We start from the raw sequence: 72,089 nt of genomic DNA, 5'->3' as shown, positions 1-72,089 counted from the left end.
TCAGAGTCTTTTCCAGTGAATCAACTCTTCGCATGAGGTGGCCAAAGTATTGGAGTTTCAGCTTTAGCATCAGTTCTTCCAATGAACACCCAGGATTGATCTCCTTTAGAATGGACTGGTTGGATCTCCTTGAAGTACAAGGGACTCTCAAGAGTCTTCTCCAGCACCACAGTTCAAAAGCATCAATTCTTCAGCGATCAGCTTTCTTTATAATCCAACTCTCACATCCATACATGACCACTGGAAAAACCATAGCCTTGACTAGATGGACCTTTGTTGGCAAAGTAATGTCTCTGCTTTTTAATATACTATCTAGGTTGGTCATAACTTTCCTTCCAAGTAAGCGTCTTTTAATTTCCTGGCTGCAATCAGCATCCGCAGTGATTTTGGGCCCAAAAAATAAAGTCTGACACTGTTTCCCCATTTATTTCCCATGAAGTGATGGGACCAGATGCCATGATCTTTGTTTTCTGAATGTTGAGCTTCAAGCCAACCTTTTCACTCTCCTCTTTCACTTTCATCAAGAGGCTTTTGAGTTCCTCTTCACTTTCTGCCATAAGGGTAGTGTCATCTGTATATCTGAGGTGATTGATATTTCTCCCAGCAATCTTGATTCCAGCTTGTGCTTCTTCCAGCCCAGCGTTCCTCATGATGTACTCTGCATATAAGTTAAATAAGCAGGGTGACAATATACAACCTTGATGTACTCCTTTTCCTATTTGGAACCAGTCTGCTGTTCCATGTCCAGTTCTAACTGTTGCTTCCTGACCTGCATACAGGTTTCTCAAGAGGCAGGTCAGGTGGTCTGGTATCCCATCTCTTTCAGAATTTTCCACAGTTTATTGTGATCCACACAGTCAAAGGCTTTAGCATGGTCAAATTTAATAGCTTATATTTGCTAACCCCAGCCTCCCATGCCCTCCCTCCTTCAATCCCACCCCCTTGGCCACCACAAATGTGTTCTACATGTCTGTGTGTCTGTTTCTGCTTCATAAACTGGTAGGTTCATTTGTGTCATATTTTAGATTCCACATATAAGCAATACCATGATTATAGTGTCTGACTTGCTTTGCTTAGCATAGTTCCATCCGTGTTCCTGCAATTGCTGTTATTTTGTTCCTTTAATGGCTGAGTAATATTCCATGGCGTGTATGTACCACATCTTAATCCATTCATCTGTCAATGGACAGTCAGGTTGTTCCCATGTATTGACTGTTGTGGATAGTGCTGCTGTGAACACGGGGTGCATTTTTCATTTTGAATTATAGTTTTATTTGGATATGTATCCAGGCATCAGGTCACTGCATCAATATGGTAGTTCTACTTTTAGTATTCTAAGGAACCAACAGTGTAGGGAGTCTTCCACTTCTAGAGCATTCCCTTCTGCTATGAATGTGGGTGTCCAGCTGTCTGCTCCTTAGAGTTGGCATCGACCTTCCTCATCTGCTGTTGGTTTGCAAACTGGCTCCATACTCAGAGGGCAAGGAAAAATCCAAGAAAGAGACTGATCACTCTAGGTGGGTAGGTGGCAAATTTAATAAGTTACCACTTACATATGGTGGCATATGTAACTTATGCCACCAAGTAAGGAGGGAACTTACACATGAGAGACCCCCAAGATAAGGAGATCTCTGCACTCACTCATAAGAATATGAAGTGTTTACACATAGAGAGGCCTTAATGCGTTCAGTCATGACTAAAGCCCAGAGACCTCCAGGACACACTTCTCTCTTAAGGATGTGGCCTTGGAAACGTCTCCTAGTGTGGGACCAATGGGCAGAGCGTACACTCCAAGGACAGGGGGGAGAGTGAGGAACTTCTGCTTGCCCAGGTCCAGCGAGTGGGTCCCTCAGTGGTCACATCCTCTCCATGACTTCCTCCAACATCCACCAGAACTGGAGCAGGACTGGGACCATGCAGACCATCAGTTCAACCCACTCTTCCAGGGAGGTTTTATTGTATGCTTTAAACAGAAATTCTCGAACTGTTCATTGACTTGTTTGGTTTCATATTGTCAGTAGTACTGCAGCCAAGATTCTAACAAAGGCATGTCTATTTCCACAGCCTACATTGTGTCCTCGGGAGGATGTTGTCCTTAGACACTCTTACTTTTCTCGATAGTTCTTCAGGATGTGTCTCAGAGCCACTGTGCATGACACCCCCAATGCACGCTGACTGCACAGCTGCCAAAGGTGCCCTTCACTTGGGCAAAAGTGTGCCCGCTTTTGGGAGTTGCCTGGTGCAGCTACGTGTGTATCTTGAAATTTCCAGTCCTTCACCTTATTTTTTATTTGATTCTGGGAATGAAAATTTTAAAAAAAAGTAGAAAAATCTGCTTTTCTATAGTAAATTATCTTAGTATCCAGAATGTGGCAATTTGAGTACATTTTTTTCCAGACTGACATAATGTGTATAACATATAATAATACATATATAGTACAGAATGGGTTTCTCTGATGGCTCAGTGGGCGAAGAATCCACCTGCAATTCAGGAGATATGGGAGAAGTGGGTTTGATCCCTCGTTTGGGAAGATCCCTTGGAGGAGGAAATAGCAACCCACTCCAGTATTCTTGTCTGAAAACGCCCATGGAGAGAGGAACTTGACAGGCTACAGTCCATAGCATTTCAGAGTCAGACATGACTAAGCGACTAAGCACGCACACACAAATACAGAATACCCATAATATTCAGGTGCATTTTCTTCCATATACGAATTTATAAAGTTTGTTGATACTATCGTCTATCATTGTGCCTTGCATTATAAAAAACAAAAATATTTGGTGGATGAATGTATAAGTTTCTATAGAGTGAAATTCTTGGCACAGTTTTACTCATTTTTTAATGTATGCATGCATGCATGTCTGTGTATATGTTAGGTGTGCATTTCTTTGTGTAATCAAGTGACCACGTGGCCATGGTATATTTCATTGTTTTTTGGCAAAATTCCAGGCACGAATAACTGATAAATAAGCTTTTTGATGATGGTCTGTTTCAAACTGAGAAATTAGAATTCCAAAGAATATATTGTACAGTAAATCATAATTCATTTTAAAGAAAACTTGAACAAACAGTGCAAAGCATAGGCTGGGTGGAAAAAAATTCTCTGAATATAACATTGAATTCTATGCTAAGATCTTTGTAACCATGAGACTTATTCCATTATGGTATCTGCTTCTTGAGAAGAAGTGACCCCATCCCCCAGAAACATGGCTTCCCTCATGCTCAGTTGGTAAAGAACCTGCCTGCAATGCAGGAGACCTGGGTTCAATTCCTGGGTTGGGAAGATCCTCTGGAGAAGGAAAAGGCTACCCACTCCAGTATTCTGACCTGGAGAATTCCATGGACTGTATAGTCCAAAGAGTCAGACACGACTGAGCGACTTTCACTTCACTTCACTTCCCAAGAAACATAATGCTAGAGAATAGAGGTCACACTTGTGATATCTCTATAAAGATGCTTGCTGTAGCAATGGTTTTTTGGATTAAATATACTCAACACATCGTTGAACTCCTGTTCAAAAATGTATCATTTCTCTTTTGACCTCTTTCATTAGTAGTTAGTTTTTTTCTTTTCCTTGAGAATAATTCACAATTGTCCCAACAATGGATATTTCAATTTTGCTGCAATTAGTCTCTCACCACTATTCTAGAAGCCTGCTGGAATATTGCTGGATTTTCTAGGGATGAGATATCCTATCATTGTTAAGCATTCATAGATAGCATTTCTGTCAGTTTGATAATAAGGAGATGGATTTATACATTGTAACCCTGTGGTGTCATTGTTTTGTTATAACTCATTCTTTGAAAGGCAGGGAAACTGGGATTCCAGATATATGGTAGAAATGTACACTTGGTTATTGAATGTTTGGAGAAGAAACAAGATCATTAAATTCTTGGTAGCTTGCACAAGAGTCAAAAGCCAAAGTCTAGAAAGCTATGTGTTTGCATTTCTTTTAACTAGTCTCATTTAAAATCCTGATTTAAGAGAATATCAGACTTTCTTTTGTCTCTTCAATAGTAATACAAAGCAAACAGCAGCCTGCAAAGGTGGGAAAAAATTGATATTTGCTTTAACAGTCATGGTAGCTAGGGGTTTTAATAATAAATCAGCTGTTAACTAGACATGTTTTGTTTCTCCCTTATTCAAATATCAAAGTTTAACTGGATGTCATTATAATTAGGATTTAGTCATGATACTCAGATTTGAAACTTTCTATTCCATTGAACTAACAAAAGGCAATATAACTATTTGTAGATACAAAATCATGTTTTTACTTAATTTGTATATTTAGGTAATCTTACTCTGTTTTCTGTAAACTCAAGTTTAGGGGAAAAGCAAATAAGTTACTGTACATTCAGCAGTATGAATGTGATTTTTCAATGCTATGTTAATATATCACTGATGTAAAATACCAAAGTCAAGTTTCATTAGCATGTGATATTTTAGGATAGCAGAATTATGTGCTATCCATCAAAGGTAAGTGTTTCTCTTAAGTAATATTTGCCTTTGCTATGGCTATAAGTGAGTATTTGGGGGGAACAGACTAACCTTGATTTGCATTTAATTAAACCAAAATAGGGAATAAGTGTTTGTTGAATTTAACTCAATCCCAGTTAATTACCAATGGCATGCACTTGGCTAATTTTTTTTGACTAAAATTAGTATTTTGAATTGATGGAAGTGTCTGTATGTATTTTCACTTCATTTCTGCCACTTTGAGTCCCATTAGCTTCCTTTACCAAGACAGAAGACTACTTTGGGGGGAATATCTGAGCACATTTACTTTTTAATCACTTCACGCCTGCCTAAAGAAGTTTTAGAGTTCATTGTAATCAGTTGTTCATGCTTTCAGGAAGAAGGGAATTGCTGGCCAGTTGTTTACAGTGGCTGCAGGCCACTTCTTAGATGTCCATAGGGAAGAGAGTCTGGACAAAGTCAATCTTCGCAGCTACTACCAAGCATGAGTGTAGACCCCCGGAGAGCTGGGCTTGGGTATAAGAAAGCCTCCAGGGCTACTTTTCATGGAGAAGATGTGAGCGAACCTGGATGAGAACTCTTTGTTCTCTTACCAAGTGGGAGGCTTCTTACCAAGAAAGCATGATGTAGAAAAGAATGACTCTTAAGACTGAGGCCTCTTACCAAGTGGGAGGTAACTTCAAGAACAGTATTCTGAACTAGCTCCCAAGAAAGGAAAGAATGCAGGGGAGAATTTTTTTTTTTAACTATGCTCCCAAGAAAGATATCAGCCAACCAGGAAAAATTTCAAATATCCCTATCATCAAGGTAAATAATCTGCCACTCCATGAAACATTTCTCCCTAATTGTTCTTATCTGTGAGGGGCTTTGCCGGTGGCTCGGATGATAAAGAATCCATCTGCCACACTGTTTACACTATCTAGGGTGTGGAAGCAACCTAGATGTCTATCAGCAGATGAGTGGATAAGAAAGCTGTGGTACATTTACACAATGGAATATTACTCATATTAAAAAGACTGCATCTGAATCAGTTCTAATAAGGTTGATAAAACTGAAGCCTATTATACAGAGTAAAGTAAATGAGAAAGAAAAACACCAATACAGTCTACTAATGTATATATATATGGACTTTAGAAAGATGGCAATGGTGACCCTATAGGCGAGAGAGCAAAAGAGACACAGATGTAAAGAACAGACTTTTGAACTCTTGGGGGAGAAGGCGAGGGTGGGGTGATTTGAGAGAATAGCATTCAAACATGTATATTATCATATGTGAAACAGATCGCCAATCCAGGTTCAATGCATGAGACAGGGTGCTCTGGTGCACTGGGATGACCCTGAGGGATAGGATGGGGAGGGAAGTGGGAGGGGGGTTCAGGATGGGGAACACATGTATACCCATGGCTGATTCATGTCCATGTATAGCAAAACCACTACAATATTGTAAAGTAATTAGCCTTCAATTAAAATAAATAAATAAATTGAAAAATAAAAGATCTACCAATTCAGGAGACCCATGTTCAATTCCTGGGACAGGAAGATCCCCTAGAGAAGGGCATGGCAACCCACTCCAGAATTCTTGCCTGGGGAATCCCATGAACAGAGGAGCCTGGCAGGCCACAGTCTATATAGTGTTCCAAAGAGTTGGACACGACTGAGCAATTAATACTTTCCACTTCGTTTCACTTTTCTTGAACTCCTCCTAAGGTTTGAAGATGATAACCAGGGCCCCTGAATTTCACATAACAGTTTCTCCCAATCATACAATTGTGTTCTACTTGAGCTTATGGTCCCTTTTTCTGGCCTTAGAGTCCATTCCTTACTGCATCATGCTTTCTTACTTCAGACAGTTCAAAATCATCTCCGAGCTTTTCCAAACTCAGTAGGTCATGAGCTTTTCAAGGATAGGGAGCATGACTTATTTGTTTTAATAACTCCAAGCCTGCCATAATTACTGTCATATTAAAAAATTCAAGCTCTCAAGGACGTGGTAACACAGTAAGTCAGAACCCCTTGCTGTGATTTTTAAGAAAGAAAGAAAAGGGAAAAACCTAGCTCAGTGATTGAACGAGACTGAATTTAAAGGAGGAACAGAGATCACAGACAGGGGTAGCAGACATCCTAAAAACCAGGTATTTCTTAGCTCTTCAAGGGCCGAGACCTCTTGATCCTTCGACATGTTTTCACCTTCGTCACATGGAGAGGGAAAGGGCAGGACAGAAGGAACGTGATCTGTGATGTGTACACTCCTGGGTTGCTAATCCTTTCACCTCTGTCATTATCTTAAAAAAGATGTCATCGTCCCAACATTTTTGTCCCCAGCCTACTTTCTCTGCTGAGAACTCATGTCCGATTATGCAAATGCCTTGGAGGCCTGGTCTGACTTCTCATTTTGTGTAACTTCATCTTTTTCTTTAACACTGAATCATTCAGTACCTTAACCTCATCTTCATTTTAGACTTCTACTTTCTTCATATTTAATTTGAGCTGCCTGGGAGCCCTTTCAGTTCTTTATTGTATCAATAAAATGTGTCCTTTGTCTTAAGTTGGCATCTCATAAAACCAGAAACAGTCTTATCTAAAACATAGTGCCATTATGTATTTTAAAAAAATCTACCTGGTGTTCACCTATTTTATGTGTGTGTGCGATTATTTATTTTTATAAAGACATGTATTTCTAATTATGTTCAACATTTTATCAACAAAATCCTTCAATACCCCTGATCTTATTGATCTTTTAAATCTATTCTAGATCAGATGGCTTCTCCTTGAATGTCTATGTATTTATGCATACACACACACACATATATATTATATGCATATATATTCCCTTCTTGTGTATGCTCCCTGGTTTGAGTGTGTGCGTGTGTGTATGTATCTTTGTTTTACTTTATATAATGTTCTTCTGAAATATACTCACAGAAAAGTGCCAAAACCATAAAATTCATGCAATTGAATTTTACTGAAACCATTGAATTCATTCAATTCAATAAATAGTGATACATTAAGCATATCATGTGACCTCCATCCAGATTAAGAAATAGAATATTAACATACCTCAAATTTCCCAATTAATCTTCCAAACATTTACCTGTCTTTCATCACCAAAGATTGTCCCTAGCCTGATATCTAACACCATAGGTTAGTTTGGTCACTTTTTAAAATATTTCATATAAAATTATATGATATTTTCTTTTATATGGTTTTGTGTGTGGCTTCTTCGCTCGACACAGTATTAATGGAATTCCTACCTGCTGTTGGATGTAACTACAGACTATCCTTGTTTTTTCATGTTTTCCTATTACTGTACACTGTTCTATTGTAACAATAAAATGGTTTTAGTTACCATTCTAATGTTAATGGACCTTTGGAGCTTTTCAAAGTCTGGCCATTTTGAACAGTAGAGAATATTTCATATGTGTCTTTTCATGCACGTGTGTGTGTGTTTCTCTGACACGTGAAATTGCTGAATCCTGGTTTGGGCTTTAGGTCAACCTAGACCATGGCACAGGACTGGAAGAGGTCAGTCTTCATTCCAATCCCAAAGAAAGGCAATGCCAAAGAATGCTCAAACTACCGCACAATTGCACTCATCTCACACGCTAGTAAAGTCATGCTCAAAATTCTCCAAGCCAGGCTTCAGCAGTATGTAAACCGTGAACTCCCAGATGTTCAAGCAGGTTTTAGAAAAGGCAGAGGCACCAGAGATCAAATTGCCAACATCCGCTGGATCATGGAGAAAGCAAGAGAGTTTCAGAAAAACATCTATTTCTGCTTCATTGACTATGCCAAAGCCTTTGACTGTGTGGATCACAATAAACTGTGGAATATTCTGAAAGAGATGGGAATCCCAGACCACCTGACCTGCCTCTTGAGAAACCTGTATGCAGGTCAGGAAGCAACAGTTAGAACCAGTCATGGAACAAAAGACTGGTTCCAAATAGGAAAAGGTGTACGTCAAGGTTGTATATTGTCACCTTGCTTATTTAACTTATATGCAGAGTACATCATGAGGAACACTGGGCTGGAAGAAGCACAAGCTGGAATCAAGATTGCTGGGAGAAATATCAATAACCTCAGATATGCAGATGACACTACCCTTATGGCAGAAAGTGAAGAGGAACTCAAAAGCCTCTTGATGAAAGTGAAAGAGGAGAGTGAAAAGGTTGGCTTGAAGCTCAACATTCAGAAAACAAAGATCATGGCATCTGGTCCCATCACTTCGTGGGAAATAGATGGAAAAACAGTGGAAACAGTGTCAGACTTTGTTTTTTTGGGCTCCAGAATCACTGCAGATGCTGATTGCAGCCATGAAATTAAAAGACGCTTGCTCCTTGGAAGGAAAGTTATGACCAACCTTGATAGTATATTAAAAAGCAGAGACATTACTTTGCCGACCAAGGTCCGTCTAGTCAAGGCAATGGTTTTTCCCGTGGTCATGTATGGATGTGAGAGTTGGACTGTGAAGAAAGCTGATCGCCGAAGAATCGATGCTTTTGAACTGTGGTGTTGGAGAAGACTCTTGAGAGTCCCTTATACTGCAAGGAGATCCAACCAGTCCATTCTAAAGGAGATCAATCCTGGATGTTCATTGGAGGGACTGATGCTAAAGCTGAAACTCCAATACTTTGGCCACCTCATGAGACGAGTTGACTCACTGGAAAAGACTCTGATGCTGGGAAAGGTTGGGGGCGGGAGGAGAAGGGGACGACGGAGAATGAGATGGCTGGATGGCATCACCGACTCTGTGAACATGAGTTTGAGTGTACTCCGGGAGTTGGTGATGGACAGGGAGGCCTGGCGTGCTGTGATTCATGGGGTCGCGGAGAGTCGGACACAACTGAGCGACTGAAATGAACTGAACTGAACTGAACTGAGACCATGGCATCAAGATTTCTAAAGAGACATTATCAATTTAAACTGATTCCTGCATATACTCAACAACACTTGTTATTATCAGTACCTTTCATTTTAGTTATTGGAGTTTGTGTGTCTTGGTGTCGTTTTGGTTTTGACTTATGTTTCACTGATTTGAGTGATATTTATCAAGTTATTTGTATAGGCTTTTAGGATATCAGTGTCTGAAGAACGGTCCTCTTTTTTCCTTATTCTTTTCCTATTTTCTCCCACTGCCCATTTTCACTGTGGGTCTCATCACCCACTAATCTTCTCTCTTACTCTCTTTCCTGTCTTTCCTTGTGCTTCTCTTTTCCACTCTATCAATCTTGTCCTCTCCACACATTCCCCTCTTTAAGCCTATGTATTCAAAAATGATGCCACATCTTCTCGTGATTTCTGGAGTATCATTCTCTAATGATTAGAGCAATATCTTTGGACCAGAGAGCTAGTTTGAAATCTTGTGAGTTACCTTGTAATACTTTATTATGATGTAATTCATATTATAATAAATATTCAATTTCTAGGTATTTTAATAATTTGTTTTTTAACTATTAGTAACTTCTAATTATGGAGAAGGAAATGGCAACCCACTCCAGTGTTCTTGCCTGGAGAATCCCGGGGATGGGGGAGCCTGGTGGGCTTCCGTCTATGGGGTCACACAGAGTCGGACACGACTGAAGTGACTTAGCAGCAGCAGCAGCAACTTCTAATTATATTGCGTTACAATTTTGTTTTACCACATCATAGTAACATTTTTCCTTCAGTAGTGTAAAGTCATAAGATTGAAAGATATGATTGTAATATTTAATAGAAATATAGAACAAATCATCTAGATAAAATGTATAAAATCTATGGTAACAAGTAGTACCAAATGGTAGCAGATCTCAGATAATTTGAGGTGTCTGATAAAAGTGACTTTTTTATCTTAGTGAATAGCAGAGAATAAAAGCATATCAACCATAAGTAAACACATAGGTACACAAAGCATGTGTTCGAACAAGCAGAGGAAATCAATGGCAGAGGAAAGTTGCAGAATTATGACTTATTCCTACTTTAGAAATGATTAAGAGGTATCATAAAAGTTATAGCTACATGAAAAGAAATAAACCAGATGGCCTGATAGAGGCCTCTCTCAAATCGACAAATTCTAAGATTCCGTGAGAAACTATCCATCACAAATTCAGGCTCAGGTGGCTTTAATGCAGCTCTCCTCAAGAAATTGAAAGTAATGAAGAAGAGTATATAACCAAATGACAGAGATTGAGAGTATTCTCTAGTGAGGTTTGCTTCACAAATAATAAGGCAAAGGAAAGGATAATGTTGGTGATAAAGGAATTTTGGAAGAATGGATAAAGTCTGTCTATATGAACAAAATTTCAGGTTTTACTTTTGACCCCTCAAATATTGCCTGATGATTTTCTATGGTGTGCAGTGCCATGGATGCTGGCAGAGTAATTTTGCTTTTTTTTTTAACCCCTGTTGTTTGAGGGAGGACATTCAGTTCAGTTCAGTTCAGTTCAGTCACTGAGTCGTGTCCGACTCTCCGTGACCCCATGAATCACAGCACGCCAGGCCTCCCTGTCCATCACCAACTCCCGGAGTTCACTCAAACTCATGTCCACAGAGTCGGTGATGCCATCCAGCCATCTCATTCTCCGTCGCCCCTTCTCCTCCCGCCCCCAACCTTTCCTAGCATCAGAGTCTTTTCCAGTGAGTCAACTAGTCACATGAGGTGGCCAAAGTATTGGAGTTTCAGCTTTAAGATCAGTCCTTCCAATGAACACCCAGGATTGATCTCCTTTAGAATGGACTGGTTGGATCCCCTTGCAGTACAAGGGACTCTCAAGAGTCTTCTCCAACACCACACCATGATGCAAATTCATGATGTGAGTTTTTATCTTTCTGATGGGAGGAAAAGATCAGAAGGAAGTGGAATCTAGTGGTTATTGGTGGATAGAATACAGCAGGATAATCATTCCTCTCCCTTGATTTTTCCCCAGAGCATGGTGGTAAGTACCTAAGGGCCATTTGACACCATGAAGAGTTAGGAACATATTTGAGTTTTTATGGTTTTGCAAAGGACTTGACTTGAGCACCAAATAGGAAGGGAGTCAGGTGTTGGACTCCTCTACAGATGGCAGAAATCTAGCCCTGGGATCACCTGCAGAATGTGACAGCCTTCAACAGGCCACATCCCCCTACTAATGTTCTTGTTGTTCCGTCACTGTTGTGTCTGACTCTGTGATCCCGTGGACTGCAGCACGCCAGGATTCCCTGTCCGTCACTATCTCCTTGAGTTTGCTCAAAATCGGGGCCACTGAGTTGGTGATGCTATCTAAACATCTCATCCTGTCACCCCCTTCTCCTCTTGCCCTCAATCTTTCCCAGCATCAGGGTCTTTTCCATTGAGTTGGCTCTTTGCATCAGGTGGCCAAAGTATTGGAGCTTCAGCTTCAGCATCAGTCCTTCCAATGAATATTCAGGGTTGATTTTCTTTAGGATTGACTGGTTTGATCTCTTTGCAGTCCAAGGGACTCTCAAGAGTCTTCTCTAGCACTACAATTTGAAAGCATCAATTCTCTGGCACCCTGCCTTCCTTATGGTCCAACTTTTGCATCCGTACATAACTACTTCAGAATGGGGCCCAGGAAATTTTGCTGAGCTCAGGGAGCAAGCGAAGGTGCTCCTTTGTAAAGGATTTCTCTTGTAAATTAAAACACTGGCTTTACCCCCATCATACATTAGGAATCCAAATTAATACTAATTGGTGTGGGAATTTTTGAGCCAAAATATCTTAAAGACTTGTCATAGGCAGGTAACATTTCTTAGAGACATAAACACAGAAAGCAGTGTGTGGGGCGTTGCCTTACATGTAGATTACATGCATCCCTTTCATGCAGATGACATCCCTTACATGCAGAAAGGGGATATTTAGGGCAGTAAGAACCTGCTTTGCAGGTTTACACAGCTCTCATGACCTTGCTCTTATACCAACTCTTTCTGCAGTGGCTTCTCCATTTAGAGTTAATTTCTAATTTTGAATCTTTCTATAATCCTCCCTGTAAATTTTGACATTACCTATTCATTACATTATTTTTTCTTACCTTCTCTAAGTAATTTTAAGAATATTACTCAGTGAGCTTATTTAATGCTTCTCTTCTCCGTCTATATTAAACATCTTCTTCCATCTGTGCAGCTGATAATTAACAGAATTAATTGCCACAGATCAGTCATCCAGGAACAAATGCTGTGCCAGTATTATTAAAATTTGGGAAAATCCTTAATTTCAGTTGTTAAGTTGGCTGTAGACCAGGGCGCAGTAATCTCACAATACTTGTGATGTAGGAGTTTTATAATGTGATATTTCTTTCCCCAGAGAAAGCCTAGAGAAAAGGGTTCATTTAAAATTGCAGGTAAAGCTGAGTAAAAAGAGTAAAGACAGAAGCAGGGTGAATTTCAAAGATGACAGATCTTTAAGATAGACTTTCTTGAACTTTTTGAGGCCTCCATCCTCCAATGAAACACTCTGACTTTTAAATGTTCCATGTTTTGTCCTCTAATTTTTTATAGAATTTCTCATAAATCTATCAGTTCATTATATTTTGCAAGTCATAATTACCCCCGTAAGAGCCACTGATACTGTGTGTTGACTTGTTTTGGGCTGTTTATCAAGCAAAGTGCCAGAGTAGGGAATATATTGAGACTTTAAATAGAAATCAGATTTTTTTAAAAAGAGGTTGAGGGGACTTCTCTGGCAGTCCAGTGTTTAGGACTTCCCCTTCCAGTGCAGGGAGTGTGGGTTTTATCCCTGGTCAGGGAGCTAAAACTCCCACATGCCTCAAGGTCAAAAAACCCCATAATATTAAACAGAGGTGGTATTGTAACAAATTCAGTGGGGGCTTTAAAAATGGTCCACATTAAAAAAAAAAAAGGCTTTAAAAACAAAGGCATTGAGATTTTGACAAAGACAATCCCATGCAAATAAGAAAGCAGAATCATGACATTTGGCCTGTGTGTGCTCTGCACGTTGCTTTGGTTTCCTCCACCAAGCAGGGTTATGTGGGGTTGTATGACCAGTAACCAGGTAGGGGCATGTCTTTCACAAACTGGGAGGACAGGCATCACCCTCCTGAGGACCGTAAAGAACCTGGGATAAAGTACGCCTTGACCCCTTTTATGATGTGTTACTTGTCTGGTAACCTATGAGCTTCCCTGGTGGCTGAGATGGTAAAGAATCTACCTGCAATGCAGGAGACCTGGATTCAATCCCTGAGTCAGGAATATACCCTGGAGAAGGAAATGGCAACCCACTCCAGTGTTCTTGCCTGGAGAATCCCATGGACAGAGAAGCCTGGTGGGCTACAGTCCATGGGGTCACAAAGGTTTGGACACGACTGAGCTATTAACATTTTCACTTTCACTGGTCTGGTAGCTTCTAGTCATTAGCATCCAGGGTCCACTGGTTGACATGGAAACTTTTGGGGACACTCTATCCATTCTCTGTGAAAGCTTCCTTTCTATGTCTTCAACAGAACTAAGAAAATCCAGGACAGAACAAAGCCCTGTATGTACACATATCAATCAATAAATAAAGCTTTGTACATAGATATAAACAGAAGAAAAAGCACCAAGAACAACAGAGGAATAAACATGCTGATAGTAAATAGCAGCATACTTTGTGGTGGCACAGCTGCAAATTTGAGGATTCAACATTTGACATAAAGATTTAGGTTTAATGAACATATACAGACACGGAATCTGGAGACAGATTCTAGGATAAAAGGAAATTTTAACAACTCTGCACAGTAAAACCGTTCAGAACTTTGTTGTTCAATCACTAAGTTGTGTGCAACCCTTTGTGACCCCATAGACCACACCAGGCTTCCCTGTCCTTCACCATCTCCCAGAATTTGCTCAAGATCATGTCCATTGAGTTGGTGATGCCTTCCAACCCTCTGTCATTCCCTTCTCCTTTTGCCCTCAATCTTTCCCAGCACGAGGGTTTTTTTTCCCCCAGTGAGTCAGCTCTTCACATCAAGTAGCCAAAGTATTGGAGATTCAGCTTTAGCATTAGTCCTTCCAATGAATCTTCAGACTGATTTCCTTTAGTATTGACTGGTTGGACTTTCCTATAGTCCAAGGGACTCTCAAGAGTTTTCTCCAAAACCATAGTTCAAAAGCATTAATTCTTTGGTGTTCAGCTTTCTTTATAATCCAACTCTCACATCCATACATGACTACTGGATAAACCATAGCCTTGACTAAGATGGACCTTTGTTGCCAAAGTAATGTCTCTGCTTCTTAATATGCTGTCTAGTTTCGTCATAACTTTTCTTCCAAGGAGCAAGCATCTTAATTTCATGGCTTCAGGCACCATGCAGTGATTTTTGGAGAAAATAAAGTATGTTGCTGTTTCTGTTAATTCCCTGTTATTTGCCATGAAGTGATGGGACTAGATACCATGATCTTAGTTTTTTGAATGTTGAGTTTTAAGCCAGCTTTTTCACTCTCCTCTTTCACCTTTATCAAGAGGCTCTTTAGTTCCTCTTCACTTTCTGTCATTAAATTGGTGTCATCTACATATCTGAGGTTGTTGATATTTCTCCCGGCAATCTTGATTCCAGCTTGTGCATCAACCAGTCTGGCATTTCACATGATGTACTCTGCATATAAGTTAAATAAGCAGGGTGACAGTATACAGCCTTGCTGTACTCCTTTCCCAATTTTGAGCCAGTCTGTTCCATGTCCGCTTCTAACTGTTCCTTCGTGACCTGCATACAGGTTTCTTAGAAGGCAGGTAAGGTGGTCTGGTATTCCTATCTCTTTTAAAATTTTCCACAGTTTGTTGTGATCTGCACAGTCAGAGACTTTCACATAATCAATGAAACAGAAATATAATTTTTTCTGGATTTTTGTTGCTTTTTCTATGACTGGTAAATGGTGGCAATTTGATCTCTGGTTCCTCTGCCTTTTCTAAATCCAGCTTGAACATCTGGAAGTTCTCTGTTCACAGACTGTTGAAGCCTAGCTTGAAGTATTTTGAGCATTACTTTGCTAGCATGTGAAATAAATGCAACTGTGTGATAGTTTGAACATTGTTTGGCATTGCCCTTCTTTGGTATTGGCATGAAAACTGACCTTTTCCAGTCCTGTGGCCTCTGCTGAGTTTTCCAAATTTGCTGGCATATTGAGTGCAGCCCTTTAACAGCATCATCTTTTAGGATTTGAAATTTCAGTTTGAACTGGAGTTTCATCATCTCCACTAGTTTTGTTCTAAGTGATGCTTCCTAAGGCATACTTCAGTTCACCCTCCAGGATGTCTGGCTTTAGGTGAGTCATCACACCATGGTGTGTATCCAGGTCATTAAGGTCTTTTTTGTGCAGTTCTTCTGTGTATTCTTGCCAACTCTTCTTAATAATTTCTGCTTCTGTTAGGTCCATACCATTTCTAACTCTTATTGTGCTCATTTCTTTCCATGATATGTTTGTTCCCTTGGTATCTCCAATTTTCTTAAAGAGATCTCTAGTATTTCCCATGCTATTGTTTTCCTCTGTTTCTTTGCATTGATTACTTAGGAAAGCTTTCTTATCTCTCCTTGCTATTCTTTGGAATTCTCCATTCAGATGGGTATATTTTACCTTTTCTCCTTTGCCTTTTGCTTATTTTCTTTTCTAAGCTATTTGCAAGGCCTCCTCAGACAACCATTTTGCCTTTTTTAATTTCTTTATCTTAGAGATGGTTTTGATCCCCGCCTCCTGTGCATTGTTATGGACCTCTGTCCATAGTTCTTCAGGCACTCTGTCCACCAGATTTAATCCTTTTAATCTATTTGTCACTTGCACTGTATAATCATAAGTGTTTTGATTTAGGTCATACCTGAATGGCCTCGTGGTTTTCCCTACTTTCTTCAATTTAAGTCTGAATTTGGCAATAAGGAGCTTGGATCACTTTTGAGATGATCTCACCAGACAGGAGATCTAAAGAAAAAAAGTACAGTTTTGGTGAAATAAATCTAGTTAACACACCTGTTGGTCTGAGAGCCTCTTGATTCTATCAACTCAGTGTCTTTAAAGCAAAACTCCAGAAACAATTCTGAGACTAGCACTCAATATGTGAAATAAAAAGATTATTATGAAGTTATTTATTTCAGTAAAGTAAGACACAGTATCTTTGACCAGAGCAGGCTAGCAATCTCATGTTTTTTTGGGTATCATGCACAAAAGAATTAATGGTCTTTCAGAGGTAATATGTGTTGACATTGTCTGTAGAAGTGTGGTCACATAGGTGAGATAATGATGAATGGCGCTCATAAGTGTGTTTATGGAACAAGCCTGTTCTTTATTGCTGACTTCAGGAGCAAAGTTGTAACACTAGTTGTCTTAAAAAATGGTTTCTTTCACCAGTTGTCCGTGATCAACTGAACAGTTTTCAGTTTTTGATGGCTAGTTGTTATTATCACTACAGAGCAACTAATCTTTCTCTACTTAGGTGGCAAATTTACCCCCAATAGCATATACTACGTAGAAGGCAATGGCAGCCCACTCCAGTATTCTTGCCTAGAGAATCCTGTGGACAGAGGAGCCTGGGGGCTCCCGTCTATGGAGTCACACAGAGTCGGACACGACTGAAGCAACTTAGCAGTAGCAGCAGCATATACTAAGCAAGCATAAATCCAAGAGAGTGATACAAAACTTCAGTAATGGTAATGAAAGTTCATCTTGATAAATGTTAAAAAAATGTTGAGTTTGATTTTATTTATAAGCATCTGTGTAGATGAATTTGTCAGTTTGATCAAACTTTTAAATAGATAACATGAGATCTGGTATTTTAACAGGGAGTTCATAATTATTAAAAACCAACAAAGATTATTTTGCTATTAATAATTCTTATGAAATAACTATATTTCTTCTTTAATCTTGGAATATTGACTTCATTGTAGGTATTAAAAAGAAACATTCTTATTTTAAGTAATCAAACAGTACTACAAAGAATGGAAAGCACTAGAAAACTCCACAAATACTAAATCATCACTAGCGTTAAAACCGTTCCCTACACTAACCCATAAATCCCACAAATGTTAGTTTTAGTTTTGTACTTAATTGCATTCAGTGTTTATCACCAACTCCTGTAATACCACTTCCATTCTTGAGTTATTTTGAGTCACTTCTTTTTGGGCTCATTTTTTTGTGTTTCTTGCAGTTCACACGTTTGTCAGCGTATTGTTTATATTTGACCACCACCCTTGAGTGTAGTATCGTTGGGCTTCATTTTTCTCTCAGAATATTATACGTGTTTTTAAATATTTCTTGTCATTGACTGTTTCTCTGGAGAAGTATTAGGTCACTCTTGATTTTCCTCTGCCTTGGCACATTTTCTCCTCCAAGGGTGACAGAGACTTTTATTCTTTTCGGAGATTGATAAAGAAGCCAGGAATTGATGTGGACTGAGTCTGCTTCATTTTCATTCCCTTGAAAGATGTCTTACAACCTTATAAAAGCTAGACAGCTAAGCATTGCAGTCTTCAGAATCCCTGTCACCCACTCCACAGATATATCTGTATTAGAGTTTTGGAAAATGAACATAAAAGCAAGAGAAATTCTTTTGATACTAATTCTTACCTTGTTTAAAGGCTCTGTAATAGCCACACCTGAAGTAGGTACCCTCTGTCTAATATAAAATCTCATGACCTACCCCTACTAATTTGTCATTAGTCCCTACAAGTCCTAGAAGTTTGGGTATTTAGGATATGTGTTGTTCCTGTAATAAAAAGACACTAAAATGTGTGCATATCTTTCTCAGATGAGGTCGAAACATGAATGATACTTGCTTACAGGTGGTCCTGTTGGGTGTTTTTAGAGCGAGATCCCCAGATCTTTCTTATTTCTCTACAACTCATGAAACACACCTTCCATGTGATAGAATCTCAGTCAGTTCTGTATTTTGGATCCTGTTTCAAAGAAGTACAATTTGGAGGAAAATAATTTTTTAAGTAAATTAGCAAAAGATATGCACATATTGCTTCTGATCATTCCAGTTGTTGATAAGTTATTCATATGTCACAGCAGCTCCAAGAAAGCCTGTGAGATGCATTGCCTAATGGGGTAGCTGTGTGCTCAGTGAAACTGCATTATAGAAAATTGGAACTACAGATCTGAAGGGGGGAATAAGGTAGCCAAGGGGGCTGTTGGTATATCAGCATTCTCATTTGGGTGTGACCCGCCCTTGTTAACTGGAAGACATAAATGAACCATCTACTAATTTTTAAAAGTTGTTAAGACTACTTGGTAAGTGTTCTACACCCAGATACATAGGAAGCAATTAATAATTTGCAGTTAGAGTGTATACTTAAAAAAGAATGCATTTAGTTTGGTACATACAACATCATGTGAAAAATCAACTGAAACATTCAGGAATGGTATTTTTCCTTGATGGTTGACATGTATTATAATTCAGTACCACTCATTCAGTAAGTGTTTCTCTTTTTATTATACTGCTGTGTTCATCACAGTCTAAAAGTCTTGACAGTTGTTGACATATAGTGACCTATCTACTCTGTCTATATACGTCTTAATAATTTGGGAGGTAATCACTCTTTCACTTATATTATCTCATTTTGATTAGCTAAAAGAAACATATTGACTATATCTCTGTATTTTCAGTTAGAGTGTAGTTGCTTTACAATGTTGTTAGTTTCAGCTGCACAGCAAAGTGAATCAGTTAAACAGATACATATATTCACTCTTTTTTAGGTTCTATTCCCATATAAGTCATTACAGAGTGTTGAGTAGAGTTCACTAGGTTCTTATTAGTTATGTACTTTATTTATAGTAGCGTGTATATGTCAATCGCAATCTTCCAATTTATCCCTCCCTCCCCGACTTTTCCCCTTGATAACCATACATTTGTTTTCTACATCTGTGACTCTATTTCTGTTATGTAAATAGGTTCACTCATATCATTCTTTTTAGATTTGACATATAAGCAATGCCATATGATATTTATCTTTCTCTTGTCTGACTTCTCTCAGTATCATAATCTTTAGGTCCATCCATGTGGCTGCAAATAAGGCTAATCTTTAATTGCCTTTTGAGAGAGATCTTTGAAGGATTTGAGGACATAGTTATCCCAAATGGGTCAAATTATGAGGAATATTTTATCAACATGATTCTGTCATAATGGTTTAAATAGCTAGTGAATTTTGACCTTTTGACCTATTGATACAGCTTATTTATAAAACCAATATAATTATTATACATAACTGCTGAGCAGTTCTGCAAATATTCATAAGGGCTTCTTAGATTGGCTCTTCTGTTTCAGTGATCATTTTTCAACCACTGGCCCATAGTCAAGATGGATCATTCTCTGAATCCCTTCACTTTCCTGTTTGCTTATCTGTCTTACTAAAGTACTTAAAGACCTTAAGCCAGAAGGATAGTTGGTATAAGTTTATGACCTACAGTCAGTGAGTGGACAGTCTGCCATGAGGCAGCAGAACCCAGTGGATTACGGTGAGTCTGTGGAAGTCAGTATTTCTCAACATGGTTTCCTCGCTGTGTTGGTTGGTGAAGTGAGCCCAGTTTGGCCTGACAACTAGTTGGGCCTTAGAAAGTTTCTGTCCTGCATTGTGGTAATCCCTTCCAAACATCCATGATCATGTGTATGTGAGGTCTTCTGGTCTGCCGGCGCCAGTGACATTTATTCAAGTTAGCAGTCAGTCAAGAATAATGACCTCCCCAACTTTTCTGTATCTTACATTCATCTCAGCTCCACTGCTGCAGAATGATGTGGTTCTGGCAGGACGTGTCTTCCTGACACTGTGAAGTCTTTCTCATTAAGTAGAATTTCCAAGTCAGGGACTGAAAACATCTTTTTACCTAGCATTACCTATTTTAAAATCAGAAGAAATGTCTTCAAGCTTCTGAAGAGGGTATGGCACACTCATTTCCAGTGCTAATACTGTTGTTTACTGTTTGCTTAGTTGTGTGGTCATTTCAGTGCCACTTGGGATTTGTGAGTTTAGATGCTTCTTGTTAAGATGTATTGCAGTGAATGCTGGGAAACCTGGTACAAGACATTGCTTTACAAGAAGTACAAGATGTTACTAAATTTTAGTGATTCCAAAGACAGTTGAAAAGTGTGTAAACCCATAGCTAATGTGAAAAAAAAGTGGAAGAATTTAGTTCTGCTTAAAAAGAGTTAAAATATTATTCACAGCATCACCGACTCGATGAACATGAGTTTGAGTGAACTCCGGGAGTTGGTGATGGACAGGGAGGCCTGGCGTGCTGTGATTCATGGGGTTGCGAGGAGTCGGACACGACTGAGCGACTGAACTGAACTGAACTGAAAGCAACTTTTTAAATTAGACTTAGTGAAGCAAAATTAAGACCAAAGGAAGCAAGTGAACATAAGGCAGATTTAGTTGATAGAGGAAATGTTTTTTCCTAATAATTCTAACTGCCCCAAATTTTCCTGCATCTAAAACATTTCTGTAATAGTAGGAATTGGATGACCACCTGCCAGAAATTAGATTGCGCTATGAGCAAGTATTCCCAATGTCCGTCCACTAATTTATTGTTCAGGCTTCAAATTTCAAGTTATGCAGTGTCATAGAGAAAAAAAATCTTTGTTATAAATATTAAGAATCAAGGATCATTTGTTTCATCTTACTATTTTATGTGTACAAAGATAAGTTAAATCTGCACAATATACTTTAGACTTTCTGTCGATTTATAAAGTTTTATGTTTATGTCTCACCATCTAATAGATTGTTTGCCTTATATTTTACAACCATAAGGCTCAAAATTGTTTTCTGATAAATGGTAAATGTATGGTGAATATATATAGTGATTAAGCTATGCCTAATTCAAAACCAAATGGTACGTTCCCCTTGGGGTGGATTCATGTCAATGTATGGCAAAACCAACCAATATAATATTGTAAAATAATTAGCCTCCAATAAAAAAGAAAAAAAAGAAAAAGCACACAAAAAAAGAAAAAAAAATGGTAACCTTTTTTCCCTCAGATTTTAGCATCTTCAACAGTATGGATTGTGGTTCATATATTATTCATCTGTCATGTATTAATCAGGCATCCACCTTGTGGCAGACACTGCCTTAGATGCTGGGGATACAACAGTGAACAAAGCTCTTCTTTAATGAGCCTCTATTTTAATTGGGAAGATGAGGCCCAACCATAAACACACAATCAAGCCAATATACGGTCCACAGGATGGTGATACGTGTTTAAGGTTACTGTAAATCAGAGAAGAACGGTGGGGCATGCTCTCTTAGGAAGGGTTCTCTGAAAGGGTACAATTCAAACCTCTAATGCACGAGGCAAGACAACAAATTAGTGGGGCTATCTATGGTAAGAGGTTTTCAGCAGACATAATGACTTCAAGATCTTGAAACCATAGCGTCTAGGGGTATCAAAGAGAAGACAATAAGCAAAAATGTGAATGGAAGGAGATGGGGTGAGAGAGGTGTTTGAGGTCAGGCCCTTTAGGCTCTGTAACCTCTAGTGAGGACTTTACACTTCAGTGAGTAAGAGGAAGTCACTGGGGATGTCAGCATTACAGATAAAATACGCAAACGTAATAGACTGTTTTGGGGCTTCCCTGGTGGCTCCGTCGGTAAAGAATCTGCCTGCAGTGCAGGAGACCCGGGTTTGATCTCTGGGTTGGGAAGATCCCCTGGAGAAGGGAATGGCAACCCCCTGCAGTATTCTTGCCTGGAGAATTCCATGAACAGAGAAGTCTGACGGGCTACAGTCCTTGTGGTCGCAAGAGTCGGACACGACTTAATGGCTGAACCACCACCACAGACTGTTGAGCTTCACTCCACATTGTTTAGAACAGACTTTCTGAAGGAAAATGCTGACTCAGAAAAGCATCTGAGTGTTTCTCAGAGGATGCAAGCATAGCCATCCAGGCCAGAGAAGACAGTGACTTGGATGCTGGTGGTAGAGACCCGGCTTCCCAGGCGGTGCAGTGGTTAAAAAAAAAAAATCCACCCGCCAATGTAGGAGATGTAAGATACACAGGTTTGATTCCTGGGTCGGGAAGATCCCCTGGAGAAAGACATGGCAACCTCCTCCAGTACTCTTGCCTGGGAAATCGCATGGACAGAGGAGCCCGGTGGGCTACAGTCCATGGGGTCACAAAGAGTCAGACATGACTTAGCACTACACACACAGTGGAGATCTGAGGAGTGGCCGGTGCTGGACATATCTGAAGGTACACGTGACAGGGTTTTCTGGTTTAATGCATGTCATGATTTAAGTTATTCCTGGTATTTTTTCCAAAGCTGTTGAAAGAATATAGTTAAAATTGACTGAGATGGGAGGAACTGGAGGAGGAGAATATTTAGAGAGGTAGCTGAAATGAAATGAAAGTTACTCAATCGTGTCCAACTCTTTGGGACCCCATGGCCTATAGTCCATGGAACTCTCCAGGCCAGAATACTGAAGAGTTTAGCCTTTCCCTTCTCCAGGGTTCTTCCCAACCAGGGGATTGAACCCAGGTCTCCCGCATTATGGGTGGATTCTTTACCAGCTGAGCCACAGGGAAGCCCAAGTATACTGGAGCCTCTCCCTTCTCCAGTGGATCTTTCCAACCCAGGAATCGAACCGGGGTCTCCTGCATTACAAGGGGATTCTTTACCAACTGAGCTATCGGAGTTGGAAAGGGAGATAATTAGGAATATACTGTTCACTTGGTTCCACTGGATAGCATATTTATATAAACAAATTGCATATACTTCTATGCAACTTGAAGGGTGTGGACCTCCATGTTATCAATATAGAAAGCCTCCTAAGCTGCTATTTTCTACATTAAAATGATGTAAGCAAAATTACTTTAAATTAACAATTAAATAAAAACAGTAACTGCATTTAGGAGTCACATAATCATTTTCAAGTAAGTGTCCATTCCCCATAACCTATAAGCCAGGCTTTACTACTCAATTATCTCATGATGTTAGCTTCTCCTTTCATGTCAAATTGCTGACCCTGACTGTTTGGACATCAGGATAGTTTTTGATTCTTGATCTGTGGGGCTATCAACTGGCACAGCTTTAATATCGCCATTTGTAATTCCTTTATTTATATTGTGTATTTTCAGATCAGACTTGATTAAGGCTGTTAAAATGATGCCTACAAACATCCAAACACAGAGGAAAATGTTCCCTGTTCTAGGACCATATGCTGAGATAAGCTTTCCTTGAGCCAAGGTAAGATTCCAAATATCTGTGCAGCAGGACTGAGAAGACCAGATGAGGTCCCTTCAGATACATTCTGTCTTTTGTTGGAGAGAGGTAAATTAGGAGGGTTCTGTTCTGGATATATGAACAGAGCATTGCTGTGAAGACTGGGACTGTCTAGACAGAATGGCTGGGTTAAAATTTAGGCTCTGCCATTTGCCGGGTGATGCTATGGGAAAGTTTATTATTCTCTTGCTTTAGTTTCCTCGTATTTAGAAAAGTAAAACTCATAGAATCTATCCATTAGTGTTATTGGGCGACTATGTGTGCATAAAAACATGCAGCAGTTGGTAGAACCCCTGGTATGTAATGAAGATTCTGTAGGAGTATTATTTCACACAAGGGGAAATGCGGAATGGACAGCTGAGTGTATAAATCTGAATTCAAGAAATGTTTCAGCCAGAAATACTGTTTAGAGAGCTCTGTAGTCTGAATGTTTGTGCTCTCCCCCAATTTCATGTTGAAACCCCTAAAGGTGATGGTATTAGGTGGTGCTTAGGTCATGAGGGGAGATGTGTCATGAACGGAATTAATTCTCTTAGAAACCCCACAGAGTGTGCCTGCCCCTTGTGAGAATGCAGCAGAAAGGCACCAACTGTGAACTCTAAAAAGGACCATCATCCAACCATACTGACACTCTAGTGTCAGACTTCCAGCCACCAAAACTGTGAGAAATAAATTTTGATTGATAGTGTCTAAGCAGCTTGAGGAGAAAAAGAGAAGATAGGACTTAGTTGCCAAGAAAAATGGAAGACAGTTCAGTGAGCAAATGCATCACTCCTTGAAGCACTTGTAGTGCTCTCTTCCAGGCGGTCTTGTGTGTACAGCGAAGTGTCAACTAAGCTATGTTTCCTCCTGGAAAAATCAGGGTTTTTTTTGTTGTTGTTGTTATGCAGAATAATTGAAAGTAGTTTGCATAACATAGTCCCTAGATAATATGCATCAAAAAAAATCAAGAAATACATGATCTAATTTTGATTTTAAAATCTGTTAAAAAAAAAACAGATACTTGAAAACTGATGTATATGAGTGGGTTTTATATATGATAAAATACTACATGTGATGTTTGAGGATGTGAATCTATTATTTTTTTCCAACAAACATATGACCTTAGGGATTTGCTTAATTTTGAATTCCTCGTATTATCAATGAAGAGATTGGGACCAGATGATCATTAAGTGCCAGATCGTTCATAGTTTCTGACAGTATCTAGTTTTAGAAAGGCCTGTCTTTGGGATGAGAGGATAAAATCTTTTTTAAGTCCTAATACCTCAGGAAAAAAATGTTGTTCTGTGAACATAATTTTTTTTTTTTCTAAAAATGTTGAAAGCCTAAGAGAGAGCAGAAAAAGGTAAATGACTTAACTTGACAATCAGTAAAAACATTCTCTTATACTTGAAGTTAGGCTACAGAAAGAACACCAGTCCTTGCCAGAATTCTCTTCTGCCTACTTGGTAGAAGTCAGGCCTGTGGGGGATGGTCCTGGGATAGAGATAAAGTGTCATCCCTTCCCCAAGTGTTTCTTTGTGACTTAAACTCACTCAGATGGTAATTTACTGCAGTTTTTCAACTCACAGGAATATTTTTACTCAGAAGTAAAACATTTTAAAAATTGGGAAGGCACCATTTGAATTCAAACTCTTTTAGTGACTTTAGATTTCATAGCCATAAACGTTTGATAGATTTCAGTCTTAAGGACAGAAACAATTTTGGGTTCTATCTACCAACTGCCAGGAACAATATTAAAAACCTAGTAGGCTCTCAAAAACAAAACAAAACAAAACCCAGTGACTGTTTCCAAATCTATTATCATTACCTTTTTTTTTTTTGTCAGTCTGCATTTCTGTTTCTGAAAATTTTATCTTTCTTTTGATAGTTTTTTTTTTTTATTTTATGTGTAAAATACAATTCATGTCTTGCAAAGCAGACTTTACTGTCCAGTCTTCAAGGAACTTTGGAAACTGTAGTAAGAAGCAAAGCAAGCTGTCAGACATTTCGGTAATTGAATTTCTTTGAGAACTGACTTTGTTTGTCAGCTTGGACTTTGCTGTCAAAAGAAAATAAAATAGCCAGCAAATTCATCTGAGATAACACTGGGGGTAGTTTGATAATGCTAAGGTGAGAACACTAAGTGTTTTCTGTGAAGTTCTTTGCACTCAGATACCCCCAGCTAGTGACTGTGAGTTCATGTGAGCTTTGAGTCCTTGTTATCTGATACTGAGGTCTGAGATTGACTAATGACCTGTCAAATGGCCACATAGAAGCCTTTCTTCCGGTATTAGAATGCACACCATCACTGCTTAAAATGCCCAGTGTACTCTTTGTCAATTATTTCATAAGTGCAATTCATCTTTTACTGCTTCCGTGCATGGATTGCTTGTAAAATGTTTAGTGGTTAATTAGCCTGGAAGGAAGTCCAATTTATGAAAATCCAGGTAGAAAAAAAAAGTGTCATAAAATTAATGGCTTATTCTCCTGTTATTATTTGATAGAACAATGTTAATCGGATACCATCAGAAATTTACCTTTGACTACCAGAAGCCTTCTCTAAAATTGGCTCCAGAGATTTTCCACCATGGAAAATCCTTTCTTTGGATTTCCTTTGTTTGGATTATGCTTTTTGCCAAAGGACTTAAATGTATTAAGAGACTGACAGTCCTCCTAACAACTGCAGACTGTGCTAACACTAAAAGGAAACATGGGTCTTGAGATATTTCTTTCCTAAAATATCGAACATGAAAAACATTTAACTATAAATGAAACCGACACTTGTTACTCTGTATGTTTAGACTGAACTTGAGTTTACATTAATCGGTTAGAGAAAAATTTATAGAAAACCCATAAAATACAGGTATAGAAATATTATAAAGCTATTTTTATAGTCATGGAGATAGCAAATTAAAGGATTTCAATACAAAATACCACAGTTGCATATAAAATATTCAGTTTTACTACACAGTCTGATAAAAGTACTAAAATATCCTTAAATTAACAAAAATGGTTACATATGTTTTTCACTTTATCCTGAAAGGGATATATATATATATATATATATATTTACCACAGGTATTGGCAATACAATTTTCTTTAGCTTAAATATGAGATTCTTGCGTTATGGTCTGTAGTACACATAGACAGTCATTCAGTTCAGTCGCTCAGTCATGTTCGACTCTGCGACCCCATGGGGTGCAGTATGCTAGGTCCATCATCAACTCCCGGAGTTTACTCAAACTCAAGTTCATTAAGTCAGTGATGCCATCCAACCATCTAATCCTCTGTTGTCCCCTTCTCCTTCTGCCTTCAATCTTTCCCACAATCTGGGTCTTTTCAAATGAGTCAGTTCTTTGCATCAGGTGGCCAAAGTATTGGAGTTTCAGCCTCAGCATCAGTCCTTCCAATGAACACCCAGGACTGATTTCCTTTAGGATAGACTGGTTGGATCTCCTTGCAGTCCGAGGGACTCTCAAGAGTCTTCTCCAACACCACAGTACAAAAGCATCAATTCTTTGGCGCTCAGCTTTCTTGATAGTCCAACTCTCACATTCATACACGACTACTGGAAAAACCATAGCCTTGACTAAATGGACCTTTGTTGGCAAAGTAATGTCTCTGCTTTTTAATATGCTGTCTTGTTTCATCATAACATTTCTTCCAAGGAGCAAGTATCTTTTAATTTCATGGCTGCAGTCACCATCTGCAGTGATTTTGGAGCCCCCCAAAATAAAATCTCTCACTGTTTCCACTGTTGCCCCATCTATTTTGAGACAGCCTTTAACCCCTTCTGATATGAGATGGATTATAATGAAACCCATAGAACTAAATACAGCTTATGTAAATGGTTTTAAGTTGTGATTTTTCCCACCCCAGTTCAACTGGCTGTTCATACTAGGTAACTTAAGAAAGGGCCCTGTCCTGCTGTAGCAGGTCCTGTGCTGTGTCTTCATTAATATGTTAGCTTCCTTGGTGGTGCCTGAAGGATCTGCTTTATTTTGTTTCTACCCACAAAATATGCGGATGTGGTCTAGGGGTGTGGTGAAGTCAGTACATGCTTCTTCTTAGGTTCATGAGAAAGCAGAATTTTCAGATTGTCTCGGGAAAAAAAGAATGTATTAATAGAAACTTCCTTTCATTAAGCTGCTAGAATTGTATATTCAGTTCAGTTCAGTCACTCAGTCGTGTCCGATTCTTTGCGACCCCATGAATCACAGCACACCAGGCCTCCCTGTCCATCACCAACTCCCGGAGTTCACTCAAACTCACCTCCATTGAGTCGGTGATGCCATCCAGCCATCTCATGCTCTGTCGTCCCTGTCTCCTCCTGCCCCCAATCCCTCCCAGCATCAGAGTCTTTTCCATAAGTTGATCTTATTCTGCTATACAAAATAAAAATATGTATATGAACCTGAAATAAGTACAAGGGGAGTTTAGTTCACTTGTTCTTCATCCTGTGGATGAATTTTTTTGTCTTCAATAAGGCAGTTACTCTTTAGCATTAAGACCAATTTTTCTTGTTTCCTGTCCATCAACTACCTCAAATATCATAGAGTGGAAACCTGCTGGAGAATGCATTAGTACTGTTAACTCATCTGTATGAAATGTTTCATGTTTTTATCAGTTCCAAGTAGTATATTGATATTCAGTTCAGTTCAGTTCAGTCGCTCAGTTGTGTCCGACTCTCTGCGACCCCATGAATCACAGCACGCCAGGCCTCCCTGTCCATCACCAATTCCCGGAGTTCACTCAAACTCATGTCCATCAAGTCGGTGATGCCATCCAGCCATCTCATTCTCTGTCGTCCCCGTCTCCTCCCACCCCTAATCCTTCCTGGCATCAGACTCTTTTCCAGTGAGTCAACTCATCGCATGAGGTGGCCAAAGTATTGGAGTTTCAGCTTTAGCATCAGTCCTTCCAATGTACACCCAGGATTGATCTCCTTTAGAATGGACTAATTAGATCTCCTTGCAGTACAAGGGACTCTCAAGAGTCTTCTCCAGCACCACAGTTCAAAAGCATCAATTCTTCGGTGATCAGCCTTCGTCACAGTCCAACTCTCACATCCATACATGACCACGGGAAAAACCATAGCCTTGACTAGACGGACCTTTGTTGGCAAAGTAATGTCTCTGCTTTTTAATATGCTATCTAGGTTGGTCATAACTTTCCTTCTAAGGAGTAAGCGTCTTTTAATTTCCTGGCTGCAATCAGCATCTGCAGTGATTTTGGAGCCCCCAAAAATAAAGTCTGACACTGTTTCCACTGTTTCCTCATCTATTTCCCATGAAGTGATGGGACCAGATGCCATGATCTTTGTTTTCTGAATGTTGAGCTTCAAGCCAACCTTTTCACTCTCCTCATTCATCAAACATTGCATTTGATGACTTTATACGACAATAGGATAAAATTCTGGCAAGATTTATACCCTTAGTTTAAAGAGAAGACATCTCTGATTAAAGTGATATTTCATATCAAAAGAAATAATAGATGACTATTAAGGCATATGTGTGCTTTATAGGCCTTCTGTACATTTTTAAAAGTAGTAAATGCTGCACATTATTAATTTGGGCTTTAAAATGGAATTTTAAGTGCCCTTTGTTTCACATAGTGGTGTAAGTTGAAAAAGCCAAGCAAATTATTTGGATAAATGTCAGCACTCTGTGTGTATAATAGCAATGATAGAATAATGCTATTATTTTCTTTTTAAAATTTTTATTGGAGTTACTTTACAATGTTGTGTTAGCTACTACTGTATAGAAAAATTAATCAGCCATACATCTAGCCCCTCCATTTTGTACTTTCTTCCCTTTTGGTCACCATAAAGCATTAAATAGAGATCCCTGTGCTATATAACACGTTCTCATTAGTTACCTATCTTTTTTTTTTTAATTTTTATTGGAGGCTAATTATTTTACAATATTATATTGGTTGGTTTTGCCATACATTGACATGAATTCACCCCGGGTGTACATGAGTCCCCCTCACGAACCCCCCTCCCACCTCCCTCCTCCCCTTATCCTCCCTCTGGGTCATCCCCGCACACCAGCCCTGAGCATCCTGTAACATGTATCGACCCTGAACTGGTGATTCGTTTCACATATGATAATAGACATGTTTCAAAGCCATTCTCCCAAACCATCCCACCCTCACCCTCTCCCACAGAGTCCCAAAGACTGTTCTATACATCTCTGTCTCTTTTGCTGTTTCGTATACAGGGTTATCATTTGCATCTGTCGAAATTCCATATATATGCGTTAGTATATTGTATTGGTGTTTTTTTTTCTGGCTTACTTCCCCCTGTATAATAGGCTCTAGTTTCATCCACCTCATTAGAACTGGTTCAAATGCATTCTTTTTAATGGCTGAGTAATACTCCATTGTGTATATGTACCAAAGCTTTCTTATCCATTCATCTGCAGATGGACATCTAGGTTGCTTCCATGTCCTGGCTATTATAAACAGTGCTGCGATGAACATTGGAGTACATGTGTCTCTTTCAATTCTGGTTTCCTCGGTGTGTATGCCCAGGAGTGCAATTGCTGGATCATATGGCAGTTCTATTTCCAGTTTTTTGAGGAATCTCCACACTGTTCTCCATAGTGGCTGTAATAGTTTGCATTCCCACCAACAGTGTAAGAGGGTTCCCTTCTCTCCACACCCTCTCCAGCATTTATTGCATGTGGACTTTTGGGTAGCAGCCATTCTGACTGGTGTGAAATGGTATCTCATTGTGGTTTGGATTTGCATTTCTCTGACAATGAGGGATGTTGAGCATTTTTTCATGTGTTTGTTAGCCATTTTTATGTCTTCTTTGGAGAAATGTCTGTTTTGTTCTTTGGCCCATTTTTTGATTGGGTCATTTATTTTTCTGGAATTGAGCTGCAGGAGCTGCTTGTATATTTTGGAGATCAATCCTTTATCAGTTGCTTCATTTGCTGTTATTTTCTCCCATTCTGAAGGCTGTCTTTTCACCTTGCCTGTAGTTTCCTTTGCTGTGCAGGAGCTTTTGATTTTAATTAGGTCCCATTTGTTTATTTTTGCTTTTATTTCCAATATTCTGGGAGGTGGTTCTTGGAAGATCCTGCTGTGATTTATGTCAGAGAGTGTTTTGCCTACGTTCTTCTCTAGGAGTTTTATAGAATCTGGTCTTACATTTAGCTCTCTAATCCATTTGGAGTTTATCTTTGTGTATGGTGTTAGGGAGTGTTCTAGTTTCATTCTTTTACAAGTGGCTGACCAGTTTTCCCAGCACCACTTGTTAAAGAGACTGTCTTTTCTCCATTTTATATTCTTGCCTCCTTTGTCAAAGATAAGGTGTCCATAGCTGCGTGGATTTATCTCTGGGCTTTCTATTTTGTTCCATTGATCTATATTTCTGTCTTTATGCCAGTACCATACTGTCTTGATGACTGTGGCTTTGTAGTAGAGCCTGAAGTCCGGCAGGTTAATTCCCCCAGTTCCATTTTTCTTTCTCAAGATTGCTTTGGCTATTCGAGGTTTTTTTGTATTTCCATACAAATTGTGAGATTATTTGTTCTAGTTTTGTGAAAATTATCATTGGTAGCTTGATAGGGATTGAGTTGAATGTATAAATTACTTTGGGTAGTATACTCATTTTTACAATATTTATTCTTCCAATCCACGAACACGGTATATTTCTCCATCTATTAGTGTTCTCTTTGATTACTTTCACTAGTGTTTTATAGTTTTCTATGTACAAGTCTTTTGTTTCCTTAGGTAGATATATTCCTAAGTATTTAATTCTTTTCGTTGCAACAGTGAATGGAATAGTTTCCTTAATTTCTCTATTTTCTCATTATTAGTGTATAGGGATGCAAGTGATTTCTGTGTGTTGATTTTATATCCTGCAACTTTACTGTATTCATTGATTAGCTCTAGTAGTTTTCTGGTATTCTTTAGGGTTTTCTGTGTAGAGGATCATGTCATCAGCGAACAGTGAAAATTTTACTTCTTCTTTTCCAATTTGGATTCCTTTATGTCTTTTTCTGCTCTGATTGCTTTAGCCAAAACTTCCAGAACTATGTTGAATAGTAGTGGTGAGAGTGGGCACCCTTTTCTTGTTCCTGACTTTAGGGGAAATGCTTTTAGCTTTTCACCATTGATAATATTTGCTCTGGGTTTGTCATATATAGCTTTTATTATGTTGAGGTATGTCCCTTCAATTCCCACTTACTGGAGGGTTTTTATCATAAATGGATGTTGAATTTTGTTGAAGGCTTTCTCTGCATCTATTGAGATAATCATATGATTTTTATTTTTCAGGTTGTTAATGTGGTGTATTACATTGGTTGATTTGTGGATATTGAAGAATCCTTGCATTCCTGGGATAAAGCCCATTTTGTCATGATGTATGATCTTCTTAATGTGTTGTTGGATTCTGAATGCTAGAATTTTGTTAAGGATTTTTGCATCTATGTTCATCAGTGATATTGCCCTGCAGTTTTCTTTTTTTGTGGGATCTTTACCAGGTTTTGGGATTAGTGTGATGGTGGCCTCATAGAATGAGTTTGGAAGTTTCCCTCCCTCAGCAATTTTCTGGAAGAGTTTGAGTAGAATAGGTGTTAGCTCTTCTCTAAATTTTTGGTAGAATTCAGCTGTGAAGCCGTCTGGACCTAGGCTTTTGTTTGCTGGAAGATTCCTGATTACAGCCTCTAGTTCTGTGCTTGTGATGGGTCTGTTCAGATTTTCTATTTTTTCCTGGTTCAGTTTTGGAAAGTTGTACTTTTCTAGGAATTTGTCCATTTCTTCCAGGTTATTCATTTTATTGCCATATAATTGCTGATAGTATTCTCTAATAATCCTTTGTATTTCTGTGTTGTTGGTTGTGATCTCTCCATTTTCATTTCTAATTTTATTGATTTGGTTCTTCTCCCTTTGTTTCTTGATGAGTCTGGCTAGTGGTTTGTCAGTTGTATTTACCTTCTCAAAGAACCAACTTTTGGCTTTGTTGATTTTTGCTATGGTCTCTTTTGTTTCTTTTGCATTTATCTCTGCCCTAATTTTTACGATTTCTTTCCTTCTACTATCCCTGGGGTTCTTCATTTGTTCCTTTTCTAGTTTCTTTAGATGTCAGGTTAGGTTAATAAGTTGACTTTTTTCTTGTTCTTGAGATGTGCCTGTATTGCTATGAACTTCCCCCTTAGCACTGCTTTTACAGTGTCCCAGAGGTTTTGGGTTGTTGTGTTTTCATTTTCATTCATTTCTATGCATATTTTGATTTTTCTTTTAATTTCTTCTATGATTTGTTCATTATTTAGCAGCATGTTGTTCAGCCTCCATATGTTGGCATTTTTAATGGTTTTTCTCCTGTAATTGAGATCTAATCTTACTGCATTGTGGTCAGAAAAGATGCTTGGAATGATTTCAATTTTTTTGAATTTACCAAGGCTAGATTTATGGCCCAGGATGTGATCTATCCTGGAAAAGGTTCCATGTGCACTTGAGAAAAAGGTGAAATTCATTGTTTTTGGGTGAAATGTCCTATAGATATATATTAGGTCTAACTGGTCTATTGTATCATTTAAAGTTTGTGTTTCCTTGTTAATTTTCTGTTTAGTTGATCTATCCATAGATGTAAGTGGGGTATAAAATCTCCCACTATTATTGCATTGTTGTTAATTTCCCCTTTCATCAGTTCCGTTCAGTTCAGTTCAGTCGCTCAGTCGTGTCGGACTCTCCGCGACCCCATGAATCACAGCACGCCAGGCCTCCCTGTCCATCACCAACTCCCGGAGTTCACTCAAACTCATGTCCACAGAGTCGGTGAGCCATCCAGCCATCTCATTCTCTGTCGTCCCCTTCTCCTCCCACCCCCAACCTTTCCCAGCATCAGAGTCTTTTCCAGTGAGTCAACTCGTCGCATGAGGTGGCCAAAGTATTGCAGTTTCAGCTTTAGCATCAGTCCTTCCAATGAACACCCAGGATTGATCTCCTTTAGAATGGACTGGTTGGATCTCTCCTTTCATACTTGTTAGTAATTGTCTTACATATTGTGGTGCTCCTATGTTGGGTGCATAAATATTTATAATTGTTATATCTTCTTCTTGGATTGATCCTTTGATCATTATATAGTTTCCTTCTTTGTCTCTTTTCACAGCCTTTGTTTTAAAGTCTATTTTATCTGCTATGCGTATTGCTACCCCTGCTTTCTTTTGGTCTCTATTTGCATGGAATATCTTTTCCAGCCCTTCACTTTCAGTCTGTATGTGTGCCTCGTTTTCAGGTGGGTCTCTTGTAGACAACATATATAGGGTTCTTGTTTTTGTATCCATTCAGCCAGCCTTTGTCTTTTGGTTGGGACATTCAACCCATTTACGTTTAAGGTAGTTATTGATAAATATGATCACGTTGCCATTTTCTTTATTGCTTTGGGTTCGAGTTTATACACCATTTCTGTGTTTCCTGTCTAGAGAAGATCCTTTAGCATTTGTTGAAGAGCTGGTTTGGTGATGCTGAATTCTCTCAGCTTTTGCTTGTCTGTAAAGCTTTTGATTTCTCCTTCATATTTGAATGAGATCCCTGCTGGGTATAGTAATCTGGACTGTAGGTTATTTTCTTTCATCACTTTAAGTATGTCTTGCCATTCCCTCCTGGCCTGAAGAGTTTCTGTTGAAAGATTAGCTGTTATCCTTATGGGAATCCCCTTGTGTGTTATTTGCTGCTTTTCCCTTGCTGCTTTTAATATTTGTTCTTTGTGTTTGATCTTTGTTAATTTGATTAATATGTGTCTTGGAGTATTTCGCCTTGGGTTTATCCCGTTGGGGACTCTCTGGGTTTCTTGGACTTTGGTGATTATTTCTTTCCCCATTTTAGGGAAGTTTTCAACTATTATCTCCTCAAGTATTCTCTCATGGTCTTTCTTTTTGTCTTCTTCTCCTGGGACTCCTATGATTCGAATGTTGGAGCATTTAACATTGTCCCAGAGGTCTCTAATATTGTCCTCATTTCTTTTAATTCGTTTTTCTTTTTTCCTCTCTGTTTCATTTATTTCTACAATTCTATCTTCTAGCTTGCTTATCCTGTCTTCTGCCTCTGTTATTCTACTGTTTCTTCTCTCCAGAGTGTTTCTAATCTCATCTATTGCATTATTCATTGTATATTGACTCTTTTTATTTCCTCTAAGTCCTTCTTAAACCTTTCTTCCATCTTCTCAATCCTTTTCTCCAGGTTATTTATCTGTAACTCCATTTTGCTTTCAAGATTTTGAATCATTTTCACCATCAAAATTCGAAATTCTTTATCAGGTAGATTTCCTATATCTTCCTCTTTTGTTTGTGTTGGTGGGCATTTATCTTGTTCCTTTACTTGCTGGGTATTTCTCTGCCTCTTCTTCTAGCTTACTGCTTTGTTTGGGTTGGCCTTTCCCTCTTCTGACCGTTTGTGGAGTTCTCTTTATTATGTAGTGTCCTCGCTGTGTGTGGGGTTGGACGGGTGACTTGTCAAGTTTCCCTGGTTAGCGAAGCTTGTGTCGGTCTTCTGGTTGGTGGAGCTGGATTTCTTCTCTCTGGAGTGCAATGTAGTGTCCAGTAATGAGTTATGAGATGTCAGTGGGTTTGGAGGGACTTTGGGCAGCCTGTATATTGAAACTCAGGGCTATTTTCCTGTGTTGCTGGAGAATTTGCGTGGTATGTTTTGCTCTGGAACTTGTTGACCCTTGGGTGGTGCTTGGTTTTAGTGTAGGTATGGAGGCGTTTGATGAGCTCCTATCGATTAATGTTCCCTGGAGTCAGGAGTTCTCTGGTGTTCTCAGGATTCGGGCTTAAGCCTCTTGCCTCTGGTTTTTGGTCTTATTCTTGGAGTAGCCTCTAGACATCTCTATCTGTCATTTCCAAGGTGGTTCCCTCTGTTTTAGCTTCTGTTTGCTGTTCTCTTCAGTGTCTAAATTCCACCCTCATACTAGGGGGCGGGTGGACTCTTTTTAAAGCTCAGTTGTTCAGTCCTGTTCTGGGAAGGGAGGAACACTGCTGACAAATATCTCTGGCGTCTGTGGGGAGGGCTTGCAGCATCTCGGCCACACTGGGTTTGTCCCTGCTCACAGCGCGTGTGTTGTCCCAGTCTACACCGCACAGGCTCTAAGTTGCTCTGCCGGGAACTGTTTAAGGCCTGCGCTGGGTTGTATGCACTTCCCAGGTCTGAGCGTCTCAAGTTCAGTTTCTCGGGTACTCCACAAAGGTGCAGACTTGGCTGGGTCTGCATTTGTGCCTTCCCTGGTCCGAGCAGCTCAGGTGACCAGGTGTTTGGCGAGCGTGGTCGCTGCAACTTATCGCCTCCCCAGTCCCTGCCACTCTGTTTTCTGGGTGTAAAACCGGCGCACCTTCTCAGGTGGATATCGAATGGCCTGAGCCCAAGAAGTCTTTATTAGCAACAAGCTTGCCTGCAGTTTGTATTGGATGCCTTTCTGGGGCCGTGGTTGCCCCCTCCGACTCTGGCTGACCTCCCTGCCTGTCTCGGCGGGGGATGGGGGAATGGGCCGACCGCTGCCGGCTCCCTCTGCTCAGCCCTTTGTTCTGTGAGCAGGGCTGGCGGAGTTTTAGGTGAGAGCTTTCCGCCTTTTCGTGGGGAAGCTATCCAAGTCTACTTTGCTATTCCCTGTTAGATCTTTCAGATTGTTCTCGCGGCATTCAAGCCCAGTCCTTTCTCTAAGAAGTTCAGCTGGCTCCTCCCTGCCCAGCCCCCTCTTGCTAATGGCATATCAGGCGTCTGCACTGCTTCTTGGCTGGGAGTTACGGTTTGGCAGGTAATCTGTGGGTTTTAATTATTTCTTTCTTTTTCCTCCCGGTTATGTGGCCCTCCGAGGTTCCAAGGCTCGCCACAGACTCGTCATTGAGGGTGTTTCCTGGTGTTTGGAAACTTCTCTCTTTTTAAAGCCTCCCTTCCCAGGACGGAGCTCTGTCCTTACCTCTTTCGTCTCTCTTTTTATCTTTTATGTTTTTTCCTACCTCCTTTCGAAGACAATGGGCTGCTTTTCTGGGTGCCTGATGTCCTCTGCCAGCATTCAGAAGTTGTTTTGTGGACTTTACTCCACGTTCAAATGTTCTTTTGATGAATTTGTTGGGGAGAAAGTGGTCTCGCTGTCCTATTCCTCCGCCATCTTGTTCTTTCTCCCCAGTTACCTATTTTATACATAGTATCAATAGTGTATATGCGTCAATCCCAGTCTCTCAATTCCTCCCACCATCCCTCTTCCTCTTTGGTACACATACATTTCTTATCTAGGTCTGTGTCTCTGTTAATGCTTTGCAAATAAAACCATCTGTACCATTTGTCTAGATTCCACATATATGCATTGATAAATGATACTTTTTCTCTTTCTGACTTACTTCACTCTCTGTAACACACTCCAGGCCCATCCACATGTCTACAAATGACCCGATTGCATTCTTCTTTATTGTCGAGTAATATTTCATCATATTCGTGTACCACATCTTCTTTATCCATTCCTCTGTTGATGGACATTGAGGTTGCTTCCTTATTTATTGTAAATAGTCCTATAATGAACATTGGGGTGCATGCGTCTTTTGTAATTATGGTTTTCTCTGGGTATATGCCCAGGAGTAGGTGTGCTGGGTCATAAGGTAGCTGGGGGCTCAGTGGTAAAGAATTGGCCTTCAATGCAGGAAATGTGGGTTCTATCCCTGGGTAGAAAAATCCTCTGGAGAAGAAAATGACAACACAGCCCAGTAATCTTGCCTGGGAAATCCCACGGACAGGGGAGCCTGGTGGGCTATAGTCCATGGGGGGTCACAAGAGTCGGACATGACTTAGCAACTCACTACCACCACCAGGGTAGTTGTTTCTGTTTTTTAAGGAACCTGCATACTCTTCTTCAGAGTGGCTACATCAATTTCCATTTCCACCAACAGTGTAAGAGGGTTCCTTTTTTTCCACACCCCCCTCCAGCAATAATCTTTTTATAGATTTTTTGATGATTTGTTTTTGATGGATCATTTTTTATTTTCTGAGTGGTGTGAGATGACACCCCATTGTAGTTTTGTTTTGTCTTTCTCTAATTTATTATTGATGCTGAGCATCTTTTCATGTGCATCTTGGCCATCTGTATGCCTTCTTTGGAGAAATATGTAGCCAGGTCTTCTGCTCATTTTTTGACTGGGTCTTTTTTTTTTTTTTTTTCATATTGAGCTGTATGAGCTGTTTGTCCATTTTGGAGATAAATCCATTGTCGGTTGCTTCATTTGCAAATATTTTCTCCCATTCTGAGGGTTGTCTTTTCACCTTGTTTATTGTTTCCTTTGCTGTGCAAAAGATTTTAAGTCCTATCTGTTTGTTTTTATTTTCATTACTCAAGGAGGTGGGTCTTAAAAGATCCTGTTGTGAATATGACAAAGAATGCTCTGCCTATGTTTTCCCCTAAGAGTTTTATAGTATCCAGACTTACATTTAACTTTTTAAATCCAATTTGTGTTTATTTTGGGGAGTGTTCTAATTTCATTCTTTTACATGTAGCTGTCCACTTTTGCCAACACCACTTACTGAAGAGACTGTCTTTTCTCCATTGTATGTTTTTGCCTCCTTTGTCATAGATTAGTTGACCATAGGTGTGTGGGTTTATCTCGGGTTTCTATCCTATTCCACTGATTGAAATTTCTGTTTTTGTGCCCATGCCATACTGTCTTGACTACTGTAGCTTTGTAGTATAAAGTCTGCATTCAGGAAGCCTGATTGCTCCAGCTCTGTTTTTCTTTCTCAGGATTGCTGTGGCTATTCAGGATCTTCTGTGTTTCCATACAAACTGTAAAAAAAAAAAAAAAAAATTGTTCTAATTCTGTAAAAACACAATTGGTAATTTGACAGAGATTGCACTGAATCTGTAGATTGCTTTGGATAATATTCTCATTTTCACTCTATTGATTCTTCCAATCCAAGAACATGTTATATCTCTCCATCTGTTTGTGTTATTTCTTTCCTCAGTGTTCTATAGTTTTCTGAGTACAATTCGTTTGCCTCCTTAAGTGGGTTTATTCCTAGGTATATTATTCTTTTTTTGCAATGGAAATGTGGATTGTTTCCTTAATTTGTTTGTCTGATCTTTCATTTTTAGTATATAGGAATGCAAGGGATTTTCAGTTTTATTTTTGTATCCTTCAACTTTACCAAATTCATTGAAAGCACCAGTAGTTTTCTGGCAGCATTTTTAGGATTTTCTTTGTTTAGTACCATGTCATCTTTAAATAGTGACAGTTTTACTTTTTTTTTTTGAGTTCAATTCTTTTTATAATACTTCATTTTCTTCTCTGATTGCCATGTTTATGACTGATTTTAATGACCAGGGCTTCCCTGGTGGCTCAACAGTTAAGAATTTATGTGCCAGTGCAGGAGATGGAGGAGATACAGGTTTGATCACTGGGTCGGGAAGATCCTCTGGAAACGGAAAGGGCAACCCATGCCAGTATCCTTGCCTGGGAAAACCATGGACAGAGGAGCCTGGCGGGCTACAGTCTTGTTGTCCCATAGTCACAATGTCCTGTCATCCTCTTTGTGACCCCATGGACTATAGCACTCTAGGCTTCCCTGTCCTCCACTGTCTCTCAGAGTTTGCTCAGACTCCTGTCCACTGAGTCAGTGATGCTGTCTAACTGTCTAACCTGCTCCTGCTCTCCTCCGTTTTTGCCTTCAGTCTTTCCCAGCATCAGGGTCTTTTCCATTGACTCAGCTCTTTGCATCAGGTGGCCAAAGTATTGGAATTTCAACTTTAGCATCAGTCCTTCCAGTGAATATTCAGGACTGATTTCCTTTAGGATTGACTGGTTTGACTTCCTTGCAGTACAAAGGACTCACAAGAGTCTTTTCCAGCATTACAATTCAAAAGCATCAATTCTTCGGCACCCGGCCTTCTTCATGATCCAACTCTTAAATCCATACATGACTACTGGAAAAAAACCATAGCTCTGACCATTGGAATTTTGTTGGCAAAGTGATGTCTTTGCTTTTTAATATGCTGTCTAGGTTGGTCATAGCTTTCCTTCCAAGAAGCAAGCGTCTTTCTTTTAATTTCATGGTTGCAGTCACCATCTGCAGTGGTTTTTAGAGCCCAAAAAGAGAAAATCTGTCACTGCTTCCACTTTTTCCCCCCTTCTGTTTGCCTTGAAGTGATAGGACTGGATGCCATGATCTTAGTTTTTTGAATGTTGAGTTTTAAGCCAGCTTTTTCACTCTCCTTTTTCACCCTCATGAAAAGACTCTAGTTCCTCTTCAGTTTCTATTATTAGAGTGGTGTCATCTACGTATCTGAGGTTGTTGGTATTTCTCCAGGTACTCTTGATTCCAGTTTGTGCTTCATCCAACTGGCATTTTTCATGATGTACTCTTCATGTAAGTTAAATAAGCAGGGTGACAATATACAGCCTCGTCAGATGTATTCCTTTCTCAATTTTGAAACAATCAGTTGTTTCATGTAAGGTTCTAACTGTTGCTTCTTGACCCAAACACAGGTTTCTCAGGAGACAGGTCAGGTGGTCTGGTATTCCCATCTCTTTCAGAATTTTCCACAGTTTGTTGTGATCCCCACAGTCAAAGGCTTTCTCATAGTCAATGAAGCAGATGTTTTTCTGGAATTCCCTTGCTTTCTCTATGATCCAGTGAATGTTGCAATATGATCTGTAGTTCTGCCTTTTCTAAACTCAGCTTACAAATCTGGAATTTTTTAGTACACATACTGCTGAAGCCTAGCCTGAAGGATTTTGAGCATAATCTTACTTGCATGGGAAATGATTGCAATTGTCCAGTAGTTTGAACATTCTTTGGCATTACCCTTCTTTGGGTATTGGAAAACTGACCATTTCCAGTCCTGTGGCTACTGCTGAGTTTTCCAAATTTACTGGCATATTGAGTGCATCACTTTCAGAGCATCATCTTTTAGGATTTGAAATAGCTGAGCTGGAATAGGGAATGGCAAACAACTCCAGTATTCTTGCCACAAGAACCCAATTAACAGTACAAAAACTACTACAGTCTGTGGGGTTGCAAAGAGTTGAACGTGATTGAGTGAGTGAACAACATAGTATCATTCTGAGAGATATTTAATGGTGTATATGTACAATAGTACGTTTCATACATTTCAAGTAAATCATCCCTTCCAAACAGTTTTGGATCCTAACTTTTGGGGGGTTCAAAGTGTAAGAGAAAAATAATTTGAAACCTATTCTTTGACTCTTTGATGTTGGCCCAGATAGAAATCTTTGGAGGAATAAAATAAAGCGGTGAGGCCTGTTTGGATGAATCTCCAGGAATCAGGAAATTTATGTGACTAGATGCTTAGTCTGGTGCTTGAACTGTTCAAGATATGCCCCAGCAATAAGTCAGTGGAGTCTTTAGTTCATTAGGAATACGCTGCCTTCCAGTAGGGACTTCAGTGCTAAACTACAAGGCGGAACCTTCAGATTGGTTGGGACTCTTGCTCTTTACCTGGTGTCTGTTGAGATTCTTCAAACAGACCTCATGCAGTGCCTCCCAAGCTGAGGACTCAGCCACAGAGAGCACCTGCCTTGGTTACTGCACCCACCACTCTGAGAGCGCTGCTGCCCCTCTGTGTCTTTTAGCCTTTGAGTATATGCAGTTTGCCTTTGAAATGTTATCACTTTATCCATTTTTCATTTGTCTGTTTAGCTATTGTATTTTACTATTTGCTCTCATTTATAAATACTGAAGAATAGGTACTTAATTCTCAGAATGACTGGAGATCAGCAGAATATCTTGGCCCCTTCAGAAGCACATATCTCTGCTTCTGTAATCTGAGGTAAATTCTTCAAAAACAAAATCAGCCTCATGAAATATGAAGCAGCTGTTAAGCAGTATAGCGCGCTGTGACTGAAAAATCTCCCCCGGAAAGTCAGCAAGGAGAAGATGGCGGGGGGGGGGGGGGAGTGGAAATTCTAAACATTTAATATGCATGATCACACCTAGTTTCATAGCAATATTATGTGCCTATATTATGATTATTCTCATTTAACAGAAAGTAAAAATGAGGCTTAGGAATTGCTCAAAGTTAGAGTGTTAGCAAACCATAATGCCAGTATCAAAATTCAACTCTTCTCGGATGTAAGTTATCTAGCTTTTAGCCATGGGAAAACTTACTTACCTACTTACCCATGAACAATCCAGTCTGAAAATGAAAACATACAGCATCTACTCTTGTTATGATCAGGACATAACAACACAAAGGAATGGGAAGGAAGTCCCATCCTGGGAGGAAAACTATTGTAAATGATAACATCCAACTTTTGTAACTAAAGTAGTTCTCAATATGCCAGTTCCTTCTTGGAAGGTAAGCAACAGAGTGTCCAAAATCAGGATTCTGGATTCCTCTTTTTGCCAGAATGCTACAATTGACTTGTTTTCAACTCAGTGGTCTGGTGGATTAGTAAAAACCAATTAGGCTTTACAATCAATGAAAAATGGGTTTTAACCCACAGAGGCTCTTATTGGCCTGTGGGAAATTAATTTCTTTGATGGACTTAGACATTTATAAGATAAAATAATACTTAGCTTTCACATTTATGAAGAAAAATAGAATAGGTATTCAATAATTGATAGTTATTACTGACAGATTATTATAATTATTGTTATTATTTACTTAAGTCAGACATTGATTTCTTTACTCCAATTTTTTTAGAATTTAAGTGGAAACTGACAAGAGCATGAATGATTTTGAAGAGATGTTTTAGAAATATCATATGTACATATCTAAGAATACATTTAGTAACATATGTGTGTATATGTATTATATATATATTTGGCATTCTTTATAGTTGAACAGAATTCTATAGACTACTAGACTAGATATTCAGGTTCTCCCTATTACACTTTGCTCTAGCTTTCCTCAAAATTCTTTTAAATCATTATGTGTTAAATCAGAAATCTCTGTACTACTCACCTTAAACCTGAGCAGAAAGCTATGATGTGGCCACCCCATAGAAACTGGCAGGCATAGGAAGAGAGGGTCTCTCAGTATTTTCCTTGGAGAAGGCACTGGCAAGCCACTCCAGTACTCTTGCCTAGAAAATCCCATGGACGGAGGAGCCTGGTAGGCTGCAGTCCATGGGGTCGCTACGAGTCAGATATGACTGAGCGACTTCACTTTCACTTTTCACTTTCACACATTGGAGAAGGAAATGGCAACCCACTCCAGTGTTCTTGCCTGGAGAATCCCAGGGACGGGGGAGCCTGGTGGGCTGCCGTCTATGGGGTCACACAGAGTCGGACACGACTGAAGTGACTTAGCAGCAGCAGCAGCAGTATTTTCCTGTTTTGTTTAATGCTGTTTTCAATGAAGGTTTCTCAGGGTCTGAAGCTAACATAAATGTATGAGCTATTTTTAGGTAAAAAGGCAGAAAATTTCAAATAAAAAATTAGGGCTTTGGGTAGAACCTTGGCCTTAGAACTGATTGATCATCAGCTTTGTTGAGAATCTTCCTTGAGATCCAGAGTCTTCATGCTGAAAATACTTCCCTATTGGTAGAATCTGTTTAGTTCCCTTTCCATTTCTGACAAATATTACTTACAATGGCTTCGTTTCCCATGTCTTCTCTCTCTTACCACACTGAGGTCCAGCCCCACTTCCCCGTCATGTTCCCCTCCTTCAGTCTCTCTTTCCTTTATCACTAATCTTTATTGGGGTATAGCTGCTTTGCAGTGTGGCATTAGTTTCCACTCCACAGCAAGGTTAATCAGCTACACATTGACCTGCATCCCCTCTTTTTTGGATTTCCTTCCCATTTCGGTCACCACAGAGGACTGAATAGGACTCTCTGTGCTATACAGTCGATTCTCGTTAGTTATCTATTTTATACATAGGGTCAATAATGTATATATCTCCTACCTCACCTGGTCACCTATTGAAGATTCCTAATCTTTCTCCCCAAAGCAGTCATCACTGTAGCCCTGCTTCAGTTACCTGGACTTGCACCATCCATTATTTCACAGGAACTCTAACCACATGGTAATACTTTGGCCACCTCATGCGACGAGTTGACTCACTGGAAAAGACTCTGATGCTGGGAGAGATTGGGGGCAGGAGGAGAAGGGGACGACAGAGAATGAGATGGCTGGATGGCATCACTGACTCGATGGACATGAGTTTGAGTGAACTCTGGGAATTGGTGATGGACAGGGAGGCCTGGCGTGCTGTGATTCATGGGGTTGCAAAGAGTCGGACATGACTGAGCGACTGAACTGAACTGAACTGACTGAATGACTGTGTATTAGAGTTTCAGAATCTCTCTCTCACATACACACCTACACATTTGAGTATTTTCCTTAAAAATATATAGATGTTTTCTACAAAAATGAGAAAAAATATACATATGAATACATATGAATCAAGGGAGAGTATACAATCTGACACAACCATTCTGCATCGTAGATATTGCAGTTATGAGCAGATAGAGACACGGTTTGAGACTGGAAATATCAGATGTCATTAGTGCCCCTCATGCCAGGGTTTTCAAGGTGGAGCTCGTAGTAGAGAATCCTCCTACCAGTGCAGGAGACAGAGGTCTATTCCATGGGCTGGGAAGATTCCTGGAGTAGGAAATGGCAACCCACTCTAGTATTCTTACCTGTAAAATCCCATGGACAGTGGAGCCTAGCAGGCTACAGTTCATGGGGTCACAGAGCCAGACACGACTGAGTGAGCACACACGCACACACACACGAACACACACATGTACCACACACACGCCAGGTTAAAGGCCTTAGAAATTTCACTTAAGGCTGGGAAAGTCAATCAGGGATGTGAAAAGACAGGCTGGTTAGTCTATAGTAGCTGTAACTAAAGGTCCAAGGGGAACTGTGTGCATGAGGAAAAAAGGAAAACAAAAATATTCTTAAGAGATAAACTTGGTGGAGCTTATGTATTGATTAGAAGTAGAGAATGAAGGAAGACGAAATTAAGAAAATTAAGTTATGTATATATTAACCATAAAAGCTACAAAGAAGAGGGCCAGAATTTTCTGAATCAATTTAAAGTCAATTGAATGCATGTCCAGCTGAGATCACACACTGTAGACAAGTATCTCAATCGTACACAAACTCCAACATGGCTCCCACAAAAGTTTCCTTTTACCTATAATAACTGCACATTTTTCACCAAGTTCCACATACCACTCACCCATTATCCAATTACATCCTCAAGATAGAAACATGATATATGTCAGCCGTGTTGGAGTTTGTGTACGATTGAGATACTTGTCTATAGTGTGTGATCTCAGCTGGACACACTTTCAAATGACTTTAAATTGATTCAGAAAATTCTGGCCCTCTTCTTTGTAGCTTTTATGTTAGCTCAGATAGTAAAGAATCTGCCTGCAATGCAGGAGACCCAAGTTCGATCCCTGGGTCACAAGGATCCCTGGAGAAGGGAATGGCAACCCACTCCAGTATTCTTACCTGCAGAATCCTGTGGACAGAGGAGCCTGGTGGGCTACAGTTCATGGGGTCGCAAAGAGTCAGACACGGCTAAGCAACCTAATGCTTTCACTTTTCTCTGTAGCACTTACAGTGTGTAGAATATAGATTAGTTCTCAATCTCTGTTGTAAAATGTTTGCACTACTTTTTCAGGAACCCCGAAGACTCATGCTCTTGGCTCATAACAAGAGTTTGAACTGGAAGTTGTTTTGCTTCCTGCCGAGGATAAAACTGATATTCAAAACAGACAAGCCAAGCGCAAGGCCTCTCCTATCCATCATATCTCAAAAAAGACTAAACTCTATCTTTTTTGTCAGAATGCTTACCTGAGTGGCTCAAACTTCTGCAGAAATGCCTTCATTGCACTATTTTTATGTTAAGTTCAGGCTGTAATAAAGATAGATTCTGTAGGTGGACATGGGAAGAATGCTCACAGCTTTGCTGAGAAGCTACTGTTGAAGACATTACCCATTCTGTTCTCTGTCATTTGTAAGACGTGTCCAGGGAACACATTATTCCTTGACTTCAGCACTGGAAAAGTTTGATTCTCTTACAAAACAGCTTTGCTATTTTTGATCAGAGAATGGAAAACATGTAACTCAGTTGAATAGTATGTAACTCAGTTTGTTTTTGCCTGAATTCTCAGAGTTAGAATTTGTGAACAAAGGTAATAACCACATTTAGTTGAAGCTAAACTTCAAATGGCGGCCCACTCCAGTATTCTTGCCTGGAGAATCCCGTGTACAGAGGAGCCTCTGGGCAACAGTCCATGGGATTGCAAAGAGTCGGACACAACTGAAGCAACTGAGCCTAAAACACAGCACAAACCCCCAAACTTATATACACCTACTTTATACAGTTATTATTCCAGCTTTCAAAAGTACCCTAAGATACATGTTTCCTTTGAAATAAAAGGTTTGAAATTTTTCAGAAGTATATAGGTTTTAAATAATAGATGAGTAATACATCAAAAATTCATTAACTGTATATTTGCTTACCAGTGAAGCAAGGCAAAGGATAATAGAGTTTCGCCAAGAGAACGCACTGGTCATAGCAAACAACCTCTTCCAACAACACAAGAGAAGACTCTACACATGGACATCACCAGATGGTCAACACCGAAATCAGATTGATCATATTCTTTGCAGCCAAAGAAGGAGAAGCTCTATACAGTGAGCAAAAATAAGACCAGGAGCTGACTGTGGCTCAGATCATGAATTCCTTATTGCCAAATTCAGACTTAAATTGAAGAAAGTAGGGAAAACCACTAGACCATTCAGACATGACATGACTCAAATCCCTTATGATTATACAGTGGAAGTGAGAAATAGATTTAAGGGACTAGATCTGATAGATAGAGTGCCTAATGAACTCTGGACAGAGGTTCGTGACATTGTACAGGAGACAGGGAGCAAGACCATCCCCATGGAAAAGAAATGTAAAAAAGCAAAATGGCTGTCTGAGGAGACCTTACAAATAGCTGTGAAAAGAAGAGAAGTGAAAAGCAAAAAAGAAAGGAAAGATATAAGCATCTGAATGCAGAGTTCCAAAGAATAGCAAGGAGAGATAAGATAGCCTTCCTCAGCCATCAATGCAAAGAAATAGAAGGAAACAACAGAATAGGAAAGACAAGAGATCTCTTCAAGAAAATTAGAGCTACCAAGGGAACATTTCATGCAAAGATAGGCTCAATAAAGGACAGAAATGGTATGGACCTAATAGAAGCAGAAGATATTAAGAAGAGGTGGCAAGAATACACAGAAGAACTGTACGAAAAAGATCTTCATGACCAAGATAATCACGAGGGTGTGATCACTGACCTAGAGCCAGACATCTTGGAATGTGAAGTCAAGTGGGCCTTAGAAAGCATCACTATGAACAAAGCTAGTGGAGGTGATGGAATTCCAGTTGAGCTATTTCAAATCCTGAAAGATGATGCTGTGAAAGTGCTGCACTCAATATGCCAACAAATTTGGAAAACTCAGCAGTGGCCATAGGATTGGAAAAGGTCAGTCTTCATTCCAATCCCAAAGAAAGGCAATGCCAAAGAGTGCTCAAACTACCGCACAATTGCACTCATCTCACACGCTAGTAAGTCATGTTCAAAATTCTCCAAGCCAGGCTTCAGCAATATGTGAACTGTAAACTTCCAGATGTTCAAGCTGGTTTTAGAAAAGGCAGAGGCACCAGAGATCAAATTGCCAACATCCACTGGATCATGGAGAAAGCAAGAGAGTTCCAGAAAAACATTTATTTCTGCTTCATTGACTATACCAAAGCCTTTGACTGTGTGGATCACAATAAACTGTGGAACATTCTGAAAGAGATGGGAATATCAGACCACATGACCTGCCTCGTGAGAAACCTGTATGCAGGTCAGGAAGCAACAGTTAGAACTGGACATGGAACAACAGACTGGTTCCAAATAGGAAAAGGAGTACGTCAAGGTTGTATATTGTCACCCTGCTTATTTAACGTATATGCAGAGCACATCATGAGGAACGCCAGACTGGAAGAAGCACAAGCTGGAATCAAGATTGCCAGGAGAAATATCAATAACCTCAGATATGCTGATGACACCACCCTTATGGCAGAAAGTGAAGAGGAACTCAAAAGCCTCTTGGTGAAAGTGAAAGAGGAGAGTGAAAAGTTTGGCTTAAAGCTCAACATTCAGAAAACAAAGATCATGGCATCTGGTCCCATCACTTCATGGGAAATAGATGGGGAAACAGTGGAAACAGTGTCAGACTTTATTTTTCTGGGCTCCAAAATAACTGCAGATGCTGATTGCACCCATGAAATTAAAAGACGCTTACTCCTTGGAAAGAAAGTTATGACCAACCTAGATAGTATATTAAAAAGCAGAGACATTACTTTGCCGACAAAGGTCCATCTAGTCAAGGCTATGGTTTTTCCAGTGGTCATGTATGGATGTGAGAGTTGGACTGTGAAGAAAGTTGGACTGATCGCTGAAGAATTGATGCTTTTGAACTGTGGTGCTGGAGGAGACTCTTGAGAGTCACTTGGACTGTGAGGAGATCCAACCAGTCCATTCTAAAGGAGATCAATCCTGGGTGTTCATTGGAAGGACTGATGCTAAAGCTGAAAATCCAATACTTTGGCCACCTCAAGCGATGAGTTGACTCACTGGAAAAGACTCTGATGCTGGGAGAGATTGGGGGCAGGAAGAGAAAGGGACGACAGAGAATGAGATGACTGGATGGCATCACCAACTCGATGGACATGAGTTTGAGTGAACTCTGGGAGTTGGTGATGGACAGGGAGGCCTGGTGTGCTGTGTTCATGGGGTTGCAAAGAGTCAGACACGACTGAGTGACTGAACTGAACTGATCATACTTATATTTTTATTTCACTATTTTCTACCTGAACACTCAATTGAGAAATAACTTGATTTGTAAATGTAGTGAAATCATTCCCTCAGAATTTTGATATTTGGAAAATTTTTATTTTAATTTTTTCTTAATTGTAACAAATGTCCCTCCACTAGGATATGACTTTGCTTTCATCGGTTTTTCTATAATAAAAGGAGATTATATATATATATATATATACTTTTATGTAGGCATATATATATATATATATTTCCCTTCCATTACATTTTTTTTTATACTACACCCATCTTTGTGCTTTCACTTCTGCCATTCAGTTCTAATTCTTTCATTGGCCTTTGAAGCTTGGAGAAATTAGGTGTCTGCAGTTCCGATTTGTGGTAACCTCTCAATGTGCTTACCTTTCCTGGAGGCACTGGAAGGCTTACTTTGGGGCCCTAGGTTATAGCAAAATGCTACACAAGAACATGTGGGAGTTGGAGTTTGTTCTATGAAATATGGCAACAGCATCAGAGGAAGCAATTACATACAAGACTGTCCCACTTATGAAGAGAATGAAGACGTCTATAAGAATTGCTTTTACTTAGTCGCTAAGTCACGTCTGACTCGTTTGTAGCCCGATGGCCCCATGGACTGTAGCCTGCCAGGCTTCTCTGTCTGTGGGATTTCACAGGCAAGACTACTATGTAGTGGGTTGCCATTTCCTTCTGCAGAGGATCTTCCTGACCCAGGAACTGAACTCATATTTCCTGTATTGACAGGTGGATTCTTTACCAGTGAACCAACTGGAAAGGCCCTACAAGACATAGCAAGACAGAAAAGAGATCTTAGAATGGTGTATTAGTTTGCTAGGGATGCCATACAGAATATCACAGAGAGAGTACCATACATACACAGATGTATTGCATTTCCTCACTGTTCTGGAGTTGGAAATGCAAGGTCAAGGTACTGTCAGGGCTGGCTTCTTGTTAGGCTTGTCTTCGGCGTTGTAGCTGGCAGTTCTTGCTGTATCCTCACGTGGCTTCTCTCTGTGCATGCACGAAGAATAAGACAGGGAGCAAGACAGAGATCAGGAAACATCAATTTCTGGTGTCTCCTCTTGTAAAAACACCACACCTATTGGATTACTACTCTTCTTTGGATCTTATTTATCCTTTATTATCTACCTAAAAACCCTGGACTCCAAATACATTCACATAGCGGGTAAAAGTCTCAACGTATGAATTTTGGAGGGACACAATCCAGTCTGTACCAGATGGTAAGATGACGGGAAACAGAATAAATAACTCGATTTTGGCATCTTGAATTTTGTGCCCACTTGAGGTTGTCTAAATCTGAGGCTCTCACTTCCTGGCACAGGAGGCTGCAGGGAGCAGAGAAGAATGCCTAGTAAGGGAGCTCAGTAGCACCATTTCCTTTTCCCAAGTTTTGAATAAGAAATTTTGAACACTTTATATCTATTTGCCTTTCCATTGTGATTCCAAACAGCTGGGGGGTGTTGATTATGTGTATGATCCTTTCAATCAGATTTATACCAAAATGTATGTACTGCATTTTCATTGCAAAACACATATTCCACCCTTATGAAATTAAGCCAATTTAACCCTTGTTTTATGCTTTCTTAATAGAACCATTTATATGCTTTTAGTTTATTCCACATTTTTGGGTTGATATCATTAAAATAATTTTCATCAGGATTAATTGCTTTTTTGAAAATTTCAAATATTTGGTTTGTTGATTGATTATTTAGAGCATATCAGTTTTAAAAAATAAACTATTACTCTTGCCATTGAAGGCTTTCTTGATGCCATTATTTCAACCATGTAGAGTTTCTGTGGGTTAAAATTTCACAATCCAAAATACATCTGGATCCAGATTGCACTCCTGGGCATACACACTGAGGAAACCAGAATTGAAAGAGACACATGTACTCCAATGTTCATTGCAGCACTGTAAATAATAGCCAGGACATGAAAGCAACCTAGATGTCCATCTGCAGACGAATGGATAAGAAAGATTTGGTACATATATACACAATGGAGTATTATTCAGCCATTAAAAATAATGCATTTGAACCAGTTCTAATGAGGTGGATGAAACTGGAGCCTATTATACAGAGTGAAGTAAGCCAGAAAGAAAAACACCAATACAATATACTAACACATATATATGGAATTTAGAAAGATGCAGACTATAACCCTGTATACGAGACAACAAAAGAGACACAGATGTATAGAACAGTCTTTGGGACTCTGTGGGAGAGGGTGAGGGTGGGATGGTTTGGGAGAATGGCATTGAAACATGTATATTATCATATGTGAAACGAATCACCAGATCAGGGTCGATGCATATTATAGGATGCTCGGGGCTGGTATGCGGGGATGACCCAGAGGGAGGATAAGGGGAGGAGGGAGGTGGAAGGGGGGTTTGGGAAGGGGAACTCATGTACACCCGGGGCGGATTCATGTCAATGTATGACAAAACCAACCAATATAATATTATAAAATGATTAGCCTCCAATAAAAAATTTAAAAAAAAGAGAAAAAAAAAGAAAACAAGAGAACCATAAAAAAATACATCTGTATTAAATCCTTTCATTAATTTTTAATCAATAAAAATTTTAATTAATGTATTTTCAGTCACTTCTTTTTGGCATTAATTTTATTAATTTTGCCAGATCCAGTTTTTTCCAAGTCTCAAATTTGCAGATTTCAATTTTACCAATAAGATATATTTCATTTAGTTGTTTTGTTTGTGGAATTTATTATTTACCATGAGTTTTCTAGCAAAGCAAAAAAAAGGTAAAAGCTGATTTTTTTTTAACCATAACACAACTAAGATCATTGTTTCAAATTTTCAAAATACAAAAGTAATTGACAACCACATAATTTAAACAAATAGAAATATGAGGCTATTTTATAGTTTACAGGTGAGCAAATTTGATAAGCCTTTAGAAAGTGATTTTTTGTGTGTTTAAAGTAACAATAAACAACTATGATTCAGCAGTTTGATTTCTAGGAATCTCTCTATAGAAATGATAAATAAGTAAAAATGTACATGCAATATTATCTTTAACAGCACAAATGCTGAAACAATGTAAATATCCGTCATGCTAAGGAAAATAAATTTGTTTAGTTCATATGCTGAAATTACATCCATCCATTAAAAGAGAGATATAAACCAGTAACTCCTTCTGAGGAATTGCTGTTTAGTGGCTATAAAGTTTCAGTTACACAAGATGAAAGATTTCTAGAGATGTGGGTACAATACCATCTGTACGGAATTGTACACTTAGATTTTGCTAAGAGGGCAGATCTCATGGTAAGTGCTCTCCCACACTTAGAAAAATGTAATAGAATTACATATGGAACCTCTTAGAAAGTCAATCTTGATATATCAACTTTGCTTTGGTAGAGGTATGATGGGTATTATTTTTCTAATGAAAATTAAGCTAAAAGATAGATTTTCAGGTTTGGGAATGAAAGTCATGAGCAGTCATTAGTAGTGTTCATCATATATTTTGGCGCAAATGAACTGAGCTTCCCTACAGTCATTGAATTAAATGTAAATTTGCCCCTTGATTCGGTGTCTGACATGAGTGGAAGTGACATAATACATTTGGGTGGAACCTTAATATTCAGTGCATGGTTAGCCATAATGCCTCTTTCTGCCTATGCAATTGCAACACAAATATATAGTCAACTTCTGCATGAATAAGATACATCTGTGGAAAGCCCCCGAGAGTAGGGGATTATTTTTTACTTACAGCATAATCTAGTTTATTCTGTGCTGATCTTAAAAGTTTTAAACATACTCTTACCCCTGGGCTTGTAATAGATTTGGAGCTATTTTGAAAAGTCTTCTGTTTTCTTACTTTCCTAACTCAATCTAGTTTATTTTCTTACAACCATACAACAACCCACTCTTGTCAGTTGGCTTTATTAGACCAGTGTAATGAACATTTTAGTATGATTTAATGTAAGTACTTTTATCAGTCCTTATTTATTAAATTGGCATGAGTAAGATAAATATCCATTGTATCTCTGATCATTTTACCCATCAATTTCCAACTCATCAGTTGCACCCTTCTATGAAGGGTCTTTGATACTTTCCAAAGTGCTACCGTAATTGGCTTAAACATATGAACACAACAGAAAACATTACTGTTACTGCCTCTTCTGTGATGCAGGATAGACTTGATAAGTTAACTGTCTTGTTCCCATCTTAGCATATGCCAGTTTTATCAATAGGCAAAATTATATAAATTTGGACACTAGAATAAAAGGTGTCACTATGGTAGTGTCTCCCAAATGAATTATATGTGGAAGTTTGGGGGCTTTTTTTTCTAAGAAGGGAAATGTAACCACATGCCTAGTACTCTCCTGGGAGGTCCCTTAGAGCCTCTAGGGCAAAACTCTGCAGAATCTGTGTCTTTGTCTTTCATAGAATGTCTTCACAGATTCCAAACTTTTCTGTAATGACTGGCAAGTGACCACGTAATGGCTCTCAGTCAGGGGGTTCCATCAATAGCTAGAAGCTAGGAAATTCAAAGAGGCCAAAAACATGTATTTATTGCTTTGATTTTCAGCCTTATCTTTTGCCTACTTATACAAAATATAACTGCTGGCTTTGATTCTAAATACTTTGCATGTGTTAATTCTCAACAACCCTCTGAAATAAAAGCCATTCTTGTCTCAATAAATAAACTGAGGCACTGAAAAAGAATTTCTCTCTGGTCATAAGATTGGTAAATGGATCCAAACCCAGGCAGCCTGAATATAAAGGAATGTTCTCAACCAGCATATTGCATTGCCATTCAAAAAACGTCATGGAAGGCAAGTATTTACACAGTCTAGTGTTCAAAGGTGTTGGAGAAGACTCTTGAGAGTCCCTTATACTGCAAGGAGATCCAACCAGTCCATTCTAAAGGAGATCAATCCTGGGTGTTCATTGGAAGGACTGATGCTAAAGCTGAAACTGCAATACTTTGGCCACCTCATGCGACGAGTTGACTCACTGGAAAAGACTGATGCTGGGAAAGGTTGGGGGCGGGAGGAGAAGGGGACGACAGAGAATGAGATGGCTGGATGGTATCACCGACTCTGTGGACATGAGTTTGAGTGAACTCTGGGAGTTGGTGATGGACAGGGAGGCCTGGTGTGCTGTGATTCATGGGGTCGCAGAGAGTCGGACACGACTGAGCGACTGAACTGAACTGAACTGAACTGAGTGTTCAAAAGAAATGAAAGCGGCACACCCTGAAAGACTGGTCGTGTTCACCAAGAATGAGGGATACTGGCCTCTCATCCTAGTGATCTATTTGGTGCAAGACAGGGGAAATACAGGAACTCAAGCCTGTGTGAGTGGTAGGTTCTGATCTCTGCTGACTAGTGCAGCCTGATGACAAAAGTTATGTCTCAAGAGATATGCCATTAGTTCCGCTTCATGGTGTACAAATGTACAGTTGTACTCATTACATTGCAGATTTAGACTGTAATCACTTGATAATATATAATAATAAGTTATACCCGTTTCACACATTGGAGAAGGAAATGGCAACCCACTCCAGTGTTCTTGCCTGGAGAATCCCAGGGATGGGGGAGCCTGGTGGGCTGCCGTTTATGGGGAAACACAGAGTCAGACACGACTGAAGTGACTTAGCAGCAGCAGCATACCTGTTTCTTGTGTTCTGTTCTGAAAGTTTAAATATTCTTTGATAATGGAAGTAAGACAGTTGCACACAGGAATCTGAATGCTAAACTATAGCACTGTAGCATCTCAGTACAGATGATTAAGTGAGAGTGAAAAAGGGTGCACATGTGACTTATATTTATCCAGCCTAGAACAGTGCCAGATGAATTAAGCCTGTAGTTATAACATTATTCATTTTCCAGTGAACTGTCTGGTTTATAAGAATCACACATTGAAAAATAAGAGCTATCTTAGCATATAGAAGATTTTTGTCCTGAGTGCATGCTAAGTTGTGTCCAACTCTTTGCAATTCCATGAACTGTAGATAGCCAGACTCCTCTATCTGTGGGATTTCCCAGGCAAGAATACAGGAGATTGTCCTGACACAGGGATCAAACCTGCATTGGCAGTCAGATGTTTCAGTGTCACCCATGACATACAGACCCTGGGGTATCACTGTTACCCCAAGACCCACAATTACTCTTAGGCTAATTGATCTTCAGTATAAACAAATGTCCACTAAAGAGGAATTGTACCAAACTGTTAGATTAGAACACTGAGTATTCATTTATTTACCCATAAGTTTCCACCTTCACTTTTTTAGTTATTTATTAACAACTCATTCGGTAATATTTGTGAACACATTTATTAATATTTCTCATGTCACATCACTTAGATACTCACTCTTCTGTCTGCCCTTTCCATGTTTAAGAACCATTGTGCTTACACCTTCACCTGGATAAGCCCAGCCACTGTCTTATTTAAGGTCAGCCCCAGGAGCAGACGGACTTGCATCCACTGCCTTAATTCCCGCTTGCCATATAATTAAATGCTCACAAATGTGGGGGGTTAGAATTTAGATATCTTTCAGTTCAGCTCAGTTCAGTAGCTCAGTCATGTCTGACTCTTTGCGAACCCATGAATTACAGCACGCCAGGCCTCCCTGTCCATCACCAACTCCCGGAGTTCACTCAAACTCATGTCCATCGAGTTGGTGATGCCATCCAGCCATCTCATTCTCTGTCGTCCCCGTCTCCTCCCACCCCCAATCCCTCCCAGCATCAGAGTCTTTTCCAGTGAGTCAGCTCGTCGCATGAGGTAGCCAAAATATTGGAGTTTCAGCTTTAGCATCAGTCCTTCCAATGAACACCCAGGATTGATCTCCTTAAGAATGGACTAGTTGGATCTCCTTGTAGTCCAAGGGACTCTCAAGAGTCTTCTCCAGCACCACAGTTCAAAAGCATCAATTCTTCGGCGATCAGCTTTCTTCACAGTCCAGCTCTCACATCCATACATGACCACGGGAAAAACCATAGCCTTGACTAGATGGACCTTTGTTGGCAAAGTAATGTCTCTGCTTTTTAATATACTATCTAGGTTGGTCATAACTTTCCTTCCAAGGAGTAAGTGTCTTTTAATTTCATGGCTGCAATCAGCATCCGCAGTGATTTTGGAGCCCAGAAAAATAAAGTCTGACACTGTTTCCACTGTTTCCCCATATATTTCCCATGAAGTGATGGGACCAGATGCCATGATCTTTGTTTTCTGAATGTTGAGCTTCAAGCCAACCTTTTCACTCTCCTCTTTCACTTTCACCAAGAGGCTTTTGAGTTCCTCTTCACTTTCTGCCATAAGGGTGGTGTCATCTGCATATCTAAGGTTATTGATATTTCTCCCGGCAATCTTGATTCCAGCCTGTGCTTCTTCCAGCCCAGCATTCCTCATGATGTACTCTGCATGTAAGTTAAATAAGCAGGGTGACAATATACAGCCTTGATGTACTCCTTTTCCTATTTGGAACCAGTCTGTTGTTCCATGTCCAGTTTTAACTTTTGCTTCTTGACCTGCATACAGGTTTCTCAAGAGGCAGGTCAGGTGATCTGGTATTCCCATCTCTTTCAGAGTTTTCCACAGTTTACTGTGATCCACACAGTCAAAGGTTTTTGCATAGTCAATGAAGGAGAAATAGATGGTTTTCTGGAACTCTCTTGCTTTCTACATGATCCAGCAGATTTTGGCAATTTGATCTCTCGTGCCTCCGCCTTTTCTAAAACCAGCTTGAATATATGGAAGTTCACGGTTCACATGTTGCTGAAGCTTGGCTTGGAGAATTTTGAGCATGACTTTACTCGCAATATCTTTAGGAAGCCATTATTCTGCCCACCATAATCTGTACTAAAAAAAGAAAATGTTTTGTTTAAATAATGATTTATAATTTAAGTCACTTTTCATTCCTTCCTGTAGATCAGGGCTTCCATTTACTGCTGCTATTCTTTAGGACTAAGAGATCTTTGAACACTTCTCATGTTGCTAGTTTACTGGAATATGACTCTCTCAGATTTTTGATTGTATGAAACTGTACTTATTCTACATTAAAAAAAAAAAAAACTTTATATTTTGCATTGGGGATAGCTGATTAACAAAGTTGTGGTCGTTTCAGGTGAAGAGCGAAGGGACTCAGCCATACATATGTATGTATCCATTCTTCCCCAAACTCCCCTCCCATCCAGACTGGCACATAAAACATTGAGTAGAGTTCCATGTGCTATATAGTAGGTCCTTGTTGGTTATTCATTTAGAATACAGCCGTGTGAAGGATATTTTCATTGGGTATAGAGTTCTAAATTTACAAGTACTTGCTAGTTCTTTTTTTCCTACTTGTATCACTTAAAATGACATTCCTCCATCTTCTGGCCTCCATTGTTTCTGAAGATCATCATGTATCATTTATATCACCTGCCCACTTTGTGCAGTTTCTTTATTTTCTAGTTTTTAATATTTAAAAATTTTTAATTTTTCAAAGTTTTAAGAAGAGGTGCCTAAGTTTCAATTTCTTTGCCGTTCTACAATATTTGGGTGTCAGTGACCTTCTTAGATTTATGGCTTCATGCTTTTTTTTTTTTTTATCAGTTTTAGATAATTCTCACATCATCTCTTCAAAACTGTCCTCTCTCTTCTTCTGGTTCTCCAGTCGTACACAAGTTGACTCCACAACTCTCTGAAGCTCCGCTTACTCAACCTGTATATTTTGTATGTGTGTCCCTTCAGTTTGCACATTTCTGCTGCTGTTCTACAAGTGAGATTATGATGAAATCAAATTAAATCTTTATTTGTAGTATTTGCAATTTTATGTATAATTTCCTATAGAACTTTTCTGTTGGTATCTCCTGGCTTTTTTTCTAACTCCTCTAGCATATTTATTCTAATTACCTTGGAGTCCTTATCTGCTAGTTCCTACTTCTGGATCATCTGTGGGTCTGCTGCTATTGTTTATCTCCCCCCTCGATTATGAATCATATTTCATGCTTCTTCAGGTCTCATAGTGATCTACTGCATTCCTGCCACTGTATATACATAAAATAACAGTAAGTACCAAAGTAAATAATATTCACCAAGAAAGGGGGGGCCTGCCTTATCTACACTCCAGATTTTCTTCACCACAAAGATTGCTAGTATAGCAGATCCATCAGTCCGATTGATAGTTGAGGTATTTCTGGACCTTGTTGCAACTTGAGTTTGGGGCTCAGTTCCCCACTGGTCTGCACTATTTTCAGGCCAGGATTAGGACTTTTCCTTCAGCACAGTTTGCAATCTGAGTAGGGATCTATGTTGTAGAGTTCAGTCACCAGTTTTCTAAACCATGGTTGATTTCCTCTTCTCTTTAACAGAACAGTTGCTAGCTTTGGGGATCACTAGGTATGTCTCTGGGATCTTGAACATGACTCTCTGCTCCACTCCTTGTTAGGAGTTGCATGCCCTTGGCAGGAGTTCCTGTTCTACTTTATGCAAGGTGGAGGCTGTGTCCATCTGTAGCTGATGTGGCTCAGCTTTGATGCTCTGCCAGCATGATAGGTTGCTGAAGACGTTTTGTACCTTTGGGAAGAGGGTTACAGTAATCACTTTCAGGTCTTCCCTGCCCTCATCTGACCCATGCCTACAAAGAAAGCTCTGTGGGAAGGAACTGGTGGGTAGGGACATACTGTCTGTTTCTTTTTGAGTCTGAATTCATCATATAAGCCACAGACAGCTAGTAAAAGTTCATTAAAAGTATCTGGATTCTCTTTACCCCAATCTGGTTGGTTCTTTCCCTACCAGTCTTAAAGGATTGAAGGCATCCTTGTATCTTATTTCTGGATTTCAGTTTATCTAGGTTTCTTTACATCAAAATCTCTGATAGTTTTTATTTTTTATTTTTTTATTTTTTTGTAGTTAATTTATTTTTTATTGGAGGCAAATTATTTTACAATATTATATTGGTTGGTTTTGCCATACATTGATATGAATTTGCCCCGGGTTTACATAAGTTCCCCCTCCTGAACCCCCCTCCCACCTCCCTCCTCCCTTTATCCTCCCTCTGGGTCATCCCCGCATGCCAGCCCCGAGCATCCTATAACATGCATTGACCCTGAACTAGTGATTCGTTTCACATATCTGATAGTTTTTAAAACTCTGATCTCACAGCTTTTCCCCAATGTTCTTGTTGTTAGTTTGGCAGTCCCTACATTTCAACTGTAAGGAAAAATACACTTTGCTAAAATTTTCCTTTCTCTTTGATGAATTATCAGACCAATTTTGAAAAAAACTGTTATTGCTATTAAAGTTGAAAATGGGTTTAATTATCCTTCACACAAAACAATATTCTGTTCTGTGTACATTAGTAGCTGAAAATACAGCAATGGTTCACTGCTTTTATTTTCAAAATGACACTGAATGCTGTTAAATTTGGTAAATTTAATGTCACCTTTTCCAATGTTCGGCCTATTGGCTTTGTATATTCCAAGTATATATCAAAACAGCTACAGTGTACTACATAGTGAGTGTAAATTTTGCACACTTGATTAATATTGAATATAAGTAACCTTATGGATATGAACTAACATTTGTGGAAGTTGCTATCAGGTGGCAGTGCTAACCCTGTAAATATGCATAGTACCTAATTATAACCACTCAGTGTCATGGTGTAGAAATACATTAGGGCTCCAAGACAATACATGCCTTGATAAAAATAACCAAGCATTATTAGTAAATTGCCTTCTGTTAGAGGAAAGTGAACTTGAAAATCCAAAAAAGCAAGAATTAAAATATATTTATTTTTACATTATCCTGTTATAAAATTATTAAAGGAGACAAAAATATCTGATTAAGATGACAGAAATAGAGGGGAATTCAGAGAAAAGTAAATTAGATAGACACAAATTTAAATCACAAAGAAATATAATATGAAATGCTATATGCTTTGTAATATGGCAAACAAGTTGAACTCTGGGCTGTCTAGTTTTTCACTGTGTCAGCAAGGTTACCACTTGCAAGCAGAGTGGTGGAAAGTATGCATTTAGATTAGATCATAATGCGCAAATTATTTTAATTCCTGGAGCTTGTTTCCTGTGAAGACAGGTCATTTTCAACTTTTCCCTCCCAGCCACATACTTTTTGCTTGCTCTCCCATTAAGTTCCCAACAACTGGTGTTTGATCAGTTACTCTTATTAATCATAGTCTTTTTGTGAGAGCCTTCAATGATTCCTCAAATTCTGGGCACCTCCCTAGAGAAAGAAGCCTCTTAAGTGTCAACTTTCTTATCCAACTTCACCAGCCAAGCTTAGGCTACACACAGGAGATGCTTCCCTGAGCTCTTGAAACAGTGTGTCACGTGCTGATTTTTCCTTCATCTCTGCTACCATCACTGATGTGCCAGGATATCTCATCACTCTAACTGAGGCAGTGATTTAAGATGAGACTTCAAATTATTTTATAAGGATGGATTCTCCATGTTCTCAGAATATTTCAGGTGATAAAGCCATCCTCTAAGTGAAGTGAAATTCCCTCAGTTGTGTCTGACATTTTGCGACCCCATGGACAGTATAGTCCATAGAATTCTCCAGGCCAGAACACTGGAGTAGGTAGCCTTTCCCTTCTCCAGGGGATCTTCCCAACCCAGGGATCGAGTCCAGGTCTCCCACATTGCAGGTGGATTCTTTTACCAGCTGAGTCACCAGGGAACCCCAAGAATACTGGAGTGGGTAGCCTATCCCTTCTTCAGCAAATCTTCCCGACCCAGGAATCGAACCGGGGTCTCTTGCATTGCAGGTGGGTTCTTCTTCCAGCCAAAACTCAACAAGTCTCTCACAAACCAAATAATACAATTTGGGTCTTCAAACCCTCCATCTCCTTCTGTTACTTACAAATACTTTGATCACCTAAAAGCCTCTCTAGAATAACCTGAAGTGATAGAACTTCCTCAGTCTTTAAAGTCCCAAACCCATTTTCCCCTGTGGATTCTTAGAATTCCTCTAAAAATATTTCTCTGAACACAGCAACAGAACTTCTCGTGTTCTCTTTTATCCCAAGTTTATACATTAGACCCACTTGGTTATGCTTTTATGGAAATATCTCCCAATTTTTACAAGGGAGTTTTGGTCCTAACCTTGACTCTCAAGCCATTTTGATGGAAAATTCCTCTTGCTGATTCAGCCAAGCAATCCATAAAACTACACGATTACTTTGTTATTAGAAAGAGTTCTTATAATCACTTCTGTTTTCAAGCACTGTTCCTCTCTGACCAGTTTAAAAAAGTATAGGCTAGCTTATGATAAAAAACACAATGCTTCTTAACCAATTTTTAAAGAAAGATTTCCATATAAGCATATTAGCTGAAATGCTTTCCCCTTCCTTCTGAAAGGCTTGGCATTAGGACTGACATAAATACCCAGAAAAGTGTGGTCTGTTCCTGTGTGTCATCATCCATAACTCTCAAGCTCAGTGTACTGTATGTAGCATGCCTGGGAGTTACTGGAAGTGAGTTCATTGGGGGTGTTTCCTCTATTGCTTGTTTTTATATTTAAAAAAGAACTTAGGCTATAAGCTGCTTTTTATTGGAAGAACTTTGTATAAGAAATCACTATTCTGTTTCCTCCCTTGCCAACCTCAAGTCCTTAACAGCAAACCATGCTCTATCAAGTTTTATCATGGTAAAATAAGCTTTGTTTCTTTCTCTTTTCCTCCAAAATTTCAAGACAATAAAATGAGTGTAGCTCTATTTAGGCAGTAAAGAAAGAAACATAATGTTGAGCTGCACCCTGAAGACTCTTCTTTTGTATTATAATGCTTTTTATCCACAGATGTTAGTTGAAAATTGATATAATGATGTTTCTTGTAAGTCTACCAGAAACAAAACAAAACAAAAAACATTTTAAAAGTAGAATGGATGTAATTGTATGTGATAAATGAGCCTCGTGGAATTGTACTAGAAACCCACAGGGAATAATTATCTATCAGTGGCACCTGCAGAGGAATTATAAGCAGCTGCAGAATTTGATTTTTGAACAAAAAAAAAAAAATAGAAGAGAAAATAACTTAAAGACTGGTATTAAGAATTGAGAAGTTAGAGAACAGAACAGAATATAGAATGAGAAAAGGAGGATTTAACTGGGATTTCAGTCCAAAGATAATAAGGTGAAACACAGCTAGAAATGCATATATATTTAATTGTTATGGAGAAGTGTGCAGGGCCAATTAGGGGAGAGGTAGGGAAAACATTGAGTTTGAAGTTCAGACTCACAATGTCTCTCAGGTTTAGGAGTGTAAAACACCTGAATTTAGAAATTCTTGTTAGGCAGCAGGCTGTAATAAAAAGTATATAAAATCTGAAGACAAAGATATGTCCAGCCTCTGCTGTGTTACCTACAAGTTGTATGTTCTTTGAAAGTTATCTGATGGTTCTGATCATTTGTTTACATCATCATGTTGTGAAGACCAAGTAAATTTGCATTTGCTTTATACTTTGAACAGAGTTTAGTGAATATTAGGTACTTAGAAAATGTGGATTCTCATTATACCCCTTTTTATTATTTTGGTAAATTCACAAAGTTTAAAAAAATCTTTTCTTGAATATGGACAAAGTCAACTCTTGTTATCTGAGGTAATTCTATAAAGTCTGTGTGAACACTGAACCATCGCTCCTGGGGGTAGACAGTTCCTGCGAGATTTGGGTCACATGTTCATTCACCTGTAAAGACACAGCCTTGTCTTACGTGTGTTTCTATTTAGACATCTTATATAAAATGTATGGTGATTTGGAGGAAGTCTGTTTAACCCATGGATTTTCTTCATAAGGCACATCTCAGTCTCCTTACTGCTACTGACAGTAGACAGCACGTCAGTACGACAGACAGGCCCTTTTCCATACAAGGTCAGCAATAAGAAGCACGCAAATGTGAAACATGTGGCTAAATAAATATACTACAAAAAGGACACATTTGTAGTGTAGGCTCTGAAATGAGAAGGCCCAGTGTCCCCTTGCCTGACCTTACTTGGGAACATGCTCACGGCATGACTCAAGTGTTTCACTGCTCAGTGAATGTCCACAAATAACCACAAAAGTTCACTTCAGTCGCTCAGTCGTGTCCAACTCTCTGCGACCCCATGGATTGCAGCATGCCAGGCCTCCCTGTCCATCACCAACTCCCAGAGTTTACCCAAATTAATGTCCATTGAGTCAGTGATGCCATCCAATCATCTCATCCTCTGTCGTCCCCTTCTCCTCCTGCCCCCAATCCCTCCCAGCATCAGGGTCTTTTCCAGTGAGTCAGTTCTTTACATCAGGTGGAAAAAGTATTAGAGTTTCAGCTTCAGCATTAGTCCTTCCAATGAATATGTAGGACTGATTTCCTTTAGGATGGACTGGTTGGATCTCCTTGCAGTCCAAGAGACTCTCAAGAGTCTTCTCCTACATCACAGTTCAATAGCATCAATTCTTCAGCTCTCAGTTTTCTTTATAATCCAACTCTCACATTCATACATGACTACTGGAAAAACCATAGCATTGACTAGATGGACCTTTGTTGGCAAAGGGATGTCTCTGCTTTTCAACATGCTGTCTAGGTTGGTCATAACTTTTCTTTCAAGGAGCAAACATCTTTTAATTTCAAAGAATACACCTGCAATGCAGGAGACCCCAGTTTGATTCCTGGGTTGGGAAGATCCTCTACAGAAGGGAAAAAGCTACCATCTGCCCTCCAGAACGACTCTGTGGGGTAGGAAAGCGTTATATAGGGCTGAGTGACTAACCACAAAAGAGCTGTGAGTATTTGAGAGGAAAATGTCTATGAAACATCAATGAGAAAATTATGGAGAAAAAAAAGGAAAGCATTTGGTAACCCTATATATATATATATATATATTTACATGTTTGTTTTTATTATGGTCGAAGTCCTCTTTAGAACTCTGAGAGCTTGAAGAATGTGGTCTCATCACATATGTGATGAATGGCTGGGATTTTCAGAAATGTCAAGTTAATCTTACTGGTAAGAAAGTGATTTAAGTCCATTATGTGAAAATTAAGAATCATACGTTCTTATTTTTGTTGTTTAGTCACTAAGTCATGTTTGATGATTGTTTGCTAAGTCTTATCTGATTCTTTCGTGACCCCATGGACTATAGCTTGCCAGGCTCCTCTGTCCATAGGATTCCCAGGCAAGAGTACTACAGTGGATTGTCATTTCCTTCTCCAGGGGATCTTCCCAACCCAGGGATCCAACCCACATCTCCAGGAATGGCAAGTAGATTCTTTACCACTGGGTTATCAGGGAAGCCCATAGGTTCTTATGCTGACTGTAAAAACAAGGTATAATTTTTAAGTTATTTTCGCTGTAATTAATATCAACAGCAAAATACTGCATCCCTACTTAGAAACTTTTAAGCATTATGATAAATGTTGAAGTAGTGACCAAAGAATACTGTAGGAACTGGGAACCCCTGACGTGGATTATACCGGGATGTGCTTAATTTGGACTCCTGTTGTGGTATAACCTCATCCCACAAGACTATTATGGGATGTACCGGTCTCCTAAATCATGCTACAACACTCTTCTTGAAACTGTGTTGGCCGAGTTGCTCTCTGACATTTTCCCAAAATTGAATCATCTAGAACAATCTGACTCTTAAGAGGAGTGCACCTACTCAATGGTGGCTTTCCTAAGAACTGCTTTAGAGTGTGTGGGCTTCCCTGGGGGCTCAGACAGTAAAGAATCCGCCTGCAATGCAGGAGACCTGGATTCGATCCTTGGGTTGGAAAGATTTCTGGAGAAGGAAAGAGCACCCACTCCAGTATTCTTACGTGGAAAATTCCATGGACAAATGAGCCTGGTGGGGGTCAATGGGGTCACAAAGAGTTGGACACAACTGAGTGGCTAAGCACATCAGTGAGGCAGGAGGATTAGTCCACTAAGGGTCATTGTTGTTAGAAACAGAAGAGAAACAGCTCAAGCATAACTCTTGCCCACTCGCTCAGATCACTTCAATCTCATCTGTGCTGTCTCTCTATACCCCTTGACTGTGGCATTGCTCACTCTTTTTTTCTCATTCTATCGTGGACTCCACTGTCTGTTGTCTACTTCTCTTTGAAAAGAGAGACTATATTTTATCCATGAAGATGGTCATGTTTTTTAGCACTGTGCTTACCACAGTGGAGGGCTTCCCTGATAGCTCAGTTGGTAAAGAATCTGCCTGCAATGCAGAAAATCCCGGTTTGATCCCTGGATTGGGAAGGTCCCCTGGAGAAGGGAAAGGCTACCCACTCCAGTATTCTGACCTGGAGAATTTCGTGGACTGTATAGTCCATGGGGTCGCAAAAAGCTGGACATGACTGAGCAACTTTCACTTTACCACAGTGGAAGTCCTCAAAGAAGCTTGTTAAACAGTGTAGGAAGAGAGTGAAAAAGAGCCACAACTTGCAGGTGAGTGTCTGTAACGACAGGTGTGGGAGGCACTGGCTGGCACCCAGAGAGCAGAGCACCAGTGTCCATCAGGGCAGGGCCCTCAGCCTGGCTGCCCTGCCCTCTGTCCTCCTTGGCAACACCCTTTATACATCTTTTCCCACTCAGAAACAGCGTTAGCTTGACATCACTCCATCCTTCTGAGATTAGGTTTCTGACAATTGTTTTCATTCCTTTTCCTTTATAGAGGGGAAGAACACAAAGGACCATGAGATTTTTAATAGCACTTGAAATTGTTACCACTAATTTCAGTGAAGTCCTGCAGGCCAAATGGATACTTTTCCTAATCGGCAGACTCTACACAAGGACGTAGGCTTCTGTGTGCATGTGTGTATGTGAGTGTGTATTTATGTGTATACGGACTCAAAGAATGTCACCAAGGAACATACACGAAGGAAGAAAGGGAACAGTAAAGACAGCACTTGTGAAAGAAAGAGCTCTGAAACAACTGACTATAAGAATATTTGCTCTCTTGCTGCTGCTGCTGCTGCTAAGTCGCTTCAGTCATATCTGACTCTGTGCGACCCCATAGATGGCAGCCCACTAGGCTCACCCATCCCTGGGATTCTCCAGGCAAGAACACTGGAGTGGGTTGCCATTTCCTTCTCCAATGTGTGAAAGTGAAAAGTGAAGTCACTCAGTCGTGCCTGACTCTTAGTGACCCCATGGACTGCAGCCTACCAGGCTCCTCCATCCATGGGATTTTCTAGGCAAGAGTACTGGAGTGGCTTGCCATTGCCTTCTCCGATTTGCTGTCTTAGGAATCTCCAAAATATTCACAGTGATAGCACCAGATATTCTGAAGGATATGGAACAGGCACCTAAATCAGTGTGATGCTTATCTTAGAGGCTGGGAGACTGCAGGAAACTCCCATTGTTAACTTATAATAGAAATCCCTATAAAGCTCTCAACATACTGTCATCCCACAGATAGTAAAATATTCCCAATCGATAACAAAGGCAGAAACTTGAAAACTTGACACATGCGATCTGATAATTATGGGAGAATGTGTATCTGCAGACCTAGCCAATTTCCAGGGTCTAACTCAGCACTAAAACAAGACAAATCTGGAAGTTTCCAAACTGATAAAGATGTTTAAGTACCTGAAATGTTAACTTGGCTGATCAGTCCCAAAGTCAGTTATCAAAAAAATTATTTAAATCATAGGGAACACCAAATTATAGACAACTCAAATTTGCAAAGGCAGATGACATTATCAACAGTCCATAATTTCCAGTGGCTCCAAACAATGCACTGTCTATTGTCTTTCATTAATATTTTTGTCTGAAAACTTTTTCATATGCATTCATGTCATTTAATGGTTTCTGTTGGCTATTTCCATTAATACTTTAGAAAAAAATGTGTAGTTTCTCTTACATCACCTTTAAAAAAACAAAAGGATCGCTTTGTTTGGACTCAACAGAAATAGAGTAAGTTTTAGGATGAATGAATCTAAGAAAAGTTGTATAATAAATTCACAATTTGCTAACTGTCATTAGTGGCCAGAAATATTATAACGCTTCAGTGTAAGAATTCAGAACTGTCCTACAGATCTATAAAATAGTCAACAGTCAATTCCATTACTTTGCATTGATTGGGAATGGTACAACAAAGTAGCTCTAAATGCTGTACATTAATAACAAGTTTTCCACAAATGGTCCATTATCCTTTTTTGATATTTCATATATTTTTAGGTGTTGTAATGCCTCACAGTTATATTCTAAACCTCAGTTTTAATCACATCTTCATTACAAATGAAGAAGGTTACAATAGGAAGACAGGTCAGTTTTAGCTAACTGTATTCAGTTCAGTTCAGCTCAGTCGCTCAGTCATGTCCGACTCTCTGCGACCCCATGAATCACAGCACACCAGGCCTCCCTGTCCATCACCAACTCCCAGAGTTCACCCAAACTCACGTCCATCGAGTCGGTGATGCCATCCAGCCATCTCTTTCTCTGTTGTCCCCTCCTCCTCCCGCCCCCAATCCCTCCCAGCATCAGAGTCTTTACCTTATTTTTACCTTTTTACATTAAAAGTTAATATAAGAATATTAAAAAGATATATTATTCTGGTTAAAATTGTGTTCATAACAAGAAGGTATTGGCATTGCATTTATTTATAATTGATAAATGTTTTTAAAACTTCATTTTGTACTTTCAGATTTCAACAACTTTTTAAGGTAGATGTTTAGGTCATCGATCTGAGTTCTTTATTTATTGTCTGTGTATATACATGTATATATAAGCACACATATATATTTAAAACTTCTAAACTGTACTTTAAACTCTCCCTCTAATCCTAGAGTCCATGTTTCTGGCTATTACTTACATGCTCTCCATCTAAACATTTAAACATAATTTGTCTACTCAAAAAAACAGTGTTCACTTGAAAGGTTTTCTAATTTCTCTTGTGGTTTATTCTTTGACACACATTTCATATTAGGTGTGGTGTTTAATTTTCTCCCACGTGTGAGCCTTTCCCAGGTTACTTTCTATAATTGATTTCTAGGTCACTTCCCTTGTGGTCAGAGAACACACTGCATATTATTTCATGTGTTTTACACTTCTCTATTAATGGCACAGGAGACGGCCTATGTGACTGTCAATGAGCATTTGAAAAGAGTGTGTGTACTCTGGGTATGGTGTTGTACAAATATGCATTAAGTTAGCCTGGTTGAGAGAGGCCCACTCTGGAGCTTGGGGTGGGACGGGGTGACGGAGGAGGAGCTCGAGAAAACTTTATGAGATGAAAGAGTTCTCTGTTTCAATTAGATGGATTTTATCATAATAAACTTCGATAGAGATGATTTAAAACAAATCTCCTTCCAGCTACTGCCCTATTTCTTGGGCACCCATGACCCTAAGCACTCCAGAAGCGCTGCCCACACTTACTGCTTCTAATTTCTCTCCTGCCTTTCTGAGATCGTCACAAGGGAGGTTCTGCCCTGAGTCCTGCACTAGTCCTCTGGGCTGCGGTCAGTAGTCTCTCTCTCTTTCGTGCCCATCTTCCTCCTCCTGCCCTCTCTGTGATGCTGCGGCTGAGATTCTAATCCCCTGCTAGCAGGCCTTTCCTAATTATGTCTAACTCGCTGAAGATACTGCAGAGGAACCAGGCTGGAGAAGGGCAGGGTGTCCCTCCTGTTTGTTTCTGTCAGAATCTGTGAGTAACAACAAATTGTTTCCTTATTCCAGCTCCCAGTTCTTCCGGCGTTGCTAGCACCTACACAAAGCAACCTGTGCTTTAAGAAAGCGGCAGCAGCTGCCGGACTCTGAGGCCCATCCCCACGTCCCCTCCTGTCTACTCCCAGCTCTATTTAACCGCACCTCTTCCCTCCGCCTGGAGAAGGCAATGGCAAGCCACTCCAGTACTCTTGCCTAGAAAACCCCATGGAAGGAGGAGCCTGGTGGGCTGCAGTCTGTGGGGTCACTAAGGGTCGGACAGGACAGAGTGACTTCACTTGCACACATTGGAGAAGGAAATGGCAACCCACTCCAGTGTTCTTGCCTGGAGAATCCCAGGGAAGGGGGAGCCTGGTGGGCTTCTGTCTATGGGGTCACACAGAGTCGGACACGACTGAAGTGACTTAGCAGCAGCAGCAGCTTCCCTCCGCCCCACGGACCCAGGTCAGCTGCTGCCTGTAGGAAGTCATCTGAGTGCCTCTCCAGTTTTCCTCTTCTGGTTTTACAGTGCTATGCAATCAAATTTAGCTTTCTCTGTTTGAAATACTTACTGTAGCTTTTGCTTTTCTGACTCAACCAGGATAATATAAAACCTGGTACTAAGAATGACACCAGAAAACATCCAATAAGGTTTTGTAAGTGCTGGGATTCAAAAGGAGGGTGGAGATGTTGAAATTTGAACATATACCTAACTTGAAAGGATCCTTTCTTGGTAATTTTAAGAACCTCTGAAAAGTTACTAGAAGAAGGTGGTATTTGGACATAGATTTATTGATAAGATGTCACTTAAATTTTGTATTCATTACCTTATTTTTCTTATTAGATAATGTTAGGCACATAACTAAATGTTTAGTAATACATTCTTTGGAGTAGACAAATTTAAGCTTAAATGCTTAGATGGAGAGAACATGTAACTAATAGGCAGAAGCATGGAATATAGGATCTAATGCAGGCAAACACGTGCTGTTTGATCTTGGATAAATATTTAACACTATTGGTACACATTCCTCGTTTGTAAAACAAATAGCACTATTTGAGTCCTAGGGTCCCTTTTCAGTTTTGTGGTCTCCTTGAGTACACCAGATGGCTCAGATGGTAAAGCATCTGCCTACAATGCAGGACACCCAGGTTCAATCCCTGGGTTGGGAAGATCCCCTGGAGAAGGAAATCGCAACCCATTCCAGTATTCTTACCTGGAAAATCCCATGAACAGAGGAGCCTGGTGGGCTACAGTCCATGGGGTCACAAAGAGTCAGACACTGAGCGACTTCACTTTCACTTTGAGTACACCTACAGAGATGTTGAGAGCAAACAAGAGTCACATGCAGATCACAGAAGGAACCCAGATGTGTAATGGGAGAAAATAGTAGGTATCTGGGATGGAAAAGTATAAGTCCCCCTGGTAACAAACCATTCATATTCTTGGGTAGAGATGAAGCAAAAAGCCAAGTTTTAGATGAGAAATCTGGACATATAAAACTGACAACCCAGCTCAAAAAATTGAAGACAGGTAAAAATGAAACTTGTAAATATTCAGATATGAAGCAATTGCAAATATTTAGATATGAAACAAACAATAAAGTATTTCTTATGGAAATTCTAATATTATAGGTAATTATATAGCTATTTCACTTGCCAGGATACTTTTATTTTTTAAATACAGAGTGTCCTTGCTATGCTATGTGGTATGGAATAGAATTAGTAAGCACATAACAGAAGCAACTCAGAAGACTGTACACCTATATTCAAATCTCAGTTTTATATTTAAAGGCTACAGAAGTTCAGAGATCATGGAATATCTGTATTCTCAAACTGTCCCAGACTAAATACAGTATACTGCATTCTATTATATGAGTTGAAGAGCCAGCTCTTTGGAAAAGGTGGTGATGCTGGAAAAGATTGAGGGCAGGAGAAGAGGGGGTGACAGAGCGATTGATGGCATCATCAGCTCAGTGGACGTGAGTGACTGAGTGAAAGTCGCTCAGTCGTTTCCGACTCTGTGACCCCATGGACTATACAGTCCATGGAATTCTTCAGGTCAGAATACTGGAGTGGGTGGCCTTTCCCTTCTCCAGGGGATCTTTCCAACCCAGGGATGAAACCCAGGTTTCCTGCATTGCAGGCGGATTCTTTACCAGCTGAGCCACAGGGAAGCCCCAATGGACATGAGTTTAAGCAAACTCCGGGACATAGGGTAGAACAGGGAAGCCTAATGAGCTGAAGTCCATGTAGAGAAAAATTCTGTTCATTTCAAATTATCGTGACAGATGTTTCTAGTTTTAAAATGTGACTTTCAAAAAGCTTTTATTTATTGTTTTGGTTGGTTCTATTCACCAAGTACCAAAGTGGCAATGTTTCCTATTTTACAGTGAGATCAAAATTCTAATGGGCTCCAATAGTTTAAAGAAGTAATAAAGTGAACATATCAAAAAAGAAATTGCTCCTGAGCTGAGTTAGACACATTTCAAAAATATCTGGTAATGTGTTCTCTAGGAATGTTCCTGATCAGGGTGGCAGCACCTGTGCAGTGTGGAGAATAAGTACCCAGTATATAAGTGCCTGCTAGCTCTTGCTTGTGCACGCTCATAAAACTGATAGGAAGTGCTTGTAGTCTTAGGAAAAAGGTTATTTAGTGGCTCTTTGTCTGCTAAGATACATATAACTTAGTACTGATTATAAATAAGACAACTAGCTCTCAACTTGTTTAGAGTGTGCTGTCGAATATTTGTAGTCAATTCCAGTTAATTAGATGGTATGAAGAATCATTGTTTGAGGCTTCTACTGATTTATATGACAAGCCTCCTTATGGGACAATATATTCAAAAGTAAAATTTGTTTCACTGCCTATAAACACTGAAACCTATATCAGAGGAACCTTGTTACATCTCAAAACCTTTATTCAGTAAACATAAGGGATTTTATTGCTTCTGCATTTTGGAGGACACTGGAAAGTCAAAATGATTTTTCAGAAATGAGTAAACTGAAACATTGCTAAAATGAAAGCTATGCAAAAATGATTTTAAATCTAGGCTTTTGGGTCACTGCATGTATCAAACATATTATTTATATAACAGACTAAATGCTTTTTATCTTTTCTCAGGTAATCACAAAACTAGGCAATGAGGATTTTAATTTCAGTTGAAGTACTTTACATAATGCTATTATATACTGAATTTCTCTGTATGTCTCTCACTCTTTGCGACCCTATGGACTGTACCCCTGCCTGGCTCCTCTATCCATGGGATTTCCAGGCAAGAATATTGAAGTGCATTGCCAGTTTCTTCTTCAGGGCATCTTCCCGACCCAGGAATCAAACCCGTTTTCTGCATTGTAGGCAGATTCTTTACTTACTGAATTTCTCTGATATACTTAATTCAGCAAAACTCCTTTCAATCTTGACAACATTAGGTTATTTTTCCTGTTAACACAATACTAGAAGTTTGCATTTTTCCCACCACATGCATGATCCATTCTAGTCTACTTCAACTTTAATCCTGAAGATAACATTTGCATATGGTAATAGCTCAATTTTAAGCTCAGAGTAAAAGTCTGGAGCACCACACCAGCAGGGAATGGAGACCCATATTTAAATCATTTGAAAATGCTTTTTGTCCATTGCTTATACTGAGATTGACTAGCAGAATTTGTTAAACTATCTCCTTCACCAACACATCTGAGGAATCAATCAGTCACATCTGAGGGATCAATTGGTTTATTATTTGGTGATTTGCACTTTCATTAGAAAGAAGAGGGGCGCTGCCAAGCCAGTAAGGGTGGGTACCAGAGTCTTGATGATGGGGTGGGGAGTTGGATTAAAGGTTGCAGATGACTCTAATGGCATTACAAAATCATCCCAAACTTCTTCCCATCATTGTGCAGTTCTTGAGTCAATTTCCTTTCTAATTATTTAACAATATTTTATGGCATCTATTGAATATCTCTAAGGTACCAAATACTGTGACAAAAATGGATTTATTTAATTCTCATAATAACTGTGAAGCAGGTATTCTTCTTATCCCCATTC

Source organism: Moschus berezovskii, chromosome 26 (assembly GCF_049115385.1).
Source record: "Moschus berezovskii isolate FMDL1 chromosome 26, NW_MosBer_1.0, whole genome shotgun sequence".
Classification (NCBI taxonomy): Eukaryota; Metazoa; Chordata; class Mammalia; order Artiodactyla; family Moschidae; genus Moschus; species Moschus berezovskii.
The sequence above is the reverse complement of the archived record's forward strand: the minus strand, read 5'-3'. Positions refer to the sequence as shown.